The 72089-nt window shown below is 41.3% G+C and overlaps 1 protein-coding gene and 2 long non-coding RNA genes across 6 annotated transcripts; 1 reads left to right on the top strand and 2 right to left on the bottom strand.

The window, feature by feature from the left end:
- Positions 1 to 20811: 20811 nt before the first annotated feature.
- Positions 20812 to 25203, bottom strand: LOC103887656. Of its 2 annotated transcripts, none has more exons than XR_651849.4 (3): positions 25119 to 25203; positions 24787 to 24940; positions 20812 to 23776 (listed from the first exon to the last, which is right to left on the bottom strand). It is a non-coding gene; the product is annotated as an uncharacterized LOC103887656 (long non-coding RNA). The 2 variants fall into 2 exon arrangements; XR_004176934.1 differs by having other exon boundaries at positions 24787 to 24937; positions 25119 to 25195.
- A 245-nt stretch (positions 25204 to 25448) lies between these two features.
- LGI1 (leucine rich glioma inactivated 1) lies at positions 25449 to 65957 on the top strand. Of its 3 annotated transcripts, none has more exons than XM_017963123.1 (8): positions 25449 to 25999; positions 26400 to 26471; positions 45087 to 45158; positions 45254 to 45325; positions 57491 to 57562; positions 60133 to 60302; positions 60585 to 60749; positions 64811 to 65957. In XM_017963123.1, exons 1-8 carry the CDS (start codon positions 25785 to 25787, stop codon positions 64846 to 64848), a joined length of 876 nt encoding a protein of 291 aa, XP_017818612.1. In that variant the 5' UTR covers positions 25449 to 25784; the 3' UTR covers positions 64849 to 65957. The 3 variants fall into 3 exon arrangements, with proteins under 3 accessions (XP_017818612.1, XP_003904066.1, XP_003904065.1); XM_003904016.4 differs by having other exon boundaries at positions 25525 to 25999; positions 64030 to 65957; XM_003904017.3 differs by lacking the exons at positions 45087 to 45158; positions 45254 to 45325 and having other exon boundaries at positions 64030 to 65957.
- Positions 25996 to 33226, bottom strand: LOC108587655. The gene is made up of 3 exons (XR_001906520.2): positions 31400 to 33226; positions 30556 to 30796; positions 25996 to 29317 (listed from the first exon to the last, which is right to left on the bottom strand). It is a non-coding gene; the product is annotated as an uncharacterized LOC108587655 (long non-coding RNA).
- Positions 65958 to 72089: the final 6132 nt, after the last annotated feature.

The following is a 72089-nucleotide window of genomic DNA, read 5'->3' as shown; positions in this document are numbered from 1 at the left end:
CCAAAGGAGACACCAAAGCAGAGCAGCTTTTCTGCACTGCCACATTATAGGAGATTCATCCTACAGGTGCCCTGGGCACAAACCTCTAGGCAGCCTTCCCACATTACCAGTACATCCCCTTTGGGACCTCCCCTATTTGGAAAGGACAGCGCTATAATCGTTTACTGGAGCCAAAGTGAACCTGGGCTTAAGGCACAACCTACAGCCAAAAAGGAGGCTGTGACCTAGCAGTAAAGAAGCTTCAAGCAAACATATCCAATAAAAACGAAAACAAGTCAGACAGAGGAGAAATATATAACTGATTTTCCAATGCAAAGACACAGATGTACGTTCACAAGAAACAACAGCAAACAGAAACATGACCTCTCCAAAACAGACAAAGCAAAGAAACCAGTAACAGACCCTAATGAGATGGTGATATGTGAGCTATCTGATGAAGAATTCAAAATAGCAGTTTTAAGGAAACTCAGTGATCTCCAAGATAACACAGAAAGGCAATTCAGAAATTTATCAGAGGATTTTAACAAAGATATTGAAATAATTTTTTAAAAACAAATCTTGGAACTGAGAAATGCGTTTGCTATACTGAAAAATTCATTAGAGGCTTTCAACAGCAGAATAGAACAAGTGGTGGAAAGAACTGGTGAACTAGAAGACAGGCTATTTAAAAATACACAAAGGAGAAAAAGGAATGAAAAACAATGATTGCCTACAAGATATAGGAAACTACCTCAAAAGGCCAAATTCAAGAATTATTGGTGATCAAGAGGGAGTTGAACAATAGCAAGGGTTAGAAAGCTTATTCAAAGAAATAATAACAGAAACTTTCCAAACTTGAGAACGATATTAAGATACAGGAAGCTCAGGGAATACCAAACAGGTTTGACCCAAATAAAACTACCCAAGGCACATAATAATCAAACTCTCAAAAGTCAAGGACAAGAGAAAATTCTAAAAGCAGCAAAAGAAAAGCAAATAACATATAAAGGAACTCCAATTTGTCTGGCAACAGACTTCTCAGTGAAAACCATACAGGCCAAGAGGGAGTGAAACGACATTTTAAAAGTGCTAAAAGAAAAAAACCTGCTATCCAAGAGTACTGTATCCAGCAAAGTTATTCTTCAAATATGAACAAGAGAGGAAGAAAAAGAGTTTTTGTTTGGGATGATGAAAAAGTTCTAAAAATAAATAACAATGGTTTTGCAATATTGTTCATGCATTTGATGCCACTGAAGTGAATAGTTAATAATTGTTAAAATTAGAATTTTATATTATGAATATTATACCACAATAAAAAACTAACAAAATGAAAAATATATGAAGGAGAGATAAAGACTTGTCTGGACAAATGAAAGCTGGGAAAATTCACTACCACCAGACTTGTCTTTTAAAAAATGCTAAAAGGAGTTTTTCAATCTGAAAAAAAAGTTGACATGCAAAAACAACATTTGAAAGTATAAAACCCACTGGTAAAATTAAATGCATGGACAAACCCAGAATACTCTAATATTGTAATTGTGATGTGCAATCTACTTATAACTATAGTATGAAGCCCAAAAAACAAATCTATATAAAAAAACTACTGCAACCTGTTAAGAGATAGGTAATATAAAAATGTGTAAATGAGATAACTAAAAGTCTAACGTGGAGGGGATGGAGTTAAAGCATAGTTTTTTTCATTTTTTTGTTTCTATTCTTTATGATCCAAGATAAGTTATGCTCTCTTTAAAATAACTTTTTATATCTATATTTCTTGTAAGCCTCATGGTAACCACAATGCAAAAACCTATAATAGACTCACTAAAAATAAAAAGCAACAAATTAAAACATACTACCAGAGAAAATCTCTTAACCACAAAGGAAGACAGTAAGAAAAGAAGCAAAGAGTTACAAAACAATCAGAAAATAAGCAACGAAATGACAATAGTAAGTCCTTGCTTATTAATAATAACACTGAATGTAAATGGACTCAATTCTCCAATTAAAAGGCATAGAACAGCAGAGTAGATTTTTTTTTAAAAAAAAGACCTAAATATATGCTGTCTACAAGAAACCCACCTCACCTATAAAGACAAATATAGACTGAATGGGAAGGGGTAAAAAAAGATGCTCCATGCAACTGGAAACCGAAAGAAGACCAGGAGTAGGTATACTTAGATAAAATAGACTACAAATCAAAGACTGTAAAAAGAGACAAAGAAGGTCATTATATAATTATAAAGGGGTCAATCCAGCAAGAGGATATAACAATTATAAATATATTTGCAACCAAATGCTGGAGCTCCCAAGTATATAAAGCAAACATTAATAGATCTCAAGGGAGAGACAGACTGCAATACAATACAATACAATAGTAGCAAGGGACTTTAATACTTCACTCTCAGTAATGGATGGATCATCCAGACAGAAAACCAACAAAGAAATAGCAGTTAAACTACACACAAGACCTAATAGGTCTAACTGACATTCATAGAATATGTTACCTACCTGCTGTGGAACACACATTCTTTTCATTAGCACACAGAACATTCTTGAGAATAGACCATATCTTAGGCCATAAAACAAGTCTGAACAAATGCAAAAAAGTAGAAATCATATCAAGTATCTTTTCTGACTGCAATGGAATAAAATCAGAAATCAACAACAAGAGGAAACTCATTCAGGAGCATGTTGTTTAATTTCCATGTGTTTGTATAGTTTCTGAATTAAATTATGACCAATGGATCAATGAAGAAATTAAGAAGTAAATTTAAACACTTCTTGAAACAAATGAAGATGGAAATACAACATGCCAAAATCTATGGGATATGGAAAAAGCAGTACTAAAGGGAAAGCTTATAACAACAAACATTTATATTTTAAAAAGTAGACTTTCAGTAAATAACTTAATGATGCAGCTCAAGGAACTAGAAAAACAAGAACAAACCAAACCCAAGATTAGTAGTAGGAAAGAAAGAATAAATATCAGAGCAGAAATAAACGGCATTGAGACTAAAAACAGTACAGAAGATCAATGAAACAAAAAGTTTGGTTTTTTTGAAAAGACAAACAAAATCAATAAATCTTTGGCTAGACTAAAAAAAAAAAAGAGAGAGAGAGGGAAGACTGATTAAATAACATTAGAAACAAAAAAAAAGAGACATAACCACTAGGACCACAGAAATACAATGAATCATTATGTAATATTATGAACAACTATACACCAAGAAATTGGAAAACCTAGAAGAAATGGCTAAAATCCTGAACACATAAAACCTACCAAGATTGAACCATGAAAATAAGAGAAAACTCAGTAAACCAATAATGTGTAACGAGACTGAAGCTGTAATGTCTCCCTTAAAAGAAAAGCCCAGGACCTGAGGGTTTTACTGCTGAATTCTGCCAAACATTTAGAAAAGAACTAATACCAGTTTTACTCAAACTCTTCCAAAAAAATTGAAGATGAGGGAATACTTCTAAACGTATTCTACAAAGCCACCATTACCCTGATACTAAAACCAGACAAGGATACAACAACAACAAAAAAAAGAAAATTACAGGCCAGTATCACTGATGAACATAGGTGCAAAAATTCTCAACAAAATAGTAGCAAATTGAATTTAACAACACATTAAAAAGATCATTCATTATGTTCAAGTGAGATTCATCCCAGGGATGCAAGGATGGTTCAACATATGCAAATCCATAAACAGGATACATCACATTAACAGAAGCAAAAACTAAAACCAAATGATTATTTAAATAGGTGCCAAAAAAGGCATTCACTAAAATTCACCATCCCTTGATGATAAAAAATCCTCATCAATTAGCTATAGAAAAAACATACCTCAAGATAATAAAGACGGCCGGGCGCGGTGGCTCAAGCCTGTAATCCCAGCACTTTGGGAGGCCGAGGCGGGTGGATCACGAGGTCAGGAGATCGAGACCATCCTGGCTAACATGGTGAAACCCCGTCTCTACTAAAAATACAAAAAACTAGCCGGGCGTGGTGGCGGACGCCTGTAGTCCCAGCTACTCGGAGGCTGAGGCGGGAGAATGGCGTGAACCCGGGAGGCGGAGCTTGCAGTGAGCCAAGATCGCGCCACTGCACTCCAGCCTGGGCGACACAGCGAGACTCCGTCTCAAAAAAAAAAAAAAAAAAAAAAAAAAAAAAAAGATAATAAAGACCATATATGACAAACCCACAGCTAACATCATACTGAACAAGGAAAAATTGAAGGCCTTTACTCTAAGATCTGGAACAAGACGATATAATACTGGAAGTCCTGGTCAGAGCAGTTAGGTAAGTGAAAGAAATAAAGAGCATCCAAATTGGAAAGAAAAAAGCCAAATTACCCTTGTTTACAGATGGTATAATCTTATTCTTAGAAAAATCTAAAGAATCCACAAAGAGACTGTTAGAACTGATAAATGAATTAGGTAAAGTTGTGTGATAGAAAATCAACATATAAAAATTAGTAGCATTTATATAGACCAACAGCAAACAATCTGGAAAAAAAACAAAAACAAAAACAAAAAACAAGAAAGCAGGCCGGGCGCGGTGGCTCAAGCCTGTAATCCCAGCACTTTGGGAGGCCGAGACGGGTGGATCACGAGGTCAGGAGATCGAGACCATCCTGGCGAACACGGTGAAACCCTGTCTCTACTAAAAAAAAAAATACAAAAAACTAGCCGGGCGTGGTAGCGGCGCCTGTGGTCCCAGCTACTCGGGAGGCTGAGGCAGGAGAATGGCGGGAACCCGGGAGGCGGAGCTTGCAGTGAGCTGAGATCCGGCCACTGCACTCCAGCCTGGGCGACAGAGCCAGACTCCGTCTCAAAAAAAAAAAAAAAGAAAAAAAAAAAAAACAAGAAAGCAATGCCATTTACAATAGCTACTAAGAATATAAAATACCTAGGATTCAATTTAACCAAAGAAGTGAAAGGCCTATACAAGAAAAACTATAAAATACTGTTGAAAGAAATGGAAGAGAATACAAAAAGAATGGAAAGATATTTTATGCTCGTGAATTGGAAGAATTAATATTGTCCAAATGATAATGCTGCCCAAAGCAATTTACAGATTCAATGCAATCCCTATTAAGATACCAATGACATTCTTCACAGAAATATTTTAAAAATCCTAAAATTTATATGGAACCCCAAACCACCTCAAATAGTCAAAGTAATCCTCAGCAAAAAGAACAAAACTGGGGGCATCACACTATTTGATTTCAAAATTTACTACAAAGATGGGGGCATCACACTATCTGACTTCAAAATTTACTACAACCAAATCAGCATGGTACTGGCATAAAAGCAAACACACAGACCAATGGAACACAATAAAAAACCAAGATACAAATCCATGTGTTTACAGCCAACACATCTTCAACGAAGATGCCAAGAACATGTAATGGAGAAAGGACATTCTCTTCAATAACTGGTGCAGGGAAAACTAGATATCCATATGTGGAAGACAGAAAGTAGACCCCTATTCTCCCCATACACAAAAATTATATTGAAATGGATTAAAGATTTACATCTAAGAAATTATGAAACTACTAGAAGTAAACATTGGGAAACTACTCCAGGACATTGGTCTGGGCAAAGATTGCTTTGTGTAAGACCTCAAAAGCACAGGCAAGCAAAGGAAAAATAGACAAATGGGATTACATCAAGCTAAAAGGTTTCTGCACAGCAAAGGAAACAATCAACAAAATGAAGACACAACCCACAGAATGAGGGAAAGAATTTGCAAACTACCCATCTGACAAGGAATTAACAACCAGAAGACATAAGGAGCTCAAACCAACTCAATACCAAACAAACAAACAAATAAGCAAAAACAAAAGGCAAACCTACAAGTAATCAGATATTAAAATGGCAAAAGATCTGAGTAAACATTTTTCAAAAGAAGACATACAAATAGCAAACAAGTATATGCAAAATGCTCAACATCATTAATCATCAGAGAAATGCAAATCAAAACCAGACTAAGATATCATCTCACCTCAGTTAAAACAGCTTTTATCAAAAAGACAGGCAATAACAGATGCTGGCAAGGATGTGGAGAAAAGGGAACTCTTATACACTGTTTGGTGGGAATGTGAATTAGTATAGCTACTATGGCAAACAGTATGGAAGTTCTTTAGAACACTAAAAATAGAAATTCCACATGATCCAGCAATTCCACTGCTGGGTAGATATCCAAAAGAAAGGAAATTAATATATATAAGAAATACCTGTACTCCCATGTTTATTATAGCACTGTTTACAATAGCCAGAATATGGAATCAACCTAAGTGCCCATCAGTGAATGAATAGATAAAGAAAATGTGGTACATATACTGCACTGGAATATTATTCAGCCATAAAAAAGAACGAAATCCTGTCATTTGCAGCAACATGGACAGAACTGGAGGACATTATGTTAAGTGAAATAAGTCAATCATAGGAAGACAAATATCACATGTTCTCACTCAAATGTGGGAACTAAAAAAAGTGGATCTCATGAAGATAGGAAGTAGATTGGTGGATACTAGAGGCTGGGAAGGGAAAGAGTTAGGGGGATGAAGAAAAGCAGAAAATTGGGTACAAATATATGGTTTGATAGAAGAAATAGGGTTAGATATATTAGTAGGGAGCCATAGTTTAGAATGACATCTTGAACCTTCAAAAATAGTTAGATGAATTCAAACAATTCTAGTATAACAAAAAAAGACAAATATTTAATGTGTTGGATATCCCAAGTACACCGATGTGATCTTTACAAAATACATGAATGTACTAAATTGTCACATACACCCTAGAACTACGTGCATCTATTATGCATCAATACAAAAAATTTTTGCAAAAATTGCAAGGTTGTCGTGCCTGCTGGTGTTGCTGCAGCGATAGCTTCATGAATTTCCTTTTCTTCTTTTACAATGGTCTTTACACTGAATTCATTTATCTTGAAATGGTGGGCAAGCACAGCGGCAGATCTCAATCTGTTACACAATGAGCAGTTCACCTTTTTAAAAAAATAACATCATGACTTTTTCTCTGCTTCCTGGGAGCACTTCCAGCATCACTAGCGGAACTTTGTATGGGTCCCGTGGTGTTATTCAAGGTTGATAGCATTGTACTAAACATGATGAAAAAATGCATACGAACCTCAGGAAATCATTTTTACTGTGATATGCAATTTACTAGAGAGGCGAACGGCTCACATGGAGATGATAGTGTTACACGGTGTTTTAAGTGAATATGCCCAACATTTGAGCTCACTGCAATAGCAACAGGAGGTGGCTACAAGACTATTACAGTAGCATAGTATAACTACAGTTAATTTTATGCAATTATGACTTAATACCACATCTTTATGTTTTTGGGTATTGTTTGTTTGTTTTGTTTTGTTTTGTTTTTTTTTTTGAGACGGAGTCTGGCTCTGTCGCCCAGGCTGGAGTGCAGTGGCCGGATCTCAGCTCACTGCAAGCTCCGCCCCCCGGGTTTACGCCATTCTCCTGCCTCAGCCTCCCGAGTAGCTGGGACTACAGGCGCCCGCCGCCTCGCCCGGCTAGTTTTTTGTATTTTTAGTAGAGACGGGGTTTCACCGTGTTCGCCAGGATGGTCTCGATCTCCTGACCTCGTGATCCGCCCGTCTTGGCCTCCCAAAGTGCTGGGATTACAGGCTTGAGCCACCGCGCCCGGCCTGTTTGTTTGTTTTGAAACAGGGTCTCATTCTGTCACCCAGGGTGGAGTGCAGTGGTGTGATCATGACTCACCATAGCCTTCAATTCCTGGGTTCAAGCAATCCTCCTGTCTCAGCCTCCCAAGCAGCTAGGACCACAAGCATGTGCCACCATGCTTGGCTGCATTTCTGTTGAGTGTTTGTGTAAGATTTGATAAATTTTAACTTTATATAATAGATTTGTGTATGTTTTGGACATATGATAAAATAGATTTGTATCTACATATGTTTTATGCATTCATAAGCTCATCACACTGTAATACCTGCCCCTCGTGGACTCATGGCTTTATGGCTCTGCCAATAATTATTTAAACCCTTTTCAAGCTTTTGATAATTCTCATGATAATTCAATGATAATTCTCTTCATTCTGGTGATTGTGCTCTAGGAACAATAGCTCCCACTCAAATCACTGTCTTGAGTATAACTTCCAATTCAGAATTCCATTCCAGAAGAAAAAGGGCCTTACTGGGGCCAGAGTTGTGGAAACTATAGCAACTGTCACTCTTTGGGGAGGTTTTACTTACTATGAAATCACACTACAATAACTTACCACCTCCTTTTAAATAGCCTTAGAAAAAACTGGCACAAGTCTATCAGCACTAGAAAAGTCTTTAGACTCACTGGCAGAGATGGTTTTTGATAATAGACGGGTTCTTGATTACCTCCACCTGAACAAGGAGGAGTCTGTGCTGTCATCAACAAAATCTGTTGTCTGGAGAAGTAGAAACTAATGTCCAGTAAATTTTCAAACAAGTCAAATGGTTGCACACACTTTCCCACAGTAACCAGGACTCGGCTTCTCCCATTCCTTGAACCTTTATTCATTGTCATTTTTATTTTAATATTTGCTCCCTGCCTTTTTAAAGGTCTCAATAAGTTTGTATCTTCCAGAATACAACAATTCCACCTACAGATGACTATGCAATCTCAACACTGGCCTGCAACAGCAACTTCCATCTATATAGGGCCTTTTGATAGAAGCCAGTCCCCATCCCCCGTGAATGTGTTTTTCATGACCCTTCATTCCTTCTATGACACAGAGCAAAAAAGGGAAAGACGCAACTTACCCCTTAAAGCCCCCTTTCAGCAGGAAGTAGCCAGACAGATTCATCACCCCTCTTCACTGGGCCATTTTCCCTTTCTTGAGACCCCAGTAGGCAGCAGGTAGACATGAACATGGGGGAATATAAAGGGTCAAAGATTTTACCAAGATATTTTTCAGGGAGCAAATGAGGAGAGGAAAATCACCTGGTGACCATCGAGCAGTCTCCAGGACAAAAACTCCTTATCTGAGGAATTTAGAAGTAATTAAACTTCCCTAGTATCTAAAGTCAGCATCTAGATCTCTTTCAAAAACGTCATAAGTAACTAGAATTTCTGTACATCTCCAGGATGCATGCATGTCAAAATTCATTGTGCAACCCTTGCTGACATTAAGGCACCAAAATGTCCGCAGATGTAATCATGTATCATGACCTACCTGGCTAATATGGCCAAAATTACCCTTAAGCTCCCACTGTAAGGCCCATAAATGCTACTAAGGAAAATCCACAACAGTGTGCTCAGCCCTCTCTCACTGAGGCCCCCTGCTGCACCCTTTTGCAGCGTTCTTTCTTTCTAAAACTTTCCTTTTTCAAATCTATACTGTTTTCGGTAAATTCTTCTTACCAACCCACACACTGACCACTTTCTGATACAGGAGCTCTGACACTTCACTTGGCAAATGTGTTCAAACAACAAGGAAAGCAAAGGAAGTAGACAGAATATGTGTATTAGTCTGCTCAGGTCGCCATAACAAAATACCACAGACTGGGTGGCATAGACAACAGAAATCTATTTTCTCAGTGTTCCAGAGACTGGAAGTCCAGGATCAACGTGTTGGCAGGGTTGATTTTTCTTGAGGTCTCTTGCAGACAGTCACTCTCTCTCTGTGTCCCCATATGGCCTTTCCCCTCTGTGCATGTGCACCTCTGGTGTCTCTTCCATTTTTCTCTTCTTTTCTTTCTTTCTTCCTTTTTTTTTTAGACAACGTCTGGCTCTCTTGCCCAGGCTGCAGTGCAGAGGCACATCTCGGCTCACTGCAATCTCCGCCCCCAAGGCTCAAACCATCCACCCACCTCAGCCTCCCAAGTAGCTGGACTACAGGTGTGCATCACCATGCCAGGTTAATTTTTGTATTTTTTATAGAGATGGGGTTTCACCATGTTGCCCAGCTGGCCTCAAACTCATGATCTCAAGCCATCTGCTTGCCTTGGCATCCCAAAGTGCTAGGATTACAGGTGTGAGCCACCTCGCCCGGCCCCCTTTTTCCTAAGGACAGAAATCCTATTGCATTAGGGCTCTACCCTTTTTGACCTCATTTGACCTTAATTACCTTCTAAAGGCGCTATCGCCAAATATAGTCACATTGGAAGTTAAGGCTTCAATATGAATTTTGGGGGGACAAAATTCAGTCCTTGACAACATTTATTTAGCATTTTCCTCATCCTAAGAGCTTTCAAGTACAGAACGATCTTGAACGCTCACTCCAACCTGAGCAGATGGGGGCCATTTTACAGATACGGTTAGAGAGATGAAATAACCTGCTAAAGATCACCACCGCCTCTGACTCTGGGGAGACCATATGATAGACAGTCAGAGCTAAAAGCAGGTCATTCATGGAGTGGTTGAGATGGTTACATAACCTCTACAACTTCCTTATATTTACTGTTTGTCGTACGGTGCTTCCCTCTTACCTGCAGTTTCACTTTTTGAAGTTTCAGTTACCCTTGGTGAACTGAGGTTCAAAAATATTAAGTGGAAAGTTCCAAAAATAAATAATTTGTAAGTTTTAAATTGAGCACCATTCTGCGTAGCGTGATGAAATCTTGCGCTCTCCCACTTCACCCTCAGATGTGGATCATCCTTTTATCCAGTGTATCCACGATGTCTACGCTACCAATCCATTAGTCACTTAGTAGCCATTTCAGGTATCAGATCAAAAAGATAGTATGCTGCTGTGGTCCCAGCTACTCAGGAGGCTGAGGCGGGAGGATCCCTTGAGCCTAGGAGATGGAGGCTGCAGTCAGCTACCATCATGGCTGTGAATAGCTACCGCACTCCAGCCTGGGCAACATAGCAAGATCCTGTCTCAAAAACAAACAAACAAACAATCAAAATTTAGTATAATATATATAGGGTTCAGTACTATCCATGGTTTCAGGCATCCACCAGGGGTCTTAAACTACTATAGCCCTCTCACCCTTAAAATAAAATGGTCCTGTAGGATTGCCTTCCAGGGCAGTAACATCTGGAGAAGCCATGGAGACCAAGTCCCAGGTACAGCAGTGTTGTAAGAATGAGGATTTCAGGGACTGAGGAGAGTGGTGGACACCAACTACCAAGCTACCCCGAATGCCTGGCAGCTGCAAGATGGAAGAAAAGAGGATGCAGGCAGCTGGCCTGTGACTGGGATTCATGAGAGAAAAGCCGTACAATGTCCTGGTAGGCTGGGAGGGGCCTCACTCATTCCCTCACTCCCTTTCTCATGCCCTCCCTCACTGCCTTATTCAATAGTTACTGAGCTCCTTCTGTGGCCAGCACTACCACGTACCGGAGGATTTAGCACTCCTATCAATGATTCCTTTCTTTATTCTCCCTAAAGTCCCCTTTCTGGGAACAGCAATGTCTCCCTCTACTGCCCCTGCAAAAAATAAATAAAATAAAATAAAATTGCCCTTAAGAAATGATCAATTTACTTTCACATTTTCTTGGGTTCAAATCATAGCTCTGCCTTTGGTTAGGTTTATGACCTATTTCTTTCTCCTCTTTACCCTCAGTTGCCTTATCTGGAAAAATGGTCATATCAACAGTACCAACCGCAGAGAAATGAATGACACAGTGTAATATACATAGAAAGATTCTTAGTACAATGTTCACCACCTAAGCAAGGCCCAGTAAGGCATGATACCTTTTACTTCTTGTACTTTTTTTCTTGTTTATTATTATTCTCCTTGTTCCCTGGTTTTTTTCCTAAAAACTATGCCTCAAAACCCTTGGTCCTGTTTGTGAGGATTCAGAGGCAAAGGAAGGAGGAGGTTTCCCAGATCTCACTGGGAGAAGAGGCTGAGGTGGGACGCTGCCCACCGCTGTGGTCACCTGACATGCACAGGGAAGTTGGGGCCCTAGGAGGCTTTCTGGAGGGATCAAGGCAGAGTCGGGGCCCTTTGGGTTTAGTTCAAACCGTCCCTACACCGTAGTCAGGATTCTATGCGACTATTGCTTCTCTGCCAGCCTGCACATCGCCCTCACCGCACTTGTTTTCTCTTGTTTAATTGCTCGTCCTCTCCAGTAGAAGGCAGGAACTCTGTGAGTGTAGCTTTCTTTTTTGTTTTTTTGTTTTGTTTTGAGACAGTCCCACTCTTGTTGCCCAGGCTGGAGTGCAATGGCACGATCTCAGCTCACTACAACCTGCGGCTCCCAGGTTCAAGTGATTCTCCTGCCTCAGCCTCCCAAGTAGCTGGGATTGCAAGCATGTGACACCATGCCCAGCTAATTTTTGTATTTTTAGTAGAGACAGGGTTTCACCAAATTGGCCAGGCTGGTCTCGAACTCCTGACTTCAGGTGATCCACCTGCCTCGGCCTCCCAAAGTGCTGGGATTACAGGCATAAGCCACCACACCTGGCCTCTAGCTTTCTACTGAATGCCCAGTGCCACGTGTGCCACACATAGAGAACACGCTTAAACATTTGTTGAATAAACAAACTTGGACAACTATGCTGAGTAAGAAATAAGATTCACTTGCTCGCAGTAAAAAAACAAAACAAATCCAGTGTTTACTTAGTTCTAATCTGAGCAACATAATTATAGTCAAAGGTTGGACAGTAGATTCACCACTTAAGCAAGGCCTGTGTCCATCATTACTCACTTTCATGTTGGCCCATGAGAGTAGCAAAAGAAGAGACTGGATGCTGTTTTCTTGCAAAGCTTTAACTATCAGCTCCTAGTGCTGACATTGACATTTGAGAGAGCCCTCTGAAATCTGGCTCCACTCTAGCAAATGGCCAGAAGGATGCCAGCTCTGGGCTGTGTTTCTTCAGGGTTCTGGGATCTACCCTTACACTAAAGTGGAAGTGCCTATTACACAGGCCTGGGGTTGAACGGGTGTAGTTTCGGTCAGGCATCCATTCCAGTCTGTTCTCGCCACTCTTCAGGCCTGGTGTCCCCTTTCAGTCCCTGTCTCGCCCCCAGTTATTCTGATAGCCTCAGGAGGGCGCTCTTATATAAGGGGCACCGTGGGTAGTAGGAGACATACTGGAATAGTGACAGCTTTCTATGTGCTAACTACTTTCTTACATTATCTCGTGTCCTTTTTAAATTTTATTTTATTTAAGTTTTGGGGTACATGTGCGGGAGGTGCAGGTTTGTTGCACAGGTAAATGTGTGCCATGGTGGTTAGCTGCACCTATCAATCCATGACCTAGGTATTAAACCCAGCATGCATTAGCTATTTATCCTGATGCTCTCCCTCTCCCCGTCTGCCCGCCACTGGCCCCAGTATGTGTTGTTCCCCCGCTGTGTCCATGTTCTCATCGTTCAGCTCCCACTTCTGGGTGAGAACATGCGGTGTTTGGTTTTCTGTTCCTGTGTTAGTTTGCTGAAGATAATGACTTCCAGCTCCATCCATGTGCCTGCAAAGGGCATCTCATGTTCTTTTCACAGTGATCCTGTGAGAGAAGCACCAGTATTATTTCCATGCCATATATGAGGAAACTGAGGCTGAGAGAGTAGGAAAACTTGCCCAAGGTTACTCAGCTGCTAAATAGCAAAGCCAAGACTTGAGTTGTAATCTTCACATTAGGCTGCATCCTAGTGGATTGGTATGACCCGAAGAGTCCTCCAGGTATCCCCAGAAAGCCTCCAGAGCCAGAGTGTGGTCAGCCTCAGTTATTTCCTTGCTCTAAACATCATATAAGCAAACAATACCATGCAGACTTTTTTTTTTTTTGACAGAGTCGATCTCTGTTTCCCAGGCTGCAGTGCAGTAGTGCACTCTCAACTCAGTGCAGCCTCCGCCTCCCAGATTCAAATGATTCTCCTGCCTCGGCCTCCTGAGTAGCTGGGATTATAGGCACCTGCCACCACACTTGGCTAATTTTTATATTTTCCGTAGAGATGGGGTTTTGTCATGTTGGCCAGACTGGTCTCGAACTCCTGACCTCAGGTAATCCACCCACCTCAGCCTCTCAAAGTGCTGGATTACAAGCATGAGCCACCATGCCTGGCCCCATGCAAATACATCACACAATATGTGCTTCACATAGACAAAAATTCAAAAACTGTCCATAAGTTCGTATACATCAAAGAATAAGAAGTCACATGAAAAATATTTTTGGAAACAGACAGAAGTCAGTTTGAAGCCAAAATATATAGTCTTGGACAAGTCTAACCTCTGTAAGCTTCAGTGGGGATAATGCCTTGCTCACAGGACAGGTGAAATGATCAATAGAGACAAGGTATGGGAAGCACCTGGCCTGCAGGGGGCTCAGCAAGCCTGGGTTCCTTTGCCTTCTTTGTTGCACTGCTGGGAGCAATAGGGGCAGTGTTGAATGTGAGCCAGCAGTAGGCTGGTGCAGAAGCCTGGTGCTTCCCTGCTATTAACACCCATTTCTGCCCTGGACCCTCAGGGCACTAATCCTGTGGTCATAACCAGTTTCGTCATTGCTTTGCTATTTTCTGCGGTCAAATTCTTCGCTTCTTGGGTCATCATTCCTACAGAAACCAATGGGTGTAACACAGGCCATAAGTCACGAGCAGCAATGGAAAGCTCTGAGTTCTTCCAGAACGAGAGTATAAAGCCAAACAAAACAAAACAGATCCCTTCTAAAGGGATAAGGCAAAAGCAAAAAGGCTGAAATCCAACATCATGAAGTTCAAGTTTCCAAAGCATGAACAGATTAGTTGCATGATTTTCCTCTTAACTTCAGAATCTTAAACCAATAAACTAAAACAAAACAAAAGTAGTTAATAGCTTCCTCGAAAGAATGAAGAAGGATCTTTTTTTAAAAAAAATAACTGCAGACCAGCCTGGCCAACATAGCGAAACCCCGTCTCTACTAAAAACACTATATATATGTATGTTAGCCAGGCATGATGGCGGGGGCCTGTAGTCCCAGCTACTCAGGAGGCTGAGGCAGGAGAATCGCTTGAACCCAGGAGGCGCAGGTTGCAGTGAGTTGAGATCGCGCCACGCACTCCAGCCTGGGGGACACAGTGAGACTCTGTCTCAAAAATAAAAATGTTGAAAAACAAAACAAAAGAAAACCTCCAAGAACTGTCTTGGGAGTGATTCAGGCATAAAGAAGCAGAGGAAGATAGAAAAGTAATCATATTTTCAACTTTATATTACAATAACCACACCCCACTCTAGGGCAATACCTCTTAGAGCCACTGCTTTTCCTTAGTACCGCCCCCAAATATATTTTCTGGCTAGATTATTTTCACCTTGCCCATGACTTAGAATATTCTTTTTTTAATCCCGTAACAAACTTCTTTTCTTGAGTAGATTTCTATTCAAGTCTAGAAAGGGTGGCCTTCCATGACCTTACCTAAATTTTTGGTGCTTAGGTCTGATAAAATTCAAATATGTTTCCAGAAAAAAACGCTAAATCGTTAAAATCATACCTCATTAAACATATTCTGGGATAATTTGATTCTGCATTCTTTTTTCTTTTTCTTTTTCTTTTTTCTTTTTTCTTTTTTTGATACGGAGTCTCGTTCTGTTGCCCAGGCTGGAGTGCAGTGGCGCGATCTCGGCTCACTACAAGCTCCGCCTCCCGGGTTCACGCCATTCTCCTGCCTCAGCCTCCCGAGTAGCCGGGACTACAGGCGCCAGCGACCACGCCCGGCTAATTTTTTTGTCTTTTTAGTAGAGACGGGGTTTCACTGTGTTAGCCAGGATGGTCTCAATATTCTGACCTTGATCGACCTGCCTCGGCCTCCCAAAGTGCTGGGATTACAGGCGTGAGCCACCGCACCCGGCCTGATTCTGCATTCTTTTGGCTTAAACTTTACCATGTGCATTTTGGTTAACTGCAGTACATGCACCTAGCATGCCCCGAGTGGGAAAAACAAACTCTTTCTAAGCCTCTGTGTTTACAAGTTATTTCTCCTTTCTGGGGAGAGAAATTAGGAAGTTATAGAATATTAGTGCTATAAAGATAAATAAACTGAGGCCCAAGGAAATGAAATGCCTTGTTCAAGCTCGCAGAACCTTTCTACAGTTCTTCCTAGAGAATATCTGTAATTTATTTTGGATTCCTGTATGAAGAGCATTCAGCTTCCCCGAGTTAATGGATTATTGATTGATGTTCAGAAAAATGCACAGAGGTTCGCAGTGTTTCCACTGTGCGAAACTCTTTTACTCCTTCTCAGTGGGGGTGCTAAGAGCATTTGGGGCAGGACAATTCTTCCTGCAGAGGTCCTAAGAGTTTCAGGATGTTAGCGTTTCCAGTTCAACAATGGGAAGTCTAGCATTTCCAGTCCACCTAATGGGAATTCTAAGATCAAAACAAAGAGAATCCTCACTCTCCTCCCTACCCTGTCTTCCCCTGGGTCTTCTAGATACTCTCCTCACGAAATAATCATTCCTTTCTTTCTTTCAAAGTTTCTTGAGCATCCAGAAATAGCCATGAGTGATGTTTATTCATTCACTAGCTTCAGGCATATGGTGCAAGATGAAGCAGGAGGCAACTAGGCCCAATGTTTTCAGAACTCCTCAGGACACCCAAACAGCTATTTGCTACTTACTTTGGGAGGTGCAAGAACCTGCTTAACACTTTCCTTGTCTTTATGGTAATCACTCCCCAGTAGGAGTGCTGGCAGGGGCTGCTTACAGGACAGGATCTCCAGAGATTACCCAGCCCAAGAACTTCCTTTGAAAATCAGAGCCTAAATGTGAAGAGTTGGGCCCAAGGTCAAACAGCTCATCTACTGCAGAACCAGATCTTGGCATATTCTTTCTTCTAGTCCCAGAGGCAGCCTTCTCTTGTGCGACAGCTTTTCCAAGGGTTATGCTGGTTATGTAACTAGACTAGCTCAGAGTTCCAATACCAATCGCCTCATAGGAGTTCTATACTCAGGCAGTTATTGCCTGCTCCTGTGTAAGATCAGATTACCTTTGCTCCAGGAATCACTGCGATCCAAGGAGATGGTGCTGTGGAGCAATTAAGAGCACGGACGCTAATATCTGAATGCCTCACTTTTAAGCCAGCGCAGCCTCTTATTCTTGGCCATGCTGCCTAGCCTCTCCATGCCTCAGTTTGCTCATATGAAAAATGGGGGCAAATTAACCAAACTATGTTACAATGATTAAATGAGGTAATGATTCTAATGCACCTACAACAGGGTCTGGCACATTATAAGGATGTGTTAAAGGTTGGTTATTGTTGTTGTCGTCATTGTCATTGTCATCATCATGAATTACATTGTTTTTCCTTTGCTGGGAATTAAACCCGGGAGAGAAAGCAGGGCTGGTTCAATTTCTCCCAACAGCATGAGCCAGAGGAGGCACTTCCCTTGGGGACATAAGCAATAAACTCCAATCAATGGGTAATTCAGGTTCTGCTCGAGTTTGAAGATAGGCATAGAAATGTATAAATTCAGGCCGGGCGCGGTGGCTCAAGCCTGTAATCCCAGCACTTTGGGAGGCCGAGGCGGGTGGATCACGAGGTCAGGAGATCGAGACTATCCTGGCTAACATGGTGAAACCCCGTCTCTACTGAAAATACAAAAAACTAGCCGGGCGTGGTGGCGGGCGCCTGTAGTCTCAGCTACTTGGGAGGCTGAGGCGGGAGAATGGCGTGAACCCGGGAGGCAGAGCTTGCAGTGAGCCGAGATCAGGCCACTGCACTCCAGCCTGGGAGCACAGCGAGACTCCGTCTCAAAAAAAAAAAAAAAAAAAAAAAAAAAAAAAAAAAAAGAAATGTATAAATTCAGCATACTTAACTTTGGTAACAAAAATTAAGAAAAAACTCTATTTTTCAAGAGGAAAGTACCAGCCCACATCTCTAAACTAACTTTTCTCTTTTACAAGACCATTTTAACCGTTTCTCCCAGGTAATGATCATTTAGTCAAGGGTATAGAAAGATAAATAATTTGTGGGTACTGCTTCAAGGAGGCTTTCTTAAAAATTTATTTTTTAATTGACAAATAATAAGTGTACATATGCATGGGATACATAGTGATGTTTTGATACATCAGGATAATCAGCATATCCATCATCTCAGATATTTATCATTTCTTTGTGTTGGGAACATTCAATATCCTCTTTCTAGCTACAGCTACTTGAAACTCTATATTATTGTTAACTATGGTCATTCTACATTGGTACAGAACACTAGAACTTATTCCTCCTTTCTAGCTGTAATTTTATATCCTTTAACAAAACTCTCTGTATGTCCCCCACCTCCCCCTACCCTTCCCAGACTCTAGTATCCCCTGTTCTACTTTTTACTTCTATGAGATCAACTTTTTAAAGCTACCATGTATGAATGAGAACATGTGGTGTTTAACTTTCTGTTTTTGGCTTATTTCAGTTAACATAATGTCCTCCAGTTCCAACATCCGTGTTGCCATGAATGACAGGACTTCACTTTTTTTTTTATGGCTAAATAGTATTCCATAGTGTATATATGCTACATTTTCTCTATCCATTCATCTGTTGTTGGACATCTAATTTGATTCCATATCTTGATTATTGCGAAGAGTGCTACAATAAACATGGGAGTGCAGATGTCTCTACAAGGAGGCTTTTTAAAGCAGAACTTGCCGCCTTTCTTCCCATTCACCTGGGTGTCATTCCGTGACAGGTTTGGGATCTTGGTCAGCTAAATAGGGCCGGGGCTGAAATCCGCCTGGTTTCACTGGCCCGCCTGCTTCCTTCGCTGCAGAACACCACTCCTAATGGGATGGTTCCCCAGGCTTCAAGCTGTTGCCAGTTCTCTTTAAGCCCAGTTAGCTGCTTTCTGCTGAAGAGTGGAAGGGTATATTAAGCATGTTTTTAAATTTTCTGTATCCTGATGCTTTGACAACTGGAGCTGTGCTGACCTTGGAGGGACTGCCCCTCCCGGGGTTAGCAAATTCCGAGAGACAGTAAATGACTCACATGGGAGAGCACACCTTTCCAATGCAAACCAACCAAGCCAGCGTCCATACCCCCAACCATTTCCTTTATTGGGCTGTCTCTCAGGGCCACCATCCACCTGCTCCAATCACCCCAGGGCCAGGTAACAGACAACTAGGGACAGTCCGTATGCCCCAAAGCTCACTGAACTTATTCAAAGGAGCCAATCCTGAGCCTGTTTACTCTGTCTCGCATTACCATTCCTGCAGAAATCGCAATAAAGGCTCTTGTCTGCATTTTCCCTTTGCTCCCTCGGGCCCCTGACCAGCCCTGATGCTTCCCCATATGCCCCCACTGCATGACAAGCTGTGCCTCCTGTTTTATACCCATGGGGAACTCTGTAGAATTTCACAGGGAGCTTTTAACAGTCACACCCCAGAACAATTAAATCAGAACCTCTAGAAATGTGACCCAAACTTTAGGTACTTTTTTTAATTCCCCAGGTGATTCTAAAGTGTAGCCAAGTTTGAGAATGGGTGCTTTAAAACATCCCCATCGACGTTTTCATAGTACACATTTCTAAGTTAAAAAAATCTTTCCCATAGTAATCTCCAATGTCTTCCTTCAAATACTAAAAAATGAGGAGGGTATTTTAACTTAGAATCTTACCCTCTCCACTATCTACTGCCACTTATATCTACATTTATGCCTCAATTGCATAATTATCCATGAGGGAGATCAGATTTTGCCAGTAAAAAAGATTTTACCCAAGACAGTGAGGCACTTTTGGTGAAGAAGGGGTTAAGATGATAGCCAGCCCAGTTGCATGCTGGGAATTGTAGTACAATAGTAGCGCCCAGCCAGTGAGGCACTACCAGCTTTGAAGCAGCTCACAGTATCCCTCATTCTACACAGCCCATCAGAGAGGCCGTGACCAGCAGTGACTAATGCTGTGGACATCAGAGCCAGGACACCTGGTTTCCATCCCAGCACCACCTTTCACTAGCTACAGGACCCTGGGCACACGACTTAACCTATTGACCCTCTGTTTCCTTTTCTGCTAATATAGGGGAAATAACGGTAATATCTATCTAGCCTATGGGATTATTATGAGGATTAAGTGAGTTAATATGCGTAAAATGCTTTAGAATGGCAGCTGGCACATAATACGCATTTTATAGGAGTCAGCTTTCATTATTACTTCTCAACCCCTTTCTTGGCCCAAGTTTTATTCTCATGGACTCTAAGAGGTGAAAATCCGGATTCCACAGTTAGAACACGCAAGTGTAGCTGTCCTTGGAGAAAGTATTCATATCTGTTTGTCTAAATTGTCTTCTGGTCATTTCTCTTTAAAACCATGAGATTGAGTTAGGGGCAAGGGCCAATGATATTAGGTATCAGAGCCCAGCACTCCTACCCAAATGAGCTTCCCTGGGTTTCACCTGCCCAGCCTGTTCTCTCTGCTCTGACAGCAGTACCCAACTTGCTTTTGTGGAACCACCTCTCTCCCACCATGTGCACTCTTGGTGAGATTGCCAGTCAAGGTGCCTTACTTTCCCAGGGCAATGGGCAGGGCGCCTGACACAAGCTCAGTCCATCATACTCTATCCTTTGGGGAGGAACATGAGGATAAGAACAGGTTGGACTGAATTTGCCAGAGGGCATCATCCATTAGCTCCTGCCACATAGATTCCCAAGCTTTCACAAGTTCCTTCATTCTAAATCCTGCTTGGTCAACCCTTCCTTGGATTCTGTGAGTCACTCTATCACCATGGCAACAAGATTACGCTTATGTTGGTAGAGTCAGTGTCTGTCACTTGCTACCAAAGAATCCTAATGGCACACTACTGCTAAGTAATCTTAAAGATCTGGCCCGCTGCCCCCTTCCCACTTATTTCCAGGGGAACTATCAGTAGTCCAATGCCTTTTTAGAACATTCTCTCCATGTACATCATCACTAATCCTAATATCAACAATGCAGACATAGTATTGTTATTTTTACTTCATTGTTGCAAATGAGGCACAGAGAAGCTAAGCAACTTTCCTAAGTTCACACAGCCAGTGAAGAACAGAAACAATATTCCAACAGGTCTAATTGCTAACTTCAACCAGTAAGTGAAATTTATTGGAGTCAACATCATTTCCCTGCCATTTTGGACTCCTGGGTTGGGAAAGGATCTTTAGCATCCTCTCATGCAGTTTTTCTTTTTCCCTTTCTTTTTGTTTTCTCTTGTTCTTCTTTTTTTTGTTGTTGTTGTTGTTGTAAACTGAAAGAAGCACAATTTCTATCACAACTCTGCCTACATACATACACAAAGAATGGAAACAAAGCCTTCACAAGGCAATAGTTATCCTTACTGGTGCAATATGCTCTGATTTTGTATTTGAAATGATTTTATTTTTCAAATTCTACTTTTACTCACTAGATTGATATTGATGTCCCGATTCACTATCATATCTGACATGCAGCTTTGCAAACCCTGCTCTATGGAGAAAGCTGCTTAAAATGACACCAGTTTGCATGTCTGAGTGTTTGTAAAAGGAGGCAAGGCCAAGCTTGATCTTTTAAGCTCCTAATAGTGATTTGTTTACTTGCACAATGTGTGTTTCCTAGGCCACACCAGCCTGAGGGGAAAACTGGGATCATAACCAGGCACATGCTGTTCCTGTCTCACTCTGCTTTCAACAGCTCTTCCAGAACCACCAGAAGCCCCCAGACAGGAACCCCCTTCCAGTCTTTCTGAGGATGCCCAGGGAACACTGTACATTTGCTCCCAAATATTATTTCTTGTCCCTCATTTTCCTTCTCTTCTGCTCTGCCTCCCTGTTGGGATCCTTTCCCAGTGCCTTTGATGTCTGCAGGGCTGTCACTGCTCCTTGGCCATCAAGGCTGAGCTGCTGCTGGGCCACTAAGGCTTAGCTGCTCCTGGTGAAAAATTCCATGACTTTAGTCTGATCCCCAGGCCTGGATGGCAGCATTATTTATCTTATCTCTTCAGCAGCTCCTGGTGTCACGATTGTGCATAGTTCCTTATAGCACCTGCATGCCACGCAATGGTGCCCACCACACTAGAGAGAAGTCCCATTTTGCTACAGGGATCCCAAAAGAGATTCCTCTTACTCCCTTTTAACTTACATATGCTCACGGGCAGTAGGCTGATAAAAGTCTTCATCCTGTATTCACAACCACCTTAAATCTCCACTTCTGGACCTTGTCCTTGGGCCAAGCGTGGGTGCTCCTACTCTCACCCAAACTGGTGAGATTTTTTTTTTTCCAGGAGGCAACTTAGTTCCTTCCCATGGCAGAAGCCTTGACAAGGCCACGGTGTGTCATTCTGCTCAGAAGTGTCTGCTTCCCAGAGTGAATCTACGCTTCAGCTAACCTCATTTTTATTTGAGAGCTTTGCTTCCCAGGTCCCAGGAGTCACATGTTCAGAATGCAAGTCCTATTGCAACCATGATGAGAATGATGGTGATGATGATAATAAATCTTTCACACATATCAGACTGCACAAGAAGCACTTTTAGATACATTATCATATTTCATTTTCTCAACAACTCTATGTGATACATACTATTATTATCCTCGTTTTACACAGGAGAAAATTGTGACTTAGGCAGGGTAAATCGGTCCATGGTCATATGGCTGGCAAAGTGCAGAGCTCAGTTACTCCTCTGCAGCTCAGACTGGGCATTGAGCCTGCCTCAGCTCGGCCTCCTGGCTTCCCTGGGCCTCCTTCCAACTCTGCTTTAATCCTTTCCAAGCCCCTCTCCCCAGGGTCCCTATTGTGATCCACAGGTGGGTGGTTACACCTTATCTGAAGGCCTCCAAGATGGTGGAAACCCCTAAGCTTCCACCTCCTGCTTCCCACATCATCTCTGCGCTCCCTGGGGCTTCCTGGAGCAGTAGGATGGGAAGCTTTATCAGCAATGGAGCCCCCTCTTCAGTCCTCTCAAGACTTCAATGCAGCAACCTGCCCTCATCTCCCTGAGTCTCTCCTCAGATCCAGTTCTGGAGCCAGGAAGTGGTTTCTGCTCCCAAAAAGGCCACCAGCATCCTGCATTACATCGTTAAATTTTGCCTGACCTTAGTGGGTGTTTTTAATTGAATAAAGAATTCAAGTCTGGGTCTTAAATGCCACAGAAAAATAAAAAGTTACTGTCTTTTCAGAATGCCCATTGTAATTTGTCCTTAGAGTTTCTCCTCCCCTCCCCTCCCCAATGGTCCTTTTCCCCCTTGAACTGACAAACTGAACTGCTAGATAAATACAGCTGCAAAGTGAATAATATGGATATGATTTCTTTCCCTCATTCATTTGCCTTCCTAGCTTTACCAAGTCAAAAGAAAAAGACTGCTCACCCTTTCTTTGGCTGTGTCTTCATACCACAAAGCCAACAGCTAGTCAAGCAATCTTCATGATTTGAAACATTTGAAAGTGAAATGTAGGGAGTGACTTAGCCTGATCGATTACATTAGTCATTGTAACCAAGTTTCTGCCATGGGGCTCATCTCATGCAGGGTGGTGGCCTCTGTGTGTCCTCTCCGTACCTCAGTTTCTCTGTCTGTAATATGCAGGTATTGAATCCAGGATCTTTGAGGTCCCTGAAGCTTCTCGGGGTCTTCATTTTGTAGTTACAGACCACATCATTTACAAGTCAGTTGATTTAGGGGGTGACTTTGAATAAAAACCATCCTCCATAAAACTTTTACCACGTAATTATTTTATGGAGCAAGTTTCCACTGGGCACTTGAAGCAGGGTTTAGTGGACAAAAACCTGACTTGCAGCCAACTTTTAAGCGACACTTTCACTGTTTAAAGTGAGGCTTGCCCAGAGGTCACAGCTTCTAAAAACACTGTCCTCCATTCCCTCCTCCACAGAGTCCTTGACAGTGAAGCGTTCGTAGAATATACTTTAAAATCATGACTTCTCTTGAATGAAGAGTTTTTCTTTTTCCCTTCTGTAAAAAACAGCACACAGTATTTACAACCCCACAAAAACTGACTTAGTGATAATAACCTACTGGTCCTTTTGAAACACAAACCAGATAATATCACTCCTCTGCCTGATTCTGCACAGGTGTTCCATTGCTCTGCAGATCATGAGCCAGACTTTATGTATGCTGTTCCCTCTACCTGGAGTGTTCTCACCAACCCTCTCTGCTACTCCTCCTTACCTCTGAACTCAGCTCAGTCACTGCTTCTTCAGGGAATTGGCCCCTGACTTCCTTGACTAGGTTAGATCTCTTTATGAGAACTGCAAGGTATAACTGTAAGTTATTTGGCTGGGCATGACCATGAATGGGCTGTACACTCTGCTGTTGCTGGTATAGCCACCCAGGTTGCCTGCTACATGCACAATGCTACATAAGCCCTGGGTTCCTAGCAGGGTCTCTAACTTCGTGGACCTTGCAGTCTTCTGGGGTAAACAGACAGTTATCAAATGTGAGAATGCACATGAACGCCACTGTGCCCTGCAAAGAGCTTACAGAGAACTGAACAAGGGATTGAAGTTAGCATGGGGCCAGCTGCATGAGCGAAAGGGTAGAATGGCAATGCTTTGAGCTCTGATGCAGAATGAGGTTATGTCAAAATAGCATTTGCTCAAGCAGTCCTTTTAATACTGTCAGTCTAAGAAGCTAGAGGAGAAAGGAATGTGGACTGATATCCCAGGCTGGTCGTGCCAGCTTGAAGGATGGCCACCTTCACCATAGTGAAATAACCCACGGGACTGTTTTCCTCCTCTTCCTCCATCCCAAGAGTCTTGCTACTCTCTTGCACTAAACTACCCCACCCCAAGGCCAGGGCCTCTTGATTGCTTCTTTAAATGAATTTTCTTTTCCAACAGCCCATCCTCACCTATCGAGTACATGAGTAACATAGCTGGTCATTTTCATTTAATTCCAGCATATCTCTACTATCATCCCCATTTTACAGACAGGAGAATAGATTCAGTGAGTTCACAGCAGACCTGGGTTCTCAAAGCCAGGTGTCTGGTTCTTAGTCCAGCATTTCCTCCACCATGTCACAGCCTCGGGACTGAGCCAGGCCTTTTTCAAAGCCCCAGGAAGCTAGAGCTGGCCGCCTCCTGCTGGCAGGGAGTTCCTTCCAGGCTTCTGGTGCTACTGCCAAAGAAGGGAGGGTAGGAGAAGAGAGGGAGGTGGATTATACACAGAGAGGGTCCGCACTTCTGTTTCCCTTCCTTGTCACGGAAGGAGAGAATGAATTACGTGGGGGACCCAGGGGGATAGGAAAATCAATCATTCATGACAGTTAATAAATGTCAGAAAAGTATTTACTCACATTTATCCCCTGAAAGTCACATTCTTCATCTGTTCTGATTTGTCTTTCACTGATGGCATCAGCCAGGTAGGCTCAGCAAGAAACAGCAAAAGGTTTTAGCCCAATGTTGCGGAGAGAGTTTCATTTAACTTCATTTTTTTTCCAGCCAGGGCTGGCTCCAAAGCTAGTTTTTCTTACTAGGTTGTTTGCTACATGAAAAGCAGACTCCCAGAGGTTTCTGAGATTGCCGACATCCTATGCAAGATGACTGCTCCCACCCACCCGCCCACCCACTCACTAATAAGACATAATGCCGTCCTATTTTTGGTAACAATTAAAGGGCCTCCCGGTGAAAGCAGAAAGCTGTTTATTTTCTGTGACATCACTTCACTTTGCCTTCGAAGGCTGGTCTGTGCTCAGTGTTTTCGTGGTGATGCAAGTCGGCTCTCTCCTCCAGCAGTTGGATCCCTCCCATCTCACAGTACCTCACAGGTCTCTTCCCCCGAGCAGTGCATTGCTGGAGCGAGGAGAAGCTCACGAATCAGCTGCAGGTCTCTGTTTTGAAAAAGCAGAGATACAGAGGCAGAGGAAAAGGGTGGACTCCTATGTGACCTGTTCTTAGAGCAAGACAATCACCATCTGAATTCCAGAAGCCCTGTTCATGGTTGGGGATATTTTCTCGACTGCATGGAATCAGAAAGAAGCAAAAGGATGGGAAATGCCTGCATTCCCCTGAAAAGAATTGCTTATTTCCTATGTCTCTTATCTGCGCTTTTGCTGACTGAGGGGAAGAAACCAGCGAAGCCAAAATGCCCTGCCGTGTGTACTTGTACCAAAGATAATGCTTTATGTGAGAATGCCAGATCCATTCCACGCACCGTTCCTCCTGATGTTATCTCATTGTAAGGCCCGTAAGCATTTTGATATCTAATTTACGATTTAAAAATTCCAGCCGGTGGATTTGGGGCTTTGCATGTATTTGTAGAAGGGCATGGAGAGAGAGATTCCTCTTGCATGCATGGCCATTTGACAGTGCTAACATTTGCTGCATTTAGAATTTTTGATTTTTTTAGCTGCTACTGAACATGCTTAGATACCCCCAGCCCTGAACATTATCATGAGAAACCTGTAGCCGATTCATTTCTCTTACTTCATCCGGGAAGGAATAGTATCGTACTTCATAAAATAGTGTCAAAATAGTCACTGTTATGCTAAACCGGATTAACATAAGGTTTGTTCTGTGTGTGTGTGTCTCTTTGTGTATGTCTGTTTGTTTGTTTTCTGTTTTTTGTTTTCTTTCAGATCCTTTGTGAGATCTGGTTTTACTGAAATCTCAGAAGGGAGTTTTTTATTCACACCATCGCTGCAGCTCTTGTGAGAAATATTTATATCATGACTATTTTTAATATGGCATATATTTGGATAAGCCTTCTAGTAAAATGATCTCAATATTAATTTTGTCAAATGTGATTCTATTTCTGAGAAAACAGAATATCAGTAAAGTGAGAGGTAGATGGGTTTGTTTGCGACTTCACACCAACAGTGCAGATTGAGTCTTACAATGGTAAATTTGTTAACCTGTCGTGCTGTCTACTTTAATGGCTATTCATGAAGTTGTTGGAATGTTGCAACAATGATCCCAATTCCATTCCACTATTTTACTTTCATTTTTAACTTGGGAACTTTGGTTCTTTTGCCCTGGAGTTTTTGAATTAGTCAATACAGAACCCAGCATAACATATGTGTTCAAGATGTTGTCTCCCGGGGATCTGGGGCAGGCTGCTACTCTGTATGATTTACCATGTGGGGGAAAAAAACACCTCAGCTCTTTCTAGGTAATTCCTTAAAATATCAATTCTCAAGAGACAGTTTTTTAATCTCATCTAATTTATAACTAGTTCCCTTACAAGGAGGGAAAGAAAATATTAATATAAAATAGTGCAAAGGATTACTCTCTGCTATATGTTTTGAGTTGGCCACAAGGGAACCACATATTCACTCTATGCCTGAAAATATTCAAAAAAATAATATTTGACTAAGAAATCAGATCTGTTCACAGGCATAATGGAACACGTAAAATTTGTTCTGATGTGTAATGTTTGGCAGTTAGAGTCCTACTTCTTATAGCGGTATCACATGGGGGTCAAGAGGTCTCCCAGGACTTAGGTATCAGGTCACAGACTTGGTTTGTAGCTGGAGGGATATGGGCAGAACTAGCCAATTGTGGATCAGCTGAGTCTTGGCTATCTTAACTGCATGATTCAGGACCCAAGCCTTTCACTTGTTTGTTTTTTATTTTTTTTATTTTCTTGCCTTACCTGGCCATTTTGGCTGTTTGAAGTTACATACACAGAGGCAAACAGCATGGAGTGAACGTTGGAGACAAGTGTTTAAACCTCACCCTGCCACTCATAGAACCTAAGCATGTAGTCTTGTGCAGATTACTAAATCTAACTAAGCCTCAGTCTTCTTATCTCTAAAATGGAAGTGAGAACACATATTTCCAAGGTTTAAGTAGATAAAACACTTGGCATAGGGTATGCCGAATGCTTACACATTTTATAAATGGCAGGGTTTAAAAAATTTGCATCAAGCTAAAAAGCTAAAAGTCACTCAATCTATTGTTTTGTCTATATGAAATTCCTAAACTGGTTTGACTGTTTAATTGAATTCACAAACTTGATCAGTTGTTTTGACATTATGTAATGTTGTTGGCTAATGTCCTTCTACTGGCTGATGTCTTGAAATGATTAACAATTGACTAGATATTCCTAAGGAGTTTATCTATTTGATTGATGGCTAGTGGTGTGACTGGGGGAAGTGTTAGTTGGCACATCAAACAAATCCAAAAAAGATAGATTCTTTCCCACAGAAAGGGGCAGAGTCTCTAATGCTGAGATCCTTCCATAGGATAAGAATTTGCTGTCTCTGAGAAAGTGATAAATTGTGTTTATGGTGCTCACTTGTTAAATGAATAAATGGCTCATTTAAAAAGCATCCTTTTGATATGCTAAGGCACCTCCCTTCCCCTAGGATAGTTACATCGATCAGTCCTTAAAATTCTAGGAGTAGTGTCAGTAGACACTAGATGGACATTAGCTGTGGCACAGAAAGCCTGGAGTGATTAACCTAATCAGTTACCACATCTCCGCTTTGTTTTTGTTGGGTGGACCCAGTCACGGCAAGCACAGATGCTGGACAATGTTATAGAAATAGTTACCGGCTGCTGCAGGGTAATGTGATTACACGTATTTAGAATCACAGAGGGAAGCCAAGGGACTGGTTTTTAAATAGCCCAACCGAGTGTGTGCCATGCCCGTGTCCCATGCTCCGAGTTCCTATGGAACATTCCAGCCTTTATTTCTAAAAGCAGTTCAGGTTTCAGAAATAACAAAAGGCGAGTAATTCTCGCCCTGTGTGTTCTCGGTTAACTCAGATTGGCTAACCTCAACATGGTAGACTTGTGCCAGTGCTGATCTTATGCAAAATTGTCAGGGGCCAAAGTTTGTCCCTAATCTCCAGGACCCTGTGCCTAAAGACTGCTCTCCATCCTTCCTGCCCAATGTTCTCTGCTTCCTCCTATCCTCAGGAAAAGGCCTAATAAACTCATGTGCAGTGAGTAGCAGATAGATGAGAAGGCTCTGAATACAAACTATGAAGCGATCATAACAATTGTGGGAATGCATGGATCCCAGACAGAAAGGTCTCTTCTGTGAAACAGGGCTGTCCAGTGCCCTGAAAACCCCATATGGGCTGCCAATCCCCCATTGGAACACGAAGACCAGCGGCATTGGACCACCAGATTAGGCCTAGATTGCACAAGCCGTTGAGGTTTGCAATGAATTCCAGCAGCATTTGTGATTGTGAATTACCACACTCACCCCTCATACACTGTGAAGAGATAAATTTCAGAATCAATTCAGCGTGATTGATGTAGGAAGACAGTTCGCTGGTTTCTTGCTTTGTTGTTGGGAAGGGTTAAAGCAAATGTCCTATTTCCATCATCCACCCTAAAAATCTGATAATGTCGTTATGCCCCCAGATGCTTTTTCAGAGCTTCTGCAAAAGCCATGATGAGAAGTACTTGTTGAAATGTCAGTCTGGGGTACTGAGGAAAACAGACATGGTATCTTCAGTTACATGCAGTGTTTGGGAAAAGATCCTGGTAGGCCGTGGCTGGCAGTTTGTGTTGGAGAACAAGAAAAACAGAAGCCCACATTCTGTAGAGAGGAGAGAGAAAGAATAAAATTATTCAATACAAATTCATCAGATTAGTTGTAAAATACATTTTTAAAAAAATCTCATTTATGGTTTTAAACGTAACAACAAAAACCTTTCCAAAGCAAATGCAATTTCATTCATGTTTTACATAGGGCCAGTTTTGAAACATAACCAATGACAATGATTATGCATTCTAGCTTGCTTTTAGTGATAGAAAGTGGTACTTTTAGTGAATGGAATTTAGAGAAATGTGTTTTCACACATTACAGCCCTGTTCCTTCTCAACTGCAGACTGAAATCCCCAATGATATGGGCTCATGATGGAAGTGAAATTCCAATTTAAGAGGACAAAATGTGGCCACGTCATCACCCATTTATAACGTATTTTAATTAACTAAACCCCTGTAATTCCTGAGAGTGTTCTATTTTCAGGGAGTGATTTCCAGGGTAGTTTTAGTATCATACTCAAATAAAATAACACAAAACAAAAACACTGCATGTAAGAATCCGATGTGACCAGAAAAAATTTCTTAGTATTCCAACTGGATGTGGTCTTGTTTGAAAGACAGAATTGATCTTTGATCTTTCAGGGTCAAAGGAGGGGAATGGCATTATTTTAAAAATTAATCCACAGTCAACACATAAATACATGATCCATAAGAAATTAAAAAATAAAAACAATGGAAAAGCAAAAGACATGAACAAAGGAAGGAATCAGTCCATCCTTACTAAGACTTTATCATTTAGTCCTTCAAAATATGATCTGTCCGGGAAAAAATACCCATGGTCTCCTTTACCTTTAAAGCAATTGCTACCTTTTTCTATTCCTCCTTATATTACAAGCCTATAATTTAGCAGTCTTCAATGACCACTCAAGCCAGACCTATCAGCCAAGGGTGCCTTTGGAGGAATTATTAGCTGGTTATAGATGAGCATGTTTTGGTTTATACCCAGCTGATGTCCCCATGATGGACCAAAAAGCATCTAGGCTGTTTTGTCTACAATTTGCCCAATGATCCATAGATCTAATCTTTAACTTTTTAACTAATTACTTCTTTTTGTTTTTACTTTCTTAAAAATCATTTTAAGTTTTATTTTAGATTCAAGAGTCCATGTGCAGGTTTGTTATTTGAAGCGAATTAATTCTCGTAACTGCACAAACTAGCGCTCACCACAAATGTTTTCTCTGAAAGCGTATTTCATCCTTTCAGTTATTCAGACAAGAAATTTCAGTTACCTGACCGCTCTCTTTCACTGTCCACTTCCCCCTGGACACATATCCTGTCCAACAGCATGAGAATCTGCCTCCTCCTCTTCACCACAGCACCATTGCCTTCATTGAGGCTGCATTTCATTCACTGTTTCACAGGCTGTGGCAGGAGCGTCCATGCCTCCCTGTTTGCTTGCAGTTCCCATCTGACCCACCTCCATTAGCGTTGCCTTTCCTGAGACACAGCTCTCCGTGCTTTCATGACTCCCTAGAAACAGAGAAAGTCCAGACACCTGAGCTGCCGTCCATAGCATTTGGCCCTTTCTATTTGTCCAGGGTTATCACTCACACCATTGACTTTACACACACACATTCACACACACACACACACACACACACACGTGCCCAAACAAGTTCTGCAGGATCTCATTCTATGACCTCTGTTGATTCTCAAATTCTCTAGACTTTACTGATGTCTGGCACTGTGTGCCATTTATTAGAGCTATGGTGCTTGTATCTGCCTTGTGTCTTTCTTGGAGGATCATCCACAAGCTGTGGTCCCAGAGAAAAGCCCAGACATGGCTTCCCATATATTTGTTGAATCCAGTTTATGTTTCCATCGATTTTGTGTTGAAGGCTCCTGTGTTACTCTCAGCAGATAGTGCTGGTCATGTTCACACTCTTTCTGATGTTTGGTGCACTCTATCTGAGTTCATGTGGACTAATGGTGTGGAGGTCTGGGAAGTGAGCCGAACTAAAAAACCTCGAGGAGATATTTGCTCATGAAGTTGTAAATTCAAACTTCCTCAGCAGAGATTTCCAGCATACCAGATTTCAAACACAAAGCATCTAAGCCTTTCGTTAGACCCACCGCTTAAATCTCTTTTGTCCCACGCTGACTTCACATTTGGCCTCCTTGGTTTTTAGTTGGACTGAAGAGGCTGACTAGTCTGTCCTGGGAAGGGTAAGATGCTCCTTTATCCAGTCTGACAGGACATCCAGAGGGAAATGTTAGTTAAGCACTATTAATATGAAAAGAAAAATTATTAACACAAAGATAATTTCCTTTTTGATTTATTTAAGTACCTGCTTAGCCAAAACAAGTATTTACTTATTGTATAGTTGCAAGCAGCAACAAAATGAAAACAAAAGCCTCCCATTTTAGCAGACATGTTTTGAGACTCTACTGGGTAGCAGGTAAAATGTTGGGCTTTGTGAGGGACACAAAGATGAGTGACACGCTGTCACTTTTCACCCTGATATGGCAGCTCCAGGCTGGTAGTGATTCTTGATATGGTAAATTATACTTTGCCTGTATTTGAATGCATTGGTTTCATTTAAAAAATTATTTTTATGTAAGTAGAGATGAGGTCTTGCTATGTTGCCCAGGCTGGTCTTGAACTCCTGGTCTCAAACAATCCTCCCACCTCACCCTTCCAAAGTGCTGGGATTACAGGTATTTGTCTGGCCTGCTTAAATGTATTATAATGTAGTCTTGATAAGTGTTCTCATTTTGTTCAAAATGATATTCAGTTGATTAGTGATGATGGTGATGCTTGCTGGTTGTTGATGCTGTGGCTAACATGGGCTACAAAATGTCTGCAAGGGCTTCACAGCATCAGCTGTAATATCAAAACAGCTGACCCTGGTGAGCTGGCAATGAGGCAGACAACACAGGCTTGTGGGCAGATAAGCATGGGTTCAAATCCCCACTCTGCTGCTTACTAGTTGTGTGATTTGGGGCAAGCTTAATCAAGTCTTGATATCTATATCTACAAAATGAGGAAGAACCATAGTACCTATTGCACAGATTTACAGTAAGGATTAAGTAAAACAGTGCATGGAAAATGCTTGGCAAGGTTCCTGTAACTCAATACACATTAGCTTTACTACAGTATCTGAAAATCGCTTTAATTGGAACTACCGTAACATCAGATTAGTGTCTGATTGTATAATCTGCATTTGCCAATAATCTCAGCTTTAAACATTTTGTGGTTCTATACACAGTTCTCCAGCAGAACTTGCTGAGAAACCTTTTCTTTAAATACTTCTCGCAGGAAACATGAACTATTTACCTTTCAAAAAAAAGTCATAACCCTCTCCTTTCTTCCTCATGAATAAAATGACTGGCACCACATTTCGCAAAACGTGCCAGATTTTGTTGAAATAATTAACATCGGCAGTCTTCAGATGAATGGTTCTATGGTAGCATAGAAAGGGGCCTGAAGGAGAAGTCAGGAGATACGGGTTTGAAATTCAGTTTGACCACTATTGGGCTGCATGACCTTGGGTAGGTCACAAAATATCACTGGACCTCAGCTTTTATTGCATAAAATATTAAAGGTAGATTAAATTGTGGTTCTGAAACTCAAATGCTAGTGGGGTTTGAGGTGGTAAGATCAATGAAGGAAGCAGTTGAGTATAAGACAATAGGGAGTAGTGGTGACTGAGGTAAACCAGAGAAGACATGCCTTACCTAAAAATGACGTCCCCTGCTCCAACTGACTATTGCTGAAGGGAATGTGGTACATACATATGGAGCCCTACCTTCCTAATTTTTAGGGGAAGGTGGAAATCTGGAAATAGATTTTTAAACAGGATAAAGACCAAACAAACACAGGTTGGCATTTTGAGACCCTTGCATTTGATTACATCTAAGGTCTCTTCCTATCTTAAAATTCTGTTGTATTTTACAAACAGTTACTTTAATATAATAAAGAAATGGCATGGTTAAAGAAATGGACAAAGATGGCTGGGTGCGGTGGCTCACGCCTGTAATCCCAGCACTTTGGGAGGCTAAGGCGGGCGGATCACGAGGTCAGGAGATCGAGAACATCCTGGCTAACACGGTGAAGCCCCGTCTCTACTAAAAACACAAAAAATTAGCCGGGTGTGGTGACAGCCACCTGTAGTCCCAGCTACTTAGGAGGCTGAGGCAGGAGAATGGCATGAACCCAGGAGGCAGAGCTTGCAGTGAGCCAAGATTGCGCCACTGCACTCCAGCCTGGGTGACAGAGCGAGACTCCGTCTCAAAAAAAAAAAAAAAGAAAGAAAGAAAGAGATAAAAAGAAATGGACAAAGATTATTGAATCAGTTCTAACAAGCCAATACATTAGGTTGTTCATTGAAAGAACCTCATAATGTGAAACTGGCTGTTGTAAGATTATTAATACAATAATTGTCATTCCCAATCTCCCAAACAGGTCCAAAGGGACCTTACCAGGCTCTCCCTGTGGTAGCTGATGATAAAATGATGTTTCAGTATCCCTCTCATGGAGCAAGGATTGGAAAAAAATTGTTAGGCCCATTTTTACATAGCAAGATGGCAGGTGCTTGCATGTGCAAAATGTGATCAAAAGGCAATGAATCTTTAAAAATACAAACTAGAATGTATACGTACAAATCACTCTTGACTTCATAGAGGGCCATAGATTTTGCCCAACTGTGCTTCCATGGCTAAAGATTTCTGGACCCTCCTTTGAGAACTGTCTTTACTTCCAGTTTACAAGCCATGCAATAAAACCAGGCAAGGTTTTATTAGAGGCATTAGTTATTTTTGTATTGCTTGGTGCTAAGCATTTTATAGATCTCATTTTTAATGTCATCATCATGGTAACCTTTTGAGGCAGATATAATTATCTCCATTTTGCAAATGAAACACTGAGTCCTAAAAGGTAACCTCCTCAATGTCACGCCACTATTAAGTAGCAGAGCTGGGGTTTAAACTCATGTCCTCACTTTTAACCACTGCTGTCTACTTCTTCCTGAACATGAATCATCATGCTTGACTTTGCATAGTTTTGTTCCCAAAATCAAATCCCCTCTCAAAGGGTCAACCTTCGCCATTAACAAGGGTATTCAGGAGAATGTGCCCTAATTCCTGGAGACAACGACTGAAAGGAGTTTCAAAAGCCCTTTGAAAGAGTGGCCGCGTTGCTGGCAAGAGCAGCTAGTTTCCCTAGGTTGCAACTCTCATTTATATGTGTAAGCTCTGATCTCCTCGCTTAAACAAAAATAGAGAGAAAGAAAAGAAAAAAGCAAAAGAAAAAGGACTTATTTACTTTAAAGTTACACCTTAGACTACTGTTGTCTAAACTTGTGTCCTGTGGAGCAGTTGACCTGAAAGAAAAGAGTTCTGTGCTCAAATAAATTTGGGAAACTGCACGTTCTATCCCTGCTTGGTTATTTACAATGAAGGTACCTTGGCAGAGAAACATCTCTGAAATTATTCAAAATTGTTTACTTTTCTTAAAACCTCATTGAATATTGGTTCTATGGAACATACAGTACTTTGGAAATATATGCATATGATAATTCACTTTATTTTTAGCTTAATTATTTATACCCCACCTCATTCTAGAGAGGCTAGATAGCAAAGGATACGCAGGTGGAAAGAATCCCATCATAATGGATACATTAAACGTTCTGTCTCCACATAAGGAGTAACTCGAGACCATTTCGTTAGTGTGGATTTGTTGGTGTGACCTCTGGGAGTCAGCCTCCCCAGTAGGCTCTCTACCTGTTCAAGGGATTTAGTACACACCCCTTCTTTAAGGACCTCCCACTAGATCTCCAGCTTTTGGAGGAAGGAGATGACTGCTTGCAGCTCATTCAACAGGAAAAGGCTTCTGAGTGTAAATATATACTCTCACTGTTTTTACTTGGAGCAGGTTTCATCACAGCTATTTTCTTTTCTTTTTTTATTTATTTTTTATTATTATTTTTTGAGACGGAGTCTTGCTCTGTCGCCCAGGCTGGAGTGCAGTGGCGCGATCTCAGCTCACTGCAAGCTCCGCTTCCTGGGTTCACGCCATTCTCCTGCCTCAGCCTCCCGAGTAGCTGGGACTACAGGCGCCCGCCACCACGCCCGGCTAATGTTTTGTATTTTCAGTAGAGACGGAGTTTCACCGTGTTAGCCAGGATGGTCTCAATCTCCTGACCTCGTGATCCGCCCACCTCAGCCTCTCAAAGTGCTGGGATTACAGGCGTGAGCCACCGCGCCCGGCCTCATCACAGCTATTTTCTAAATGGCTAAACAAGCATTTCCCTGGGTATGTTCCATGGAATATTCATTTTGTAGGAAGCTCAATGATAAAAGAGTCCCATTATCAGTGAGATTAGGAAACTGTATGTTGAATTTCATTTTGAAGAGTCTCAATTTACTTAAGGGTAGAAAAGGCATAGTTAAGAACTCTGATTAACTTCTTTAACCCACTTTTCCTAAATGTATCCGCCAGTCTTTGTGCACATAAACCTATTAACCCCTTGAAGGTCGTGCGTTCCAGGGAATATACTCTGGGAGTATATACTCTAGGCAAGGCTGTTGTAGGTTTCCAGCAGATACTGGGCAGGGCTGATACTAAAAAGAGGGAGTTGGCTTCCTCATGGCCACTCACCAGTCCTGGGGAAGTCGGGAAGGGAGAGAACAAGCCTTAGCCTGGAATCCCAGCTCTGCCACTTCCAAGCTTCAAATCACTTCACCTCCCTCACCTTGGTTTTCTTTATCTCTTACGTGGAGAATATAAAACCTACATCTTAGTGTTCATCTGAGGATTAAAATCAGTTGTCAAACTGTTGAAGATGAGGGCTGGCATGGAGTAGGCCCTTCTCCTTGGTGTTCCAGGACTGGGGAGATCCAGGGTGATTTTATAAACACACGGGGAGGGTGGGCTGCTGACTAGTTGTGCCAATTCCTAGAAGAGAAGAGTTTTCACTGCCCTGGGATGAGAGATAATCCCAGGAGAATTGGGGATCACCAAATGGGGGTTACCACTCAAAACGGAGTGGGCACATGCTCAAATGTTTGCTAGTGTGCATGTCAAGGACATCCCTGCAAATCTAAAATCCACATCCTAATCCTAGCCCCACCACTGACAAAAGATGTGACCTTGGTTAAGTCACTTAACCTCTGCCAGCCTCAGTCTCCTCATCTGTAAAAAGAGGAGTTGGACTACGTATCTCTCTGGAGTGCCCCCCACCCTCAGGTTAGTGTGGAACCAAATTTAGGTCATTCCAATCAATCCAGGTTGAAGAGTTGGTAATCTAATTAAGGATCAGCTGAATTTTCAAGATTGAGAGTCAAAAAGAACTGTCAAATAATGTACTTGTGTGATGTTTCCAATTTTAATGCTTTTCTGTATTAGGAGCATATTTTAAAATATTCAAATGTAAATTATTCACATGGCACATGCACTTAGAATGTGTGCATTTAACTAAAGTGAATCATCAGCCTATTATTAATTATCATTTAACCAGCCCTATTCTTTTGGATAAAGGAGAATATTAGTAAAAACCAAAAGGTTTGAATCATTTAAGCAAAGCCAGCTTTAAACAACTTGGCAAGCCCCTGCAGCTGTCCCTCCGTATCGTCTAACAGCTGTAACCTGTGCATCTTGTGCTCTTTCATTTACATATACATATGCAAACAAACCCATGTTCACTTGGGAGTGTGCACACTCGTGTTTGTACACACTGTCCATGTCCTACCTAATATCCTAGAAGATGTCAATCAGAGTCTTCTTGGGGCAGGTGACATCCTCACGGGACCTGAGTTTCCTTTGCAGTAAAACACGTGTCCTTTTCCTAGATCTAAGAGCTCTTCCAGCTCCGACATTTGATGTCTGTGCTCTTTGCTTAGCTATTCCTTGGCAGGAGCATTGGAGATATGCTCATACACATTACCTCACATAATTTTTAAAATCATCCAGGAAGTCTTTTTGCATCCTCAATCCTATTTTAACAGATGATGAAACAGATTTACCTACTTAATGTGTAAACATACAATTATAACTGGCAGTTACAAGCTTAGAAACCTGATTCTCTATTCTGAATCCAATCAATTCATTCTCCAAGTGACCACCAGGTGCTGGCTACTCACTTCTCCCTTCTTAATCAGAGTGGTTTTCACGGAGTTGGGAATCATTTGGAAGAGCCCCCTAGATCATCTCCCTCCATAGCCAGGAAAACCTGCTCTAGGCTGGAAGATGGGATGCAGGCCACTGATGGGCCAGATACAATTCTAATGGCAATCAAGATATTACAGGTGACTGGAGAGGGTCTGAAGAAGTACGTGTCATTAGAGCCAGGGTGCCTGGCACGGGACCAAATGAGCAGTCTAGTTTGAGACAATGGGAACTTTTCTCAGCAGGAGTTATCCTTCCCCCAACTATTCAGCCATCTGCAGACCCGCCTCCCCGCTCCCCAGACTCCACATGCCTACTCTTCCATGAATGAAGGCTGCAGTGCTATAAGGATAGACTCATACATCTTTAGAGCTACAAGGGACCTCACAAATGATCTAGTCTAGTCTCCTTGCTTTACAACAGAGAGAGAAGTGGTATGCTCTAGGACACAGAATTTATGGTCTATTTTATATTAGGACCTAGGCTTCCTGATTCCCTCTTCAGTGTGCTGCTTCCCTGGCCTCTGGAGAGGTGAGGCCCCAGGGCAGGCAACCACCTCAGTGGCGCACCAGACTTAGCACCAACACATGAGCCTGCCCAGTCCTTTGGCTCTTATGCATTCCCGTCTCTGGCCTCTCACCTGGAATTTGGGCAGCCTTGACCTTGACCCCCTGTAGCTATATCCTCATTCTTAGATCTTCTGCTTCTTCATTTACTTCTCTGTTGCTGGCCCTGAGTTCCCTCTGAACTCTGAGCTCCATGCTAACCCTGCTGCCTACTTTTCCGTTCCTTTTGAAGTAAATTCTGTGTGTTCTACCTCTCCGTTTAACCAGGAATCCCCTAACAGCTTTATGGCCTTAGTGTGAAAGTGTCACTTAGTCATGACGCATCCCTATAGACAGCAGAACCTGGAGGAATTAGAGCTTAGTGTTAGCATTTTACAGGCCACATCCTCTGATCCCAGTTTAGTATTAATAATGAAATTATGAAAGCTTAAAAAAAAACAATTACAGGGAATTTTAAGAATATTATTCTAAATTCCCATTGAAATGAAATACGCAATTTTAAAAGATGAGTATGGAGCAAAACTTACTGGATGCATTACACAAGGTAAAGTTCCATTTTCTAAATACTTTCGTTTTTTATTCAGAAAGAATAAAAGTATATGATTGAGCACTAAACTTAGTAAGCATCCTAAGGAAATCAGGAGAAAAGCAGTAAAGAAAAGATAAAATAATAAATTAGAAAATAGTGGGAATAAAAAATAAATCCAAGATTTGATCCTTGGAAAATGCCAGAAACAAACAAACAAACAAACAAACAAAAAACAAAGTGGCAGACATTTGAAGGATATCACACACTTGAGTAGGGGAGATTCTGTAAATTCTGTTAATTATTCAACAGAAAGCTTTGGGTAAATTTGGGTAAATATTTAGAAAATAACAAGGCAGTGTCTTCCCTCACACCATACATAAAAGTAAGTCCCAAATGTATTAAGAGTTAAAAAGAAAATGTTAAGGGGAAGATGTAGGCAGTATTTCCTTGATCTGAAGACAGGAAAGGATATTTAAAGAATGAAATCATGTCTTTTGCAACAACATGGATGGACTGGAGGCCATTATCTTAAGTAAAATAACTCAGAAAGTCAAATACTGCATGTTTTCACTTATAAGTGGGAGCTAAATAATATGTACTCATGGGCACAAAGTGTGGAATGGTAGACATTGGAGACTCAGAAGGGTAGGGGGTAGGAGGAAGGGAGAGATGATGCAATACTTAACGGGTGTATTGCACACTATTCGGGTGATGGTTATACCAAAAGCCCAGACTTCGCCACTACACAATATATCCATGTAACAAAACTGCCCTTGCACCCCCTAAATTTATGATTAAAAAAAAAAGATTAAAAAAAGATTTTAAAAAAAGAATAAAGGCAGGCTGGGAGCGGTGGCTCATGCCTGTAATCCCAGCACTTTGGGAGGCCCAGGAGGGTGGATCACCTGAAGTCGGGAGTTCGAGACCAGCCTGACCAACATGGAGAAACCCTGTCTCTACTAAAACTACAAAAATTAGCCGGGCATGGTGGATTACATGCCATGGTGGATTACATGGATTACATGCCTGTAATCCCAGCTACTCGGGAGGCTGAGGCAGGAGAATCACTTGAACCCGGGAGGCAGAGGTTGCAGTAAGCCGAGATCATGCCATTGCACTCCAGCCTGGGTAGCAAGAGTGAAACTCTGTCTCAAAAAAAAAAAAAAAAAAAAAATTAAAAGCAAAGAAATAATACATAATAGGAGTTGATATATTTTGTTAAATAAAAATTTAAACTTCTCTATGTTAAAAATCATTAATGAAAAGGCAAATCAGTAATCAGTAGGAAAAAACTTTCGGCATCAAAAGAAATAGGAAAAGACTAAGTAATATCCTTAATAAATAAAAAGTGCTTAGAAAGCAACAAAAGGAGTCAAAGGACATGATTTCATAGAAAAAGAAATAAAAATGATAATTTTAAATGTTGGTGAGGATATGGTCAGATAGGCATTTCCATACTCAGAGTTGGACATGTAATTTGGTACAAGTCAGCAGTGAAGAACCAGAGATTTAAAAACCATCCATAATCTAATAATGGTACTTTTAGAAATCTATCCTAAGTCTATCATAAGGAAACAAGTAGAGATAGGAAAAATATTTATATATGAGGATGGTTATAATCATTTTTATAATAGTGAACATTGGAATCAATAATAAGAAAAAGTTACATCATGATATATCCATAATACAAAACTTATTAATCTATGGAAACTGTATTTTTGAAAAATTGATTGTCATGAGAAATTGTTCATGATATAACAAGCAAATGAAAAGGACACACAATAATATAATATGATGTCAATTTTAGAAATACATTTGTGTATATACCATATGTGTATTATGCATATGCATATCAGTGTCTTTGGGTAGTATGATTATGGTGCACTTCATTTTCTTCTTTAAGCTTTTCTGTGTTTTCCAGAATTTCTACAATGAGCATATATTATTTATAAACAGAATTCACCAAAGTGTATTCAAGGCTGGGTATGGTGGCTAATGCCTGTAATCTCAGCACTTTGGGAAGCCGAGGCAGGTGGACCGCTTGAGCCTAGGAGTTCAAGACCAGCCTGGGCAACATGGCAAAACTCCGTCTCTATAAAAAAAAAAAAATACAAAAATTAGCCAGGCTTGGTGTTGTGCTCCTGTGGTCCTAGCTACTTGGGAAGTTGAGGTGGGAGGATTGCTGGAGCTAGGGAGGCGGGGGTTACAGTGAGCCGAGATCGCGCCACTGCACTCCAGCCTGGGTGACAGAGCGAGACTTTGTCAAAAAAAAAAAAAAAAAAAAAACTGGAAAAACCTCACAAAGTGTGTTCAAAATTTTTAAACTTTCTACTTGAAAAACACAGATTGATATGATCTGGATGTGATTTTAAGACTGCTTACGCTGATTAATTAATTCCTCTAAGAAAGGCATTATTGTTTAATTACTTTTCTTAAATCCATATGAGCTGAGTGGTGGTATTATGGCTGCTCGCCAGAACATGGTTATTATGTCATTATGTGACCTGGGACCTATGCTGAGAGGTCAACCAGTGTGTGGAAAGGGGTACTGAACCAGGGGTCTTGGGCCTTGTGACCTCAAGGAAAGCGTTTAGTAGCCTTCTGGGCCTCAGTTTCCTCTTCTGTCAAATAGATCTTACCTGCTTTACTACTTTCATAGAGTTGTTCTAAAGACCAAATAAGATAATCCAGGCAGGAGTCTATGACATGTAGGCTATTATGAAGGCAAAGATCATTATTCAAAGAATAAGCTAGTACCTGCCTGGAATTCACAGTTCATATAAATGATTTTTCTAAATCTCCCTTCTGGTAAGGAAACATACTCCCGTGGTTGCTGAAGAAAAAATCCTCCCCTCTCCTCCCACAGCCCCTTTTCTTACTGAATTAATAAGCACACAGCCCTTGGGGGAGGGTATAGACAGATCAGGCACACCCCTGTGTCCACCTCCACCAAAATTCTAGGGGAAAATGCCTGGCTTCTTAGGAAAATGCTTCCCTAAAAAAAGAGGAGAAACCTCCGACGTTCCCATGGAACTGGGGCAGAGGGCAAATTCTGCACCACCTCTGCACAAACCCACGGGCTGACTGCTTGGCAGGCCTGCAGGGTCCAGATCACTGATCTGTGGCTCAGAGTAACGAGGTCATTTGGACGGTCCGTTGGTTTCACAAACCCCTCCATGATGCTGCTGCTGTTGTGAGGATAGTTGTCACTTCCAACTCATATTATTGCAGACTCTAGGCTACACGGAGTTATAGGGACAAGAAAGTCCACAGCTCCTCCACGCCCCACAGCAACTGCTCCAGGCAGACTTGCTGCAAGGAGCAGAGGCCCCTTGGTCACCACAGGTAAAGGGGACAGTGTTTTGACTGACCTGGGAAGCTTACCATGTGCAACCCTGGCTGCATATGAGTCACCTAGGGAGCTTTTCAGTAACCCAGGCGACACCCCAGGTTTAGAATTTTACCAGAATCCCCGAGAGTGGGAACCAAGCATCAGTATTTTTGATGCTGTCCAGGTGATTCCAAGAGCAAGCAGCATTCAGAAGCATTGGCTCAGGTTCCAACACAGATCTAGGTATCTCTCCCATACCAGTCTTCAAAAACTTCCCTTGGTGAGGTCTCCACGACCATTCTGCACTCTCCCAAGCATTCGTTGCACATACTTTTGCCTACCATGGATCCAACTCAACCCTAAGGCATCCTTTATCCTTTAGCTTCTCTACCAGGTGGCTGCACTTCTCAGTCGGCCAATTCCAGATCCCCAACAAGGGTCTCATCTTAGCCCAACTCACCTTTTTAAACCAGGCTACTTGGGCCATGGGATGCTGGTTGATTTAGAGACTGACTACTCTGTGGAAAGGGACAGAGGTTGTGTAGTGTAAAACATGGCCACCGTGGTCTGCCCCAGTTCTGTTTTTTGTGTAGGTGGGGTGGGTTGGGCACAGTTTCCCTTAATAGAGACTGTGGAATACTTTAACGTATCTGGTTCAATAACAAATTATAATAATGAAATCAAACATAGTTAGAAGAATCCATACAAATTAAGGGTCAGAGTTTCATCCTCTGTATAGAATATGATGTAGGAGTCTTTTTAAGTATACGTAGGATAATAAAATGGATAGCCCACTCAACTATCTTTAGAATGTATGTCTAATTTTATACATCTTTTTCCATAGAAACTACAATTGAATTTAGAATTGAGAGATTATGGTATTCATTAGTATCTTAGCCAGAGGGGTTTTTTTTTTAGCTTTTATAAGAAACTTTTAAATTGAAGTATAATATATGTAAAGAAAAAGTGCACATGTTATAAATGTACATCTCAATGACTTTTTACAAAGTGAATAACCTTGTAAACAGCACCCAGGTCAAGAAATTCAGTATTATCATTACCCCAAATGATGCCCCTTGTGTTCCCTTCCAATTGCTCCTTGCCTCCAAGGGTAGCCACTCTCCTGATTCTAGCAGCATACATTAGCTTTTGTACTTTATATAAGTACAATCATATAGGATGTACTTTATTGTGTTTTGGCTCCTTTCCTCGAATATTCATCCATAGTTTTGCATATGTATTTGTAGTTCTCACCAGAGGTTTTAGTCCTTGAAATGTAGTTCAACAAACATTATTCCTCCAGGAACTGTGCTCGGGACTGGGGACACAAAAACAAATAAAGGCAAATTCCTGCTGTAAGAAACATTTAATCCAGTAATTTGGTAAGGATCAGAATTTAATGTAAAGTGAATTCCTCTTTGTTCAACAAATATTTATTCAATGTCTACTATAGGTCAGGTGCTGTATCACAGGTGCTAGGGATAAGAAATGAACAAGCAGACAAAAAATCTAGCAGAAATCCTCTCTTTTCTTCCCGTGACATGCATGGGCAAGTTCTGCCCACTGATACTCATTTCCCACTCTGTCCTGCATCTGATTTAACATAAAGGGAAGTAGCAATGGAAACTATTTCTTCTGGCAACTTAGAGTATGAGATTATGAAGTGCATGGTCCGTGGGCCATTTTTCAAATCAGTGAGTGTGAGAGGTATAATATTTGTATATACCAATTTCTGCCTTATTCCATTCTCTCCACCACTGATGCTGCCTGTACTGAATGCAATGAAAGTCTGGAACCTAAGGAAGCCTTTGGATGTTAGCTTACCTTGGAGTCAAGCTGAGGAATCTTCTTGATTTCCAGAACCATGAAGTGAGAAGAGACACAATTGCCAAAGCTGTGATGGAAATCATACAGCTTTGAATTTGTTTTAGTAATATGGAATTCTAACATGTATCACTATTCATTAGTGCTGGCTTTTCAGAACCTAGTGAATTATCTGGGTACAAAGCCATGACATTAGAGGCATAAGGGATTAGAAGACAATCCAACACCACTCTAGGATTGATAGTTTAGGAAGAAATGCAAGAAATCATCTCCTTTTGTTTAGTTGGTTCATTCCTATCCCCCATTCTCCGCATTTTTATGAAAAATTTTAAGTATATATAAATGTAGACAAAATAGTAAAATTCACTTTTATATATCCATCTTTCAGCTTCAAAAATTATCAACTCATGCCAATTCTTCTCTAACCCCTTGCTGTCCCCCTCCTCTGATTATTTGAAGCAATCCCAGATGACAAACAGATGACTCATAAATGTTCAGAAAGTGAGATCTCCTAGTTTTAATTCCTCTAGTTCACAGGCTCAGAGGTGAATTCAGTGAGCTAGTTTGTGGTAGTTATATTTAATCCCCGGTTTCAAAGTAAAAGTGATAAGCTTTACTAACAGAATTACTATTATTATTATTATTACATTATGACATAATATAATATATTGTTGTACGGTTTAGCCTAAAACTACCTCTTTTAAGCCTCTCGTTCAGTTCTCCAAGGAGTTCAACAGGGTGTGGGATGGCTGATTGATGTTCTTTTTCATCAGTAATTTCAAAACCAAATCCTTGTGGATTTTGAAATTGCAAATATATTTGTCCAAGTAAAAGCTTCAACTATTCGGTGATAAAATGGGTCTAAGACTCTTCCCAAACCTCATGTTTCCCATTTTCAGTCTGTTTGCAAAGGAGGAGGCTGGTTGGTGTTCATGGAGCCAGTGTCAACTGCCTGTCTATTATGAGATATCACAGCACAACTGGGCATGCAGCTTAATTTTTTTAGGTTTCCCAGTCTCAAAACCCCAAGCACCATTGTTTTTGCCAGTCAGAACACTCCAGAGGTTTCTAGAACAAGTAGAAAAGATTATTAGTGCCTTTGTCATGAAAATATGTAAAATGTTGCTTTGGCTGCTGTGATTGTATCTCAAAATATCACCCAGGGCAGGTGGCAGTCATTGTGAGGAGTGGGGCGGCACCAGGCACCCCTTGATGAGCCTTTGATGAGGAGATGATTAGGAGTAAAAAAATGCTGCATAGATTATCTGCATAACTAACACTGTAGCAGACAGCCATGCAGACATTTTTCTGTATACAACTCCCACTCATTTTTCTGAGAGATAAAAGCAGCCAAGATTGACAATCTGTCAGTTTCACCATTTTCATTGTGTACTTTTTCTGGGCAGGTTATTCACATCGAACTCCTTTGATGTGATCAGTGATGATGCTTTTATTGGTCTTCCACATCTAGAGTATTTGTAAGTAAAAAAGCTTTTTTTAAACATGATGATTCAGGACAAGTACTCTCAAGTTCCTGTAACTGTTTGACAAAAAATATTATAACTTATTGCAGATTCATAGAAAACAACAACATCAAGTCAATTTCAAGACATACTTTCCGGGGACTAAAGTCATTAATTCACTTGTAAGTATGAATATTGCTATTACTTTTTAAGCTTGCTAATGGACAATGCAGTTTGATCACCTGTGGTTAATGCACCTACTTTATGAGTGTCCATAAAAATTTAAGAAACCCAAATGATTTCTCTCCATGCACACTTGCCATCTTTCCCTGTCATCTGTCAGAGGGTGTTCAAGAAATTGATTACTATTAATATTTGTATCCTAAATCAACCATAATTAGAAAAGCAATCTAATGCAGGGAAATTGTGTGCCTGAAATAACTTTTTTTATTATCTACATCATTACTTGCTTCATGGATCATTATGGGTTGACTATGTAATTTGATATCAGCTTTTCTTTTTCCTCTATAAGCCCTCACTTTATATACATTTAAACATAATATAGCCGCAGACGATGTCTTCATAATACCCGATCAACTTGTTTATCAGTGAAATATTTAATTATTCAATGGGTGATTACAGCTAACAGCAGTTGTTCTTAACAGGGAACAATTTTGTCTCCCAGGGAACATTTGGCAATATCTAGAGACATGTTTGGTTGTCACAACTGGGGGATGTAACTGGCATCTAGTGGGTAAAAGGCAGGGATTCTTCTAAACATCTACTGCATAGGATAGCCCCTCACAATAAAGAATTATCCAGCCTAAAGTGGCATTGTGGGCAGGTTGAGAAACCTTGAACAACATGACCCAAACAACTTGTTTCTTCTAGCCTCCCTCACCCTCTACAGACACATTCGCGCACACACACACACACATGCAGGCACACACGTGCATGCACACGCACATGCACACACACATACACACTCTTACATACACATAGATTATTTTAAGGAAACTAGAAGCACATAGAAAGAAAAGGCACTAACATTTACATTACTTTTCATTTAATCCTCTCAATAATCCTGCCAAACAGGCACAATAATCCCTTTTTCAGAAATGAGGAAACAGTCTTGGAGGGGATAGATGCCTCATGAGCTGATCAGTTATGGAATTATGAGAACATCTACTTAATAGTTGAATTGCAGTGACTCTTCATCCTTTCAACAGCTGTTTCTCAACCTACCTAATAGGTATCTTATCAGTTCTAGATACAGATGCAAGAGATCCAAGTGTCATAGTCATTCTGTCAAGTTTAACCTGTTCTCTCATCATACTTCATTCCCAGCTCTGCTGTAGGCCCTAGGATGCAGCAGGGAACAAAGGAGACAAAAATTCCTGTTCTTTGACTGAGCTGATTTCCAGCGTGTCCATGCGGTTGTCCCTCTGCCTCCACCAGGCCCCTTTCTCTCCTGTTGCTTGTTTTGTAGCAAAGAGAAGCTAATGACCAGACATATTTTACAAAATCATACCTTTCAAGGCTTCTGTATAGAGTTATTATAATAAAAAAACAGTGTTTGCAATACTACTCTTCATGTCAATGACATGATATGATGCAAAGATGGCTGTTTACAGAATAAATGTTATGCAGTTTTATCACAGAGCCCAACACTGCCAAACCTCATTTTTCAGACAAAATTAAACAAAAGAAGCAAATATATGGAAGGAGAAATGGAAGTTCATGACCTCAACTTGAAATCCACTAGATTCACATACATCCCAATCCACATGGCCTCTGTCCAATGCTTAGCATCATGAGAGCTGTAGGGAGGATGTAGGACTCAGGTGTCCTTTTGAGGAACCCAGATATGAGCTTCACTTGCCCAATTCATTCAGCTGTGTCTCCTCTCCAGCCTAAAAGCCTGTGGTTTCCTTCAGGCTTCATGCACAGAACAGGAAAAAATGTTTCCCTGTCTTGGAAGGAAGGAAGGAGGGAAGGAAGGAAGGGAGGGAGAAGGCGAGGGGAGGGAAGGAAGGGAGGAGAGAGGAAAGGAGGGAGGAAGAAAGAAAAAGAGGAAGATGAGAGGAGAGAAGAAGGGAAGGGAGAGGAAGAAGGGAAGGGGAAGAGGAAAAAGGCAAAGAAAAAAGTCTGTTTGACATCCTAGTGTAGGACACCCATTTTGTTTAGTGGAACCTATTATGTTTATCAAATGAAATGGGAATTTAAATGTGGGTCTTAATGATGCCCTTTCTTTAGCAGTATGGAGCCCATAAGAGAGAGAGACTGGTACAGAATACACTTAATATCCAGAAAATTTCAGGTTCAAGGAACACCAAGGGCAGCCCTCAAAGAGAGGCATGACTCTTACAGGCAGTGAAAGAGAAGTCCCACCTCTCTGAGCTGGTGCTGGAGGTGGGAAGGTGTTATGAGGGAACAGGGGCTAAGGCTGGCTAAATGAATATGACCCTTAGGTCTCTTGCATCTTTAGCTAACACTTATTAGGTTGACTCATATGGCATTGCCAATGTTAGGCTATTTTTTATCTACAAAAATGGCAATGCCATATGGTTCATCTTAAATAGTTTCTAGGATGTGACACATGCTTTACAAGGAGTAGGGCCTACAAAGATGAGTAAGATCTAGTCCCACCTTAGAGAAGCTCAGCCTAGCAAGAGAAATTGGACAAATATTTTCTCACTGAGGGCCTTTGTCCCCAAGTTATGTTCTCCTTTTGAATTATGCTATTCTTCACTGTACAATTCCTTCCTTCCATCCTTCCTTCTTTCTTTTCTTCCTTCCTTCCTTCCTTCTTTTATTCCTTCCTTCTTTCCTTTCTGTCTTTCAAGGAGAGATGGAGTAGGGAGGATCTGAAACCCAAATTTCCCTCTGCTGACTCAGTAAGTCAGGTTCATTTTCCATTACTTATGGCTTATTAATAAATCTGGCATTTGTCTGAGCCATTAGTTTCCTTTTTAAGACATTAGGCTTCAAAGTGCACTTTTCTCCACCTCAGATCAATCCTTCCCAATCAAGGCAAACATTCGAGCTGTGAGGAATTAGCACCTCACCCTCTAACCTGCATGTGCTGCAGGAAGAGGTTACAAAGCTTTCTCATATTCTTGGCTTCATCATAGTCTCCTGATGACCCCATGAAAGAGACAGGGCAGTAGCACTATGTTCACAGACAAACGAGCAAGTGGAGGTACACCATGAGTTTAAGCTGCTCCCCAGTTACTAAGTGGTAAAGCCAGATAACTCCCACGGTCTTTGATGAGACGTCTGGTGCTATCTCCACTGTGTCAGTTAGAGCAGGACCAGATAGCTTTTATTGAGCTGGCTAGATCCTTCCATGGGACATGATTTGAGGAGGAAATATGACTAGAGAAGAAAGAAAAGATCCTGAAAACAGGATCCCTACCCACATACTTCATCTCAAAATGCAGATAGTTGGGATTAGACGTATACTTTCAGGTCCAGCTGGTTCCCACTCTGGCCTAACATTAAAGCCACTCCCTTACCTGTGCATTTATATAAATTTAGTTCATGCCTAAAGGAACAACGCACTTTCTCACCTTCTTATACAGAGATGTCAGCAGATTTCTCTTCTAAGAGACATTTACGGACAACTTAAAAGTTATTATAGGCCAGGCGCAGTGGCTCACGCCTGTAATCCCAGCACTTTGGGAGGCCGAGACGGGCGGATCACGAGGTCAGGAGATCAAGACCATCCTGGCTAACACGGTGAAACCCCGTCTCTACTAAAAAAATACAAAAAATTAGCCAGGCGTGGTGGTGGGCGTCTGTAGTCCTAGTTACTCGGGAGGCTGAGGCGGGAGAATGACATGAACCCGGGAGGTGGAGCTTGCAGTGAGCCGAGATAGTGCCATTGCACTCCAGCCTGGTCAAAAGAGCAAGACTCCATCTCAAAGAAAAAATAAAAATAAAAATAAACAAATAAAAATAAAAAAGTTATTATATATACCTGGCTATCAGGCGAGATCCCCCTTTCCCTGCAAATTAACTCTTAAAACCCTACAAATTAACCCTTAAAAAGAGAGAGAGAATTCTTAAAGTTAAGTCCTTTCAAAGCCTGTCAAATCCTGAGATTCTCAATTACTTTATTTTGAATCATTGTCCTAATGTTATGCATGTTTCACTTTAATATTTGAATGGTTTGTATATTTTAGCAATCATTTGTATATTTAAATTTTTCTGGTGAATATATGTTATTTTGGTAATCAGGAACACATGAATAAAAAATTAGTTTATGAATAAATATTAGTTTATGGCCAATGATGACAAAGTCTTCAAACATTATGTATTGGCTTCTAGTAATACCCACGAGTCTTTAGTAATGATTGCTTTGTGTGCCATGTAAGTGTCACTGTGGATAAGGCCCAGTGGAACCAGCATTGTTTGCATGCATATATATAAATATTTGGAGAAAATTATCATCAATCTATATGTATTGTAGAGTATCCAATGGTTGCTCAGCACTGAGGGGGTACAAAGAACTATATAACAGTCCCCAAACTCGGGATGCTTGCATGTTCCCAATCAGTTGCACAGGATGCTTTGTTTTAGCCTTCACGTTGCCATGTATGTAAAGAGGTAGTGCAATGTAGCAGCTAAGAGGGTGATCTCTGCCACCAGACTGCCTGGGTTCAACTGTCTCTCTGCCAGCTCAATAGGTCAAGTTTATTTTCCATTATTTACTGCTTATTAATAAAGCTGGCATTTATCTGAACCATTGGTTTCCTTTTTAAGGCTTTAGGCTTCAAAGTGCACTTTTCTCCACCTCAGATCAATTCCTCGGCTTTGCACCTTAACAGCTGTGGAATTTGGGGCAGGCCATTTAGCTTCACTATGCTACAGACTGGGCATGTAAAATGGGGTTATAATAATAATCTTTTAAAATGGGATGAGGAATAACAAGGCAATTAAGAGTATTAGTGCCTAAGGTCTTGAGATTAAGTGAGTTAATATATGCAAAGTGCTTAGAACAGGGCCTGGTATGTAGTAAGCACCACTGTGTAGGAATAAACTAAAATTCACTGCATAACCTCCATTAGTCCTGAATCAGGATTCTAAATGCTAGAGTGTATATCCCCTTTAAACACTTTCTATGAAATTAAAGTAACTGCGCTTGCACCGCCTCAGGCTCAGAGAGACACAAACCCAAGCTGAGAATCTGCATTGCAGAGGGGCTGGATGCACCCCAGATGGCTGTGGGCGATGCTCTCTTAGCAGAAGAGCCCGGTGGCACTGAAACAAATGTGGTGTTTGAGCCAATCTGGTTGCCTCAGAGAGAAGACTTTCCAGTGGCTTCCACAGTCATAATTGGAGGTTTTCTTGGGTAAACGATGAAAACACCAAAGGACAGGAAATGGTCATCATTTCTGTCAAGAAGGAATGGCCATCTGCCTTTGAGAACACTTGACCTTACTCAGCCAGTTTCAAGGTAACTAGACGTTGAGCTGTGCAATATCTCAGTTGTTTTAAAGAATGTTTCTTAGGTAAACTGTGAATCAGGACCTAGAGAATGGTGGTTAGTTGAAGGCACACTTTAAAGAGCCTCCACATTGCCTTGGGATTTCTACCACAGTGGGGCTGTGGGGAGGAAGGGTCCTTCCTGAGGGGGTCCACACCAGCTGGTGGGAACTGTACTAGTCACTCACGGGGCTTTGAGCTTTCTCCCTCAGTGCCTTGGCACAGGGGACTTCAAAGGAGCATCCTCTGCTCTTTTCTTTGCCTAGATATGTACGCTTCCATATGTACGCTTCCTCTCATCTACTCCAGCCTGCCTCATTCATTCATTCATTCATTTAAAAGTGTCTATTAGGCCATGAGTGGTGGCTCATGCCTGTAATCCCAGCACTTTGGGAGGCCAAGGCAGGCAGATCACTTGAGGTCAGGAGTTTGAGACCAGACTGGCCAACATGGTGAAACCCCATCTCTACTAAAAACACATAAAGTAGCCAGGTATGGTGGCACGTGCATGTAATCCCAGCTACTTAAGAGGCTGAGGCAGGAGAATTACTTGAACCAGGGAGGCAGAAGTTGCAGTGGGCCGAGGTAGCACCACTGCATTCCAGCCTGGGTGACAGAGTGAGACTCCATCTCAAAATAAATAAATACATAAATAAATAAAAGTATCTATTGAGGGCTTACTTTGTGCCAGGCACTATGCTAGACCTACAGATAATGGAAAGAGAACCATCCTTCCAGTGCTCATTGCAGAATTATCCTAGAAATAAAGGAACATTGATTAAATGTTTCCTCAAGTCTCTCATTGACTGTGTCTTCACCCCTGTCCCAATTAGCTCCACCCCACCCCAGTCGGATATTCTGGTGCGACCCAGTGTGATCTCCATCTCCTGGAAAAGCCTGTTGTAACACACTGACCCCTAAGTATGTGGCCTAAAGTATCACCTATCCTATTTATCACCTATCTATTAATTTTAAAGATGAAGCCATAAGCCTCTCAGTGAAAATGACAAAGATGTGATTTAAGAGCAAGAATAGAACTTGGAGATTGTTCTGACCCAGTGATCATTCACTTTATAGAAAAGGGAACGGCCAGAGCTCAAACTCAGATATCCACTTCCCTGTTCACCTCACCCCTGTACTCTGTGGCTGAGTTCTGGGCCCTAAAGTGAGTCTGACTGGCAAGGGGTCAGCTTCGGCCAATGCAGGAGCCTGGTACTCCTTAAACCATACCATATAGAAAGTCTTTTTCCTGACAACTCTGGTGGCTACCTGGGACTCCTTGCCTCTCTGTCCTTCATAATTTTTCTTCCTCCTATTCCTAAGAATCAAGAATTCTTACATCTAGTGTTAAAATTCAGCTCTGTTTAACCCTCACCCTTGGCTAACAGATCTTTGCAGAGGAAGGAGGGTCCCCTACCGCAATTCAGGGTGACACTCTCTCAGGTCATGACACTCTGGAGGTAAGAGAAGGACTAGACACCCTGGAGGGCAGGACTAGCAACACGGCTTTCCAGAATCCCTTGCTTTTGATGGGCTCTGCATTAATGGCCGGAAGAAAACATGACTAAATCTTAACAGTGGTTACTTCTCCTATGATAATTATTATTTCTCTCCTTTTTCAAAAAATAATTTTTGCACTTTCCAGTTTTTCTTGAAGCGAAGAAATAATTATTATTACATATATATGTGCATATGTAGTATGTGTATATATGTGTGTATGTGTATATGTGTATCAGTAAAAGTAAAAGATGGAACTTTTAAGAATACCAAGGCATAGGATTATCCTTACTAAGAGAGGCAGAAAGAATAGATGATCTCAGCTTCCTGAAGTGAATATTTTAAAGTGTTTAGATATTTAATATCACTGTTTAATGACTATAACAACAAAGAAAAAGATTAGTTTTGTGGTCTTAACACATAAGGTTTAAAAATTCACCTGCAGATACAGTTTTTCCTGGAATCCATTACAAAGATATGTGTATAAAAATATTAGTAACTACATGTGTTAATTCTCACAATAAGTGAAATTCATACCCTTTACTCAGTTTTGCAGATGTCAAAACAGAAACCCAGAGAGGTTAAATTAAGTTGGCTAAGGACACATTCCAAAGAGTGATGACGTTCAAATTTAATCCCTGGTGGATTTGGACGAAGTTGGCACTTAAACCATTACACTACACTAAATGATGCAGGAAAGAATAGCTACAACCAGTTTTACAAACACATAGCACATATAGCAATGAGAGCTTCTGTTGAGGAAAAGTTAATAATAATATTAAGTCACTACTCTGTGAAGCTGGGAGTGGGATGAAGGCAGAACTGCAAAAATTTTATCCAAGTATTTTGCTTTCTGGTAGCAAAACTCAGTGCAGAGGTGGAATCTGAAGAATCAAATAATCCTAATATAAACCCTAAAATAACCTTAACTCTAACCCACAAAGTGCTATCTCAGTCTCTCTAGCTGTTTAAATTCCCTGATAACCACCAGATCTCATGCTATTTACCCCATTTTTATGATTAAATGCTGAGGAGTTTTCAGGGAACGTCACGTGACTTGCCCTTTTTTTTCCTGGTGCCCCTGGTCCCAGAGCCCTCAGCAGCTCTCTCCTGCAGTGAATCTCCCTGAAGCCCTCAGATGCCCATGATGATTTGTGGAGGCAACAGACCCTCATCACAGCTGACCCTCATCACAGCTGACTTTAAGCTGGGGCAAAGAACCATAGCAATGGCTTCAAGCCTGGACAGCCTTGTAGCCCCAATCTCCCTAAAGGGTGAGGGCCTGAAACGGCATGGGAATTTTTTAGAAAACAGGCAGCTCCCTCCTGCAGGAGGTCTTGTGAAAGACATTTGCATGATCTGACCACTCAGGCCCCAGAGTTCGGGCCGTGACAGTAATTCCTAATCTAACCCTGTAGGTAGCTTTGGAAGTTGATGAATGCAGCCAAATGATTGATTTTGAATGACTGAACCCTCACTGGACAGAACCATATTTATGTACAAGTACTCAGTAACAGGATCCTTTCAAAAAGTCAACTCTATTCTTTGTTTCTTCTGATTATAAAATAATAATACATGCTTGATGATAAAAATGCACAACATAAATATGTATTTACATAGGAAAGTGAAAGATTCCAGTAACCATACGCCAAGATACAACCTCAATCAACAGTTTTTGTATCTTCTGATAGAGTTTTCTTTGTGTATCCACAGACATGTATCTGTCCTTCTTGCTCCAGAGAGATGACACTCTACCCTTAGGTATCACTTCATATTAAATCATAGAGACCTACCTCATTTTTAAAGTCTCCTACAAAGTATTCCATGTTACATATGGACCATCGTTTATTTACACAATCCTTTATATATATATCTTTTTTTTTTTTTTTTTTTTTGAACAGGGTCTCACTGTGTCACCCAGGCTGGAGTGCAGTGGTGCAATCATGGCTCATTGCAGCCTCAAGTTCTGAGCTCAAGCCATCCTCCCACCTCAGCCTCCCAGAGTTGCTAGGGCCACAGACACACACCACTCCCAGCTAATTTTTGTATTTTGTAGATACAGGATTTTGCCATGTTGCCCAGGCTGGCCTCAAACTCCTGACCTCAGGTGATCCGCCCACCGCTGCCTCCCAAAGTGCTGGGATTACAGGCGTGAGCCACCGCACCCTGGTAACCTGTTACATTTTTTGCAGAATAATTCTCAGGCTCTGTCAACATTGCTTTCCTAAGTTGTTCTCTGCCCAAATCCCACTGCCTGCTTTACTTTTATCCAAATGTACCCTGATGTCACTGGGACCTCCCAGAGACTTAGGGAAGCTATCTGAACTCCAGCTCCCTGGCTTTGGGTGTCTGGAAGCCCCGCTGTCATGTCTGAATCTTACTTCCTCTTGATTCTGCTTCTCTTAGTGAATCCAGGCAGCCTTCTCATGCCCATCACTCACCAAACCTAGACATGAAGCTTCATCCTTTCTCCTCTAAGAGCAGTCCATTGTGGGCAAGGATTTCATTGAAGTTTTGGTAGCGAAGCAGCAAAGGGTTGACACTGGGTTCAGCGAATCCACCCACCATTTCTCCCTCTGACTCCCCTGCCTCCCCAACCCTTTGGTTCCCAAGGCAAGAGCCTCTGTCACAAGAAGTTGTCAGGAAATGTAATGCCTCATCCCACAGCCCATCGGGCCAGCCTGTCTTTCTCAGCCCCATCTCGCAGTTCTGGCGAATAAGAAGCCCTCCATCTTGTCATGCAAAAATACTGCCTCTCCATTCCGGAAGCCCGGTAGCTCCGAGTCTGCAGCTCTGTTTTGCCATCTGTTCTGTGGTTATCTCACATGGATCATGTGAGGCCTAAAGTTCTGCTCCTTTGGGCAGGAAGTAGAATTTCCAGATTCACCCATTGTTTAAAAGAATCTCACAGGGTAGGTGGCTTAAACCTGTAATTCCAGCACGTTGGGAGGAAGAGGCATGAGGATAGCTTGAGCCCAAGAGTTGAAGACAAGCCTGAGCAACATAGCAAGACTCTGTCTCTACAAATAAAAAAAACTCAGTTGGGCATGGTGGCACACACCTGTTGTCCTAGCTACTGGAGAGGCTGAGCCCAGAGGATCACTTGAGCCAGGGAGGTTGAGGCTGCAGTAAGCTGTGATCGCGCCACTATATTCCAGCCTGGGCAACAAAGTGAGACCCTGTCTCAAAAAAAAAAAAAAAGAATTCCCCTCCGACAGTAAGACAAGCACAGTGCCTTTTCCTGTGTAGCCCTATTGGCAGTAGTAATTCAGGATTTGATTGCTTAATCATTGCATGCCCACTGTCCTGTGACTCAACCTCCTCTAAATTTATGCCCTGCAGCCAGTTGCAGTTTTTGCCAGCTTCAGAGGAAGGGACATCCACTTAGAAGTTAGTATGATAACTTTAAGCCACATTGTGCCAGAAAATAAACTGAGACACATAACATGGGGAGTGACGCTGGACTGGTCCAAGACATCAGAAAATCTCTTCATTCAAACACCAGTCAGTAAGATGAATTATGGAGACATTCTCTTGAATAGTCCTCCTTAGTGGTATTTTGTTAATTTTGCTGTATGTGGACAGCCATAGCAGCTCATTCGTATGGTCTGTTTCTAAACGTTGTTTCTTGGACAATGTACATACAGAAGCCATTCTCCTCTTCTGATGCCAGCCACTCTGCTGAGAGTAGTACAGATGCCTGCACCATCCTTGATTATCTAATTTTCTTTTTCCAATAATCTTATGAGATAAGGTATTATTATCTTCACTTAAAAATGAAACAACTGAATTTCCAAGAAGATACATTGCCAAAGTCACACAACCAGTAAATGCTGGAGTCAGGATTCAAACGTAGCTCAGAATCACTCCAAAAGCCATGCTCTTTGTCACAATTGGACCACCATTGAGAATGGAACGTTCTGACTCAGTTCCTATTCTTACATTCCAAGGTTCTTTGAGAACCATTTTCCAAACTAGTAGTAATTTCTAAAACCCAGAAAAACAACGTAACTAACTTAAAAATAAGTTCTAAAAATCTTGAATGTTTGCACTTGAGAAATCTTATATTTAATTAGTGGAGGTAGAAGACATAGACTTTTGAGAATGTTTTAAAGGGAAGTCGAGAGAATTTTCAAGGGTTTAGAGGCTAATGGTATGGGCTCTTTTAGTTTAGTTTTTTATTTTTATTGTGAAAAAAAAAACCTCTAAGAAAAGTTTATAACATGTGTGTATATATATATGGTGCTGGTTAAAAATAGAAAATTACACTACCTGGTGACCTTCCCCAGTCATACAGCATTAGTACTGTGCTATATTTGTGTACTAGGGACACATTTCCCTTTTCTTGGCATTATCAGGACAATTTTTTACTCATTAACGTTGATTAGAATCATTCTAGTGATTTGTGGAAGAACAAATAGAAAGGGAAAGGGAAAATCATTCCTGTGGTCACAGGAAAAGAACCGGAAGAAGGAGAAAGAGGGAGATGATTAAAGAGAATAGTTGGATAGGTATTTATAAGAAAACTTTTTTCTGAGGTGTAATGAATGGAGCTAGAAAGGAAACGGCGGCGTGGGCTTCAGAAAGGAGAAAGGATGTGCTGGGGAAGGGATAGGGCTATTGACTGTGGGTTGGAGGTTTGGCTGCTCTCCGGAGCAAGCGAGGAGGAAGGGGCAGCCCAGGCGGGACGAGAGGGGGCATTTTGGAGATGGACACTCACCAGTTTGGTTAGTCATCATTTGGGAGATATCCCCTAGACTGAGTGTCCGAGAGTGTGACTCTCCCGTGTTGTTCTAAATGGAAAGATCAATGCCCAGGAATCATTGTTGTTTTTAACCAACATAAAATGTTGTTTAAATATTGAGTGCGCCTGTAATCCCAGCACTTTGGGAGGCTGAGGCAGGCGGATCACTGAAGCTCAGGAGTTCAAGACCAGCCTGGCCAACATGATGAAACCCTGTCTCTACTAAAAATACAACAATTAGCCGGGTGTGGTGGTGGGCACCTGTAATTCCAGCTATGGGGGGCTAAGGCAGGAAAATCACTTGAATCCGGGAGGCAGAGGTTTCAGTGAGCTGAGGTCACACTACTTCACTCCAGCCTGGGTGACAGAGCGAGACTCTTGTCTCAAGAAATAAAAATAAAAATAAATAAATACAGAGTGGGTGTTGAAGTGAACAGGTTAGGAACTGAAAGGACAACAGCAGGAATCTGAGTAGTATTTCAGAAGTAAAAAAAGGACCACAAGTCATTTAGTAGGCTGGAAATGACAAAAGAGACTCATAACTAAACTTTATCAATAAATGCCTTTGTTTAATTTATCACTACAGTTTACATCACCTTTTTTTTTTTTTTTCCAGGAGCCTTGCAAACAACAATCTCCAGACGCTCCCAAAAGATATTTTCAAAGGCCTGGATTCTTTAACAAATGTGTAAGAGGACCTAAGAAATCAATGAACAATTAATTAATTTGCAGTCATTAACAAGGAAGCCTGGTATTGATTATTAGAATTTTTAATTGGCTTTTAAATTAAAATTAGGATTTGTAAATCTGAATTTTAACTGGCTAAAAATTTAAATTTACATAGACTAACATTTGAGTCTTCTGTGATATTTATCATTGGAAATTCTGAATATGTGGCACCCAGGCATTCCTTTGACAAAGTGTGTGTCTATATGGCAGGGAGCGATGGTAAGGGACTTTGACAGGGTGGGAAGAAACCCGGCTAGAAATTTCAAGATCCCTATTTTCTCATGAGGTCCAGGAAATAGGGCTACAAAGGGAAAACATAAAGGAGTCTGGGAAACTGACAGAATAAAGATGAAAGGTTACACCCTTGGGTTGGTCAGTCAACAGAGAAATGGAGCAGGAAGTGGGGGAAGGGAGAAAAGTTTGGCTTTTTTCTCATTAGACTGAACAACAACTCTAAGCTTAATCCCCAGGAATTTGGCTTAAGCCCCAGGAAGGGAATGAACTTAATTATTTTTGACCCTTTTTCAAACAAAAGAGCTTTCAAACTTTGACTTTTAAGCCTCCGAGTGAAAGATCTTTGCAAGGAATTTGTACATTTTGCTGTAAGCAAAGCAAGTAATATATGCCTAAACCTCTCAAAAGCAATTCAGCTTCCTTATTTGCCTTCCAGAACATTAGAAAGGTATTTAAATGTCATAAGGTGGAATACAGGAACAAATGAAAGGATATATGAAAACAAAAGCTTTTTAAAAAAAGTATTCAGGTACTTTGCTGTAGACTATATATTCAAAATAACTTTTCTCCAATAACAAACAAAAAGAAAATCTGAGTCAAGTACTTTTTTCCAAGCCCAGTATTTAACTTCAAATCAGTAGCCTAATGAAAAACTTTCTTTGTTCCTTGCAGTATTTCCCCAGCCCCTCCTCCATGTCTATTACCCCAATTCCTGAATGATGGTTTAATTTCAGGAGAACGCCCAAATCAGGATTCTTCCAAGAGAGTCCTGGACAGATCATAGTTATCTTCTCTGGTTTACAGTAGCCTGAAAGGTTGCCACTCATTATTGTGGGTCAGAGTTCTCCTGGGAGACTAGGTCAGTTCTGGGAGTGTCTTGGAAGTTAGAACACACTTCATGGGTGACGTGGGATGTAGCTCATTGGGGATCCTTTACCCCATTTTTGTGTCAGTCTATACCCTACACTAGTGAAAAACAAACAAAAAAATATTGAAATTGGTTCAGTCCCTCCAGGGAATCCCAAGATGGGTTTAGCCTTTTGGACCTACTCTAATATGCCCAAATCAAGAATTATCTTAGAAGTACAAGGATCCATGCCAACTTGCCTTTTAGTGGATTTCTTGGCTTTCTTGAAAGTATCCTCTAAAAAACATTTTTAAATGTTTGGGCGTTTAAAAATTATTTATGTGCGGTGTGAAGAGTAGGCAGCACCTATCTTAAGAATTCTGTGTGACCAGGAAAGGAGGTGGAATTCCTGAACAGAAGCAATGCAAATACACAGAGAACTTGGTGAGTTGGGGTCATATGTGGAAATGTAAATGGTCTATGCTGTATAACTTATTACAGGCATGAGCGATTGTATGTCTGTGCTAACTTTGCTGTGTCAAAGTCATTTCCTATTTACACTGAATTTGTAGACCACAGAAGAGGATCAGGATTAATTATGTCTGTGAGGAAGAAGAGAAGCAAACAGCTCACTTGATTTAATTAAATACATTACAATAATCACTACATTCTGTCCTTTAGACCTGTGCTGTCCAATAGGGTAGCCACCAGACATCTATGGTCACTGAGCACCTAAAATGTGCTCCTAGTACAACTGAGAGACTGAATTTTAAATTTTACTTAATTTTTTAACAGTTAAATTTAAATTTAAAAGCTGATTCTCAGCTCAATTACTGGAAAATGTTAAGTATGTTTGGAACAATTTGGGTATATACATCTTTTTTTTCAATTATGAATTTTATGACATCTAAATATAGATCACCTATTTCTGGTAAAATTTAGCATCTGAATTAAGATATATTATAGGTATAAAATACACACTGGACTTCAAAGACTTAGTATAAAAAAGGAATGTAAAATATCTCAATAATGTTTATATTGATGATGTGTCAAAATGATCATCTTTTGTATGTACTGGGTTAAATAAAACATATTATTAAAATGAATTATACCTGCTTCTTTTTACTTTTTTAATGTGGCTATAGAAAATTTTACATTACATGTATAGTTCATATACTGTTTCTATTGACAGCACAGCCCTAGACTAAGCCACTTGGGGATCCAAGAGGGAGTAAGTGATGAGGTTCCATTGACTGAGCAGTCTTCAAGTGTGCATGGTGCTAAGTCTCTGAGCCCCAAGTGAGTGGTCAGTCAGGTTCCAGGCGGGTTATAGGGCAGGATGTAAAGCTGGGTAAGGTCATTCTGCACATGTTAATTGTTCATGTAGAACTCTCTCCTGTGTGGGTAGGGCCCTTGTACAGCAAAAGCAGCTGAAGTTTGTCTTTCAGGGACCTGAGGGGTAATTCATTTAATTGTGACTGTAAACTGAAATGGCTAGTGGAATGGCTTGGCCACACCAATGCAACTGTTGAAGACATCTACTGTGAAGGCCCCCCAGAATACAAGAAGCGCAAAATCAATAGTCTCTCCTCCAAGGATTTCGATTGCATCATTACAGGTAATGTACTCATCATCATTCCATCTCATAAAATTAAAATAAGAGCTACCTTTTTTTTTTTTCCATATGCAGGAACTGATATTTTTTATATCTTAAAAACCAACTGAGCAATTTAATTTTTAAAAAATTATGAACCATTGACAATGCTTCATGCGTTTAAAAGAAAAGTAAAATGGCCATTTTACTATTCTCTGAAATACATGTATTTCTTATGAATATTTGAGATCCAGCCAAGGAAAGAGGTATTAGCTCACAGTTATTTATCATTTCCTCTTTTTGCAGAATTTGCAAAGTCTCAAGACCTGCCTTATCAATCATTGTCCATAGACACTTTTTCTTATTTGAATGATGAGTATGTAGTCATCGCTCAGCCTTTTACTGGAAAATGCATTTTCCTTGAATGGGACCATGTGGAAAAGACCTTCCGGAATTATGACAACATTACAGGTATGAAAAGCCTAATAATATTTTGAGTGGGAAGTTAAATTACTTCAGCCAAGGGCAACAAGGAAAGATGAGTGGTATAGGGGAATGCTTTAGCAGACCTAACGTCATTTGAATTCCAACTCTACCATTTGCTAAATGACCTGGGATTGTTCTCTAAGCCATAATTTCCCCACTTGTAAAATGGGAATAATGTTAATACTTAACTCACAGGGTTGTTAATAAGATCATGTGAACACATATTCAAGAAACTTAGCATAGGGTCTAGTATAATACATAATCAGTAAATATTTGATTATTTTTCTTCAAAGAAAAGTATTGGATGGTGAATCAGGAGTTCTAGTCCAGGTTCTGCCACAGTCTCTTTGGGCGAGCCGCTCATACTCGCGGATACCCCCAACCCCTTTTTCTTAACTATAAGATAAGAAGGTAATTTTAGATCACTAAGTCTCAAACTTTGTTACACAAACATTTCTTCTACAAAATGTTAATGTATGCCTTGTAACAAAAAGGATTTTGTGGTTCAATAAACTCGTGAACCATATCTTGGTCTTGTAGATTCATAATACATACATCTGTGAATCCGAGAAGTCCTGCAGTGAGGAAATTTTTCCCGTATTTTTCACCCTTAATTTGGCCATGGAATCTAATTCTTTCTTTTTTTTTTTTTTTTTTTTTTTTTTTTGAGACAGAGTCTCACTCTGTTGCCCAGGCTGGAGTGCAGTGGCATGATCTGGGGTCACTGCAACCTCAGCCTCCTGGGTTCAAGCAATTCTTGTCCTTCAGCCTCCCAAGTAGCTGGGACTACAGGCGTGTGCCACCATGCCCCGATAATTTTTGTAGTTTTAGTAGAGATGGAGTTTTGCCAAGTTGGTCAGGCTGGTTTCAAACTCCTGGCCTCAAGTGATCCACCTGCCTCGGCCTCCCAAAGGTCTGGGATTACAGGAATGAAGCACCTTGCCTGGCCTTACTTAGCTGATCTCTTAAGTCTCTTTCCCATTTTAATAATTTTTAAAATTATAAGTCATTAGTTAGAACATAGGGCTCCCTCTACAATATTTAATATCAGCTTTAGCTTCTAATACCATTAAATCTGCTCTCAAGAGCACTCACACCTCCCCATAAAAGGTAAGCCTTTAGATAAGGCATGGAGGGTCATGAGAGATTTTACTGGTAGCCATCACCCTCATTGCTCAAAGGACCAAGACAGGTCTGGGGCTTGCTCAAGGCTGGGGTTACTTAAATAAAGGGATCCCTTCCAAACTGAGACCATTTTATAATCTAAAAGAGACTCCTTTCTTTTAGAATCCTCCTTTCTGAAGGAAGAAGGTCATGTTTCCCTAGTCCCCCATAAGTTTTCCAGTGGACTATAGCAGGGTTCTGTGCAGTCAAAACCAGGCTCTTCTTACTTGTGTATGGTTCATCAATTTCTTTGAATGGCTCTTTAGATGAGCACTTACAAGAGAAATAAATCATACATCTGCAAAATTTCAGAGGGCACCTCAGAGCATATTGTCTAGGATGATGTCTTAGTCCCTTCTTGCTGCTGTAACAAAAAATACTTTGACTGGGTCATTTATAAGAACAGAAATTTATTTCTCATAATTCTGGAGGCTGGAAACTCCATGATCAAGGCACCAGGAGATTTAGGGTCTGGTGAGGGCTCACTCTCTGCTTCAAAGACGGTGCCTTCTCTATGTCCTAACATGGCAGAAGGGCAGAAAAAGATCTAACAGACTTGTTCAAGCCCTTTTCCAAGGGCACTAATTCCATTCATGAGTGTGGAGTCCTCATGATCTAATCACCTCCTAGACACCCCACTTCTTAATACTATTACACTGGGGATTAAACTACAACATAAATTTTGGAGGGACACAAACATTCCAACCATAGCAGATGACAAATATGTGTCCCATGCTCAGTCATTATCCCTTCCTTCACTCTAGACAGGCATCACTAATCTATCATGGTAATCGTTCATGTAGAGTGCAGACACGGCCACAGAATCCTTCTCAACACAGTTCCCCAGGCAATCACAGTCAATGAGCCAATCAGTATTGGTACGTGTTGGAATCTGGTGGCCATCCTTAATCTAGTCTAAAGTCTCATTGTACAGAAAAGAAAACTGAGCCTCAGAGAAGTTAAATGATTTTCTTAAAATCATACAATCAGTTTCGCCCTGAAAAGAGTCACAAAGAAAACTACCTTGCCTATGGATGAAGCCAATTAGTAGAAAGAGTTAATGTAGAACTTTCTGCTCCGCACTAGAACTGTAGTCAGAAGAGGCCTAAAGCCCAGGTTTGCCCAGCTGTCTCTGGATTTTCTAGAGCCAAACTCCTTCTGTGAGATCAGAATCTCACAGGTCAGATAAGTATCAAACTCTTCCCCAAAGGATATCAAGCTAGGCCACTGACAGATCCCACATCATTTTCTGTGATTTCCCAAAATAACTTTCAGGAGCATTGCCCATGGCTGCCCCCGTCTTTCGATTTTCTTAAACATTCCTCTTCCTTCTCTTCACTCCTGCCACCAGTGACCTAAAGCTCCAGAAAAGTGAAAAGTGGCATCTCCTTTCTTTGCAGGGGAAAGGCGAGTTATTCTAGAGCAGGAAGCAGTTCAGACTTAGAGCAAAACAATTACAGTAGAGCCATGGGCTACCCAGACCACAATGCTAGCCTTTGGTTACCTAAGATCTTAGATAACCCAAATTTGAAGTCCTGGAATAGCTAACTTGTCCCCAGCTTGGATTAAAAGCATAGACACGCTGGTAGGCCTGACTTTGAATCCCCAACTCTGCCTTCTGCTACCAAAACAGCCTCTCTGAGCTTCAGTTTACTCATGTGGAAAAAGAGATACTATTTATCTCTTAAGATTGTTGGGAAAATTAATGAGGTAAATTGAGAAAGCACATAATAGATGCTCAGTAAACAGTAGTTTTCATTAGAATTATGATTAACTCATAATATGTCAGGGAAAGTAATGCTTTCTTTCTGCAAGAAATAAGAGAACACTCGGGCCATAGCTGTGTGTCCTGAACGTCTAGAGCAGGCTGGATATGACGTTAACAACTCAATTGTTGGTAACAAGGCCCCACGAGGCACAAAGGCACAGAACTTCAGGACACTGCTGCCATTAGGCTTTGGAGACCAGCCTTGCCTAATCAACCAAGGAGATCTCTTGTTTCAGGCTGATTTGGGTGGAAGTTGTATGGCCCCAGCCTGCATGTTTACATGCTCCAAAAGAGGATGGCCACACAACTAACCTCTCCTTTGTCTTTTCCCAGGCACATCCACTGTAGTATGCAAGCCTATAGTCATTGAAACTCAGCTCTATGTTATTGTGGCCCAGCTGTTTGGTGGCTCTCACATCTATAAGCGAGACAGTTTTGCAAATAAATTCATAAAAATCCAGGATATTGAAATTCTCAAAATCCGAAAACCCAATGACATTGAAACATTCAAGATTGAAAACAACTGGTACTTTGTTGTTGCTGACAGTTCAAAAGCTGGTTTTACTACCATTTACAAATGGAACGGAAACGGATTCTACTCCCATCAATCCTTACATGCGTGGTACAGGGACACTGATGTGGAATATCTAGAAATAGTCAGAACACCTCAGACACTCAGAACGCCTCATTTAATTCTGTCCAGTAGTTCCCAGCGTCCTGTAATTTATCAGTGGAACAAAGCAACACAATTATTCACTAACCAAACTGACATTCCTAACATGGAGGATGTGTACGCAGTGAAGCACTTCTCAGTGAAAGGGGACGTGTACATTTGCTTGACAAGATTCATTGGTGATTCCAAAGTCATGAAATGGGGAGGCTCCTCGTTCCAGGATATTCAGAGGATGCCGTCGCGAGGATCCATGGTGTTCCAGCCTCTTCAGATAAATAATTACCAATATGCAATTCTTGGAAGTGATTACTCCTTTACTCAAGTGTATAACTGGGATGCAGAAAAAGCCAAATTTGTGAAATTTCAGGAATTAAATGTTCAGGCACCAAGATCATTCACACATGTGTCCATTAATAAGCGTAATTTTCTTTTTGCTTCCAGTTTTAAGGGAAATACACAGATTTACAAACATGTCATAGTTGACTTAAGCGCATGAGACACCAAATTCTGTGGCTGCCATCAGAAATTTTCTACAGTACATGACCCGGATGAACTCAATGCATGACGACTCTTCTTATTACACTTGCAAATGAATGCCTTTCAAACATTGAGACTGCTAGAACCAAGCACTACCAGTATCTCCATCCTTAACTGTCCAGTCCAGTGATGTGGGAAGTTACCTTTTATAAGACAAAATTTAATTGTGTAACTGTTCTTTGCAGTGAAGATGTGTAAATAAGCGTTTAATGGTATCTGTTACTCCAAAAAGAAATATTAATATGTACTTTTCCATTTATTTATTCATGTGTTCAGAAACAACTGCCAAATAAAATGTTTACATTTTCTTTCATATCCCAAAGGTAATTATTTACAGGAGCTGTTTTATTCTTGTTGTTGGTTTGTTGAAGAAATAGTTTTATATAATAGCTTTGTATTTGGATCAAGGATTTACAGTGTGAATAATGAATGAAGATAAAATTATGGGTAATCTGATATTGATTACCCATAATTTATGACCAGGTTTATATGTGGCTGGATCAGATGATTTTGAACATTCAAAGGTATTTCCACAGGTCATGGCCTTTTGGGATAATTTGAGGTGAAATGGTGACAAATTAAAAGAAAGGTAGAGAAATTTGCCTACTACAAGAGGACTGATTTGAAATTAGTGACAGCAAGACCTATCCTTTCCTGACTGATAGCCCCAGCTAAAATCATCACTCAGACAACTTCTAGGAGAAAGTAAAATCAAGAATTAGGATCTCAATACTCTATTTAGGGTCTTCCTAAACATCTGACAGCTGATAGAGATTGTAACCTTACAGCGTTTGCCTCAAATGTACCTGTCATGAAGGCCTCTTAATCTGACCAAGGATGCTTCACTTCTAGATACAATTTCGATTTGTTATTTACCTGCTGCAGAGCGCCCAAAAGGCTCATACCTGATTTTCTAAATTTCTGCTTCTGGATCACATGGGTCATTAGCACAATGCCTGTGATACAGTAGGCTCTCAAAAAATGCTTTTAAAGAAGCATGTGTCCTCCTGTTATAATATCATAATAAACTTTCTGAGGGCTTTTGACCTAATTATTGCCTACCTCCTAAGAATGGGGTATTGTTCAGCAGGGGTGGGGGACTGAGGCAGAATAAGGCCCTCTGAGGCCTTAGAAGACTAACTGGGGTGTTACAACACAAAAAACCTACAGAGCAAGCAGTGAGTGCCAAGTACCTTCTAAACATTCCAGATTATAAGTATCCTGGGAGTATCAAGATGACTTTCTGGAAGTCTAGGTTCTTGTTTGAACTTAAAAGGAAGATGTAATTTCAAAGGGGGATCATGGCAGAGAAGATATTCCTGGCACGAACTGGTTCTGTGTGCTGCCTTCACGGAGGTGGTCAGAGCTTGCTCCTGCTCATGGTTTGCTGGACTCTTTTGCCATGTAAGTGTGGTCGGGAAGGGCAGACAGCAGCCCCTGGCATACCTAGAAGACTTGAGGCATCAAAGGTACACACATACTTACATAGTTTCTGTGAAGCAATTCCCTGGAGAGTTATGCACAGGAACCAGATTCCCATATGGGAAAGATAATAACTCTGACATCAGGATTATGGGAGAGAAGAATACCTCACTCCCAAACTGGCCTTTGAATGTCTTATTTTTTTCAGTTCCCTTTTCCTGTAAGCAGCATCATATGCTATTGGAGAACACCTGCTCTGTACAGGCTAGGTTGAACTCCAGCTCTGCCATGTACTGGCCTTGTCCACAGGCCAGTTGCTTAGCCCCGCTGAGCCTCAGTTTCTTTCCCTGTAAAGAGGGACAATAATACCTACTTCCAAAGATAATGAAAGGATTAAATGAGACAGTACATGCACGGCGGATTTTATTTCCCAGATATGACCACAACAATAGCTGCCATCCCATGTGCTCTGTGACAGCCTTTCCCCCATCCCCTCAAGAGGCAGTACCTAGTTCACCTACTCTTAAACGTGAATGAATTTATGACTTGCTCGTAATAGAATGTGGTGGGAATAATATAGTTGATTTCTGAGGCTAGGTCATAAAAATGATGAAGCTTCTCTCCTACCTTGTAAACTGGGACACTTGATTTTGGAGCTGTGAGCAGCCACCTTCAAAAGTCCTACTAGCCTGAGGCTACCGTTCTGTGATGAAGCCCAGCCCCCAAGGAGAAACCACACGTAGGTGCCTTGGTCAACAGACCCAGCCAAGGCCATCCTCAGCCACCGGTTCTGTAAGTGAAGACGCCTCTGGGTGATCCCAGCCCCAGCTGACAAGTCACTACCAGACTTCAGATCTTCCCAGCAGAGGCTCCAGACATTGCAGAGCAGAGACAAGCCATCCCCACTGTGTCCTGTCCAAATGCCTGACCCACGGACTCTATGAGCATAATAAAATGGCTTAAATTGTTTTAAATGGCTAAGTTTTTGGGTGATTTGTTACACAACAGCAGTCGAATACTTAACATGGAAGTGGCACAACTAAGCACTTACCGAGTGATAGTTATTGTTAACAGGCACCCCACACTCAGAATATTGCATACTTTGGGATCATGCTCTACCTTATTATGTTAATGTAATTCTCCATCATTTCATTTTTTAGAGAATAACTCCTTTTTTTTTTTTTTTTATTTTGAGATGGAGTCTTGCTCAGTCACCCAGGCTGGAGTGAAGTGGCACCATCTCGACTCACTGCAACCTCTGTCTCCCAGGTTTAAGCAATTCTCTTGCCTCAGCCTCCCAAGTAGCTGGTATTACAGGCGCCTGCCGCCACAGCCGGATTTTTTTTTTTTTTTTTTTTTGTATTTTTAGTAGAGGTGGGGTTTTGCCATGTTAGTCAGGCTGGTCTTGAACTCCTGACCTCAGGTGATCCACTGCCTCGGCCCCCCAAAGTGCTGGGATTACAGACATAAGCCACCACGTCCAGCTGAGAATAGCTCCTTTTAAAAAATACATTATCAGTGTTCTTTGTGCCAGGCATTGTGCTGAATTCAGGAATGCAGAGATTAAAAGACCCAGATTCTGCCCTATTTGTTTTTATTTTTTAATTTTAGGGTCCTGCTGTGTTGCCCAGGCGGTAATGTTGTGGTGCAATCGTAGCTCACTACAGCCTTAAACTCCTGGGCTAAGTGATCCTCCTGCATAACTGAGATTGCAGGCAGCTACTACCACACTCAGCTAATTTTTTAAATTGTTGTAGAGACAGGGTCTTGCTATGTTGCCCAGGTTAATCTCAACTCCTGGCCTCAAGAAATTCTCCCACCTTAGACTCCCAAAGTGCTGGGATTATAGGTGTGAGCCAAAGCACTCAGCCAGCCCTTCTTGTTTTCAGAAAAGCACTGACTGTTGAAGCTAGCAAACTGACTCTCTAATTTACCTTAAAGCTGGAGACCCAGAGGTGTATGTGAAGTAAGCTAGCTGAATTAGGACCATCTTCCAACCTGACACTCAGCCCAGTCCTTTCTCCATCACGTGGTGCCACTTTTCAAATATTCACTATCTGATTAGAACTTGGCATGTAGATGGGAAGATTGATGAGGGGTAAAGAGAAGACCAAGAAAATTAATTCAAGAAAGACTGAGGAGGAGGACACGGGTAGGGTTCACCTTTGCAGGAAATGACTAGCCTTTTCTGAGAGTTGTCCCCTCTCCCTGTACCCTTCATCTACCCTATACTATTTAACTCTGTCCCCTCTGCAGCCACAGAAGGTTGCACCTGTAATGCATTCCCAATGTTCACCTGAAATGAACTCCAGGTGTTCGTCCTAGATGCTGGGCTGAGCTCAGCCTGAGCCAAGCTGCACACAGGGAGCACTGGTCTTTGAATGGGAGTTCAAAGAGAAAGAACTTTGAGTTCTGTCTCCTGGATATTTGGAATTAGGACAGCAAAGGCTGAGCCAATTTGCCACAAGCACAGGATCTGTAAGGAGATGAGCCTAAATCAGGCTCCTTAGAAGCAGAGGGATTGATTGAGGGAGTGCTCTCAGGCTACACCTGAAGAGAGTGAGAGGAGCAGCATGGGACAGGGGAAGATGCTATGCAAAGACAGGAAAAGACAGGCTACACCTGATCCTAGGGGGCTGTCCAGAGTGAGAATTGTACCACGGAGTGTGTCCTGCCTTGAGGCAAGGAGGATGGACTTTTGCACACCCCCACCCATCTGACAGTCATTGGCCAAGGAGTGTGAGGCAAAACCTTTTGGGCATCTCCAGGAGAGAAGCTTCCAGTTGGTAAAGGATAGTCCTCCAGAGAGGGGTACACATATGAGCTGTTATTAACTGACACCCACAGCAGCTGCAGGATGAGGACGTCAGCCCAGTAAAGGCATTGGGGTGAGATACTGACAGCATATACCACAGTGATGGTGACTGGGGAGCTGAAGACACCATTTGGGGGCAGCCATGATGGTCCATGTGCCAGAAGAGCTGAGGAAATTGGTCAGAAAGTGAGAAGAGAATGACATGAGAGCTCAGAAAGGAGCCAAGGTGAGAAACTCCACAGTATGAGGGAGAGCAAGAGAGAGAACAGAGAGAAGAAAGAAGATAGAAAAAGGGTGAGAAAAAGAGGGAGGAAAAGAGGGAACAAGGAAGAGCAAAAAGGAAGAGGAAGTGGGGAGGGAGGGATGGTGAGAGGAAGATGGGGAGGTACAGTGTTCCTGGTTGGGTTATCTGGTAACCAAACTCTGAGAAGTTACTCTACAGACATTAATTAAGGAGTCCTCTTGAGGTCATCACCTGGGAAGGAGAAAATGGAAATAGGATTGGGTGGAGGGAGGCACTAAACTGTGACAAAATTCTAATAAAAGCCTCAGGCAACCTGGTAGCTGCTCTAACTTGAGACAGCTGAGCTGGGATGTCCCTTCTCAGTTGTCTCAAGTTAGAGCAAGGGGACCAGGTCTTTATATGTAGGCAGTATCCATGCTGGTTAGCCATTGGATGCAGCTCCCTGCCCTTGAATTCCTCAAGGGATGATATGGTTTGGCTGTGTCCCCACCCAGATCTCATCTTGAACTGTAGCTCCCACAATTCCCGTGTGTTGTGGGCGGGACCATGTGGGAGGTAATTGAATCATAGGGGCGGGTCTTTCCCATGCTGTTCTCATGATAGTGAATAGACCTCACGAGATCTGATGGTTTTTATAAAGGCGAGTTCCCCTGCACAAGCTCTCTCTTGCCCCTTGCTCTAACGCCATAATTCTGAGGCCTCCCCAGCCATCTGAAACTGTGAGTCCATTGAACCTCTGTTTCTTTATAAATTACCCAGTCTCAGGTATGTCTTTATTAGCAGCGTAAAAGTGGACTAATACAAGGAACTTCTATAACCTTCTAACGACAACCCATGCACATATACATTTTGTTTTGTTTCAGCTTAGTTTGAATGGATTTCTGTGTTTGTCCCAATATTATCTCCAACTAATTCAAAATGTTTAGGCATAATTTACTGTAATGTAGATATGATGGTAAGTACTAGATATTTCCATCCTTTTTCTTTCCACAGTTCAGACTGTATAATTTCTATTGCTCTATCTTCAAGTTCATTTTCAATCTCAAATGTCTTCAAAACGTAATATTATTTCAATCAGATTAATGCTTCTAAACTTTTATGTAAAAATTTCAATGTATGAAAAGTTTTGAACCATCAAAATTTTAAAATTTCCAGTGTATTTTGGACCAATGTATTGTGAACCAATCTTTTTGGAAGTTAAAAAGGAGTTACTAGAAAAACGATCACACACTTGGTTGCTGTGGCAATGTCTCAAGTTCTGTACTTATCCCAAACTGATTCCAAACTCTCCCTGGACTGGCATTGGTCCCAGGACCACATCTATAGGTAACTGAAACAACTATAGCTCAACTCACTCAACTCGGCTCTTATCATACATATCAATCAGAATGTGGGATATAAGGCATTTTAATATGATTTCTATCAACAACATCAGGGCCTCCAGGGACACTACATTTCAAGAAGACCTAAAATGGCCCTAGAAAGTCCTGAAGGTGGAGTTCAGGATCTGGCCTGCTGTTTCTCCCACTCCTGCATCCTCTACCTTGCCCACACTCCAGTTACCCACACAATTTGCCAAACTCTATTAATCTAAGCACGGACATGCTTCAGCAGCTCCAACCACCCACAATGCCCTTTCCCCACTTTTCTACCTTTTGAAATCTTAGTCCTTCTCATCCAACCAGTTAGGTGTGATTTCTCCTTCCTCTGGGTTTCTTGGCCCATTGCTTTGTACCATAAGCAAGGCTCATGTTTCACTCGACCTTGCATTATGGTTAGCTGTCAAGATATCCATCTCTCCCACCAGGTTACACATCTCTGAGGGTCAGGATTGTGTCTTAGAAACCTGTGATTCTTCCATCCATCCCACCCCTAAGTTCCTAGAACAGTCCTACTTTTTGAAGAGGGTCCAAAAACTTGGTGGAAATCAACTCATTTAAGCCCAGAAGCTTCAGTGCTTCTGTTTGCATCTCTGACAAGCAGCCACATCCCCTGTGGTGAGTTCCCAGCTCCACAAAAAATCCTGGCCATGGATTGCCCCCAAAAGAATAGGATTTGACAGTCTGCCAGCTCCCCACCAGTAACCAGGGTAGGCTTGAAGGTGAAAGAGACACAATTTATTTCCTGAGTAAATCCTTATTAAATACACACACTGCAGATCTACCTATGGTTCACAAAACTGAAGGATGGGAACTGACTTAATTAAGCCATGGGGAGTAAAAAGGCAAGAAGCTTGACACTAGCACTTTCAGAAAGTCTATGCCCTTTGAAAGTTTTATCCCCAGAGAGGAGTCCACACCTGTGGTCAGTACTACTCAGAGATGCCCCAGAGGGAGCACCCTCCTTAGCTGGAGCTTTTAACAGTAATTCCCAGCAAATCTGTATCCCAGAAATCGGTCCTCTTAATAATTCCAGATCTCAGGATAATTGTTGTTCATACTTCATTCCCTTGGCCTTGTCTATACACATATATTTAACAATTCTAAAATAAAATTTCTTTAATATAGGACATATTCTTTAATATTTTAATTTAATTACAGTAATAGGTGACATTTACTGAGCACTTACTATGAGTCAGCCTCTATCCTAAGGGCTTTATCCGTATTATCATCCATCATCTCTAATCCTATGATAATAGTATTATTTACAGATGAGAAAGCAGAGTCTTAGAACAGCAAAGTAACTTTCCCACAGCTATATAA

This window comes from Papio anubis, chromosome 11 (genome assembly GCF_008728515.1).
Source record: "Papio anubis isolate 15944 chromosome 11, Panubis1.0, whole genome shotgun sequence".
Lineage (NCBI taxonomy): Eukaryota > Metazoa > Chordata > Mammalia > Primates > Cercopithecidae > Papio > Papio anubis.
This window is presented reverse-complemented; position numbering and strand designations above follow the sequence as displayed.

Bases quoted from the DNA above. Each gene is read 5' to 3' on its own strand.
- LGI1 (XM_003904016.4), top strand. From the start codon at position 25,785: ATGGAATCAGAAAGAAGCAAAAGGATGGGAAATGCCTGCATTCCCCTG. The intron at 45,326-57,490 runs GTAAGTATGAAT...TTTTTTTTCCAG, and splicing joins CTAAAGTCATTAATTCACTT to GAGCCTTGCAAACAACAATC. The intron at 60,303-60,584 runs GTAATGTACTCA...CTCTTTTTGCAG, and splicing joins TTTCGATTGCATCATTACAG to AATTTGCAAAGTCTCAAGAC.